General features: G+C 40.6%; 2 protein-coding genes across 5 annotated transcripts; one reads left to right on the top strand and one right to left on the bottom strand.

The window, feature by feature from the left end:
* Nucleotides 1–8,985: 8,985 nt before the first annotated feature.
* AZIN1 (antizyme inhibitor 1) lies at nt 8,986–41,804 on the bottom strand. 4 transcript variants are annotated; one of them, XM_055303443.1, is made up of 13 exons: nt 41,442–41,803; nt 36,981–37,118; nt 28,859–29,004; nt 23,625–23,822; nt 21,092–21,265; nt 20,399–20,571; nt 18,583–18,717; nt 17,284–17,365; nt 16,485–16,559; nt 15,684–15,846; nt 12,790–12,905; nt 12,272–12,486; nt 8,986–11,988 (listed from the first exon to the last, which is right to left on the bottom strand). In XM_055303443.1, the coding sequence occupies exons 4-13, from the start codon at nt 23,724–23,726 to the stop codon at nt 11,880–11,882; spliced, it is 1,344 nt and encodes a 447-aa protein (XP_055159418.1). In that variant the 5' UTR covers nt 23,727–23,822; nt 28,859–29,004; nt 36,981–37,118; nt 41,442–41,803; the 3' UTR covers nt 8,986–11,879. The 4 variants fall into 4 exon arrangements, with proteins under 4 accessions (XP_055159418.1, XP_055159420.1, XP_055159419.1 ...); XM_055303445.1 differs by lacking the exon at nt 28,859–29,004 and having other exon boundaries at nt 12,790–12,902; nt 41,442–41,804; XM_055303444.1 differs by lacking the exon at nt 28,859–29,004 and having other exon boundaries at nt 23,625–23,804.
* LOC129495732 (translation initiation factor IF-2-like) lies at nt 29,474–41,445 on the top strand. Its single transcript, XM_055303432.1, has 2 exons — nt 29,474–29,500; nt 40,732–41,445. The coding sequence occupies exons 1-2, from the start codon at nt 29,474–29,476 to the stop codon at nt 41,443–41,445; spliced, it is 741 nt and encodes a 246-aa protein (XP_055159407.1).
* Nucleotides 41,805–72,089: the final 30,285 nt, after the last annotated feature.

Here is a 72,089-nt window from a genome sequence, read left to right on the forward strand (position 1 = left end):
CCCGGCGCGGCCCGCGTCTCGGCGGTCACGTCTCCCCTTTCGGCTCCAGAGCACGAGTCAGCCGCTGCCCCGCCGACCCCGCCGCGGGGCGGGCCCCGGGGAGGGGAGGGGGCGCCGGGCGGGGCCGTGCGCTGGGCCCCCCCTTCCCCCTCCCCCCTCCCTCCCTGCCGCGCCCCAGTCGGCCCCGGCCCACAGGGCGCGGCGCGGGCGAGGCCGCTGCAGCCGGGCGCTCGGCAGGCGGGCGGGGGGCGGGGCGGGGGAGGCCCCGCCGGGGACGCCGCGAGGCCGCGCACGGCGGGCGGCGCGAGGGCCGGTGTTGCTGGGGAGAAAAGTGCCGCCGCGGCCCCGCCCCGAGCCCCGCGGGCGCTGCGCCCTCTGCTGGTGCGACCTCGGAACTGCACGCGGACCTCGCCTGCGTCTACAGCGACAACCAGCTTCCGGAGGCTGAGGGCGAGTCGGGGTCGGGTCGGTAGAAACTACTAGTAAATTAAGGATCATCAATAATAATAATAATAATAATAATAAAAAATAAGGATCATCATTCGTTTTCAAAGAAAAAAAAAAGCCGAATTCAAAAGTGGGGCAGCCCGGGTGGCTCAGCGGTTTAGCGCAGCCTTCAGCCCAGGGCCTGATCCTGGAGACCCGGGATCGAATCCCACGTCGGGCTCCCTGCATGGAGCCTGCTTCTCCCTCTGCCTGTGTCTCTGCCTCTCTCTCTCTCTCTGAATGAATAAATAAATAAATAAATCTTTAAAAAAAAAAAAAAGGCCTGCAGAGCCCTGCCTGGTCTGGCTTGGTCCTGTGTGGTGCTTACATTATGATGAGCCTCTGCATTCTAGGGACACTAGCCTTCTTCCTCAGTCTCCTGAGTTTCCATACCAGGGCCTTTCTCTGCCATTGTGCCCCCATACGTGGAACATTCTCCCTCCATCTCTTCATCTATGTAATTCCCACTGTCCAGTCACAAAAAGGACACGACGGAAACTTCTCAAGAAGGGTATGGGAAACAAGACATTCACATATGTAGCCTTTGTGCTGGGCCTTTCTGCAAGCCCCAGACTAAATATCCAACTTCCTACTGACATCCCCATTTGATTCCCACCCCAAATTTACCTCAAATGTAACATGTCCAAGAGCACACTCACAAACCTCCCCTCAAAACCTGGTCCTCTTCTGTTGTGACCCATATCAGCGATAAAGCTCACCATCTACCCAGTTACCCAAGCTAGGAACTCAGGCCATCTCCCTCCTTCTTCTTCTCCATCCTTATCCAACTCATCTCATGTCTTGCCCATTCACCTCCAAAACAGCCCTCCAACCCTTCCCTGCTCTCACCTCCACCACCACTGATCAAGAGACTTACCACCTTCCACTTCCAACTTTGACTCTACTCAGGTCCCTTCTCCACAATGAAGCTAGGCAAATCCCTTTGAAAGACAATTGTGTCACACATACTCATATCCCAGGGCCACTAGGAGCAGATGCGCAGGTTTATGACCTCATCTAGGATTTCACAGTGCATGACCTGCAAAGTTATTTGACAGCTCTAAAATACACCCCACCCTTAGCTATAAAAACGGTAACGTCTCCCCCATTTCTTCTAGGAAAAAAATGAAAATCCATAAAAAGGCCTGCAGAGGGCAGCCCCTGTGGCGCAGTGGTTTAGCGCCGCCTGCAGCCCAGGGCGTGATCCTGGAGACCGGGGATCCAGTCCCACGTCGGGCTCCCTGCATGGAGCCCTGCTTCTCCCTCTGCCTGTGTCTCTGCCTGTCTCTCTCTCTCTGAATGAATAAATAAATAAATAAATCTTTAAAAAAAAAAAAAAGGCCTGCAGAGCCCTGCCTGGTCTGGCTTGGTCCTGTGTGGTGCTTACATTATGAGCCTCTGCATTCTAGGGACACTAGCCTTCTTCCTCAGTCTCCTGAGTTTCCATACCAGGGCCTTTCTCTGCACATTGTGCCCCCATACGTGGAACATTCTCCCTCCATCTCTTCATCTATGTAATTCCCACTGTCCAGTCACATCTCAGTACAAGTGTTCTTTAAACAGGAAATCTTCCAGAACAAGCCAAATGCCCCATCCTACACCCTTTAGCACCACATGCTACTCCTGCACAGCTGTGACTCTCGGAGTCTTACCTGTATCTGCTGGTCCACCCTGCACCTGTTTCCCCAGGATACTGTCCTGTCTGGGTTGTCCATAGTGGTGTTGCCAGTCCCAGCCCAGAGTACTTGCTTCATCAATGTGCGAGTGATTGAAGGTTCAACACCTTGTTGTGTCTGCTTGCCTCTGCTCCCCACCTCAGGACAAGCCCAGGAAGAGGACCGGAAGCAGAGAAAGGAGGGAGGGTGTTTGTGAATTCCAACAAAAAGCATCTGTTCTGTGCTTGGCTCTGGCGTTAGGAAAAAGATGCAGCCCTGTCCTCAGGAGGTACTGAAACATGGCAGCCTGAGGAAGCAGTTCACCAAGATCACCTTCAAGATCTTAACATTTAGGGGCGCCTGGGTGGCACAGTCCGCTAAGTGGCTGACTCTTGGTTTTGGCTCAGGTCTTGATCTCAGGGTCTTGGGATGGAGCCCCACATCAGGGTCTGTGCTCAGCATAGAGTCTGCTTGAGATTCTCTCTTGGGGGCACCTGGGTGGCTCAGTTGGTTAAGCATCTGCCTTCAGATCAGATCATGATCCCAGCCAGGAGCCTGCTTAGAAAAAGATAGATTCTCTTTGCCCCTCCTACTCTTGCTATCTCTCTCTAAATAGAGAAATATATATTTTAAAAGATCTTAACATCTAAACAACAAAAACAAACCCCTGGATCCAACAAAGCCCCCACCACACAGAGAACTTCCCCCACAGATAAAAGTCCCCTTTCTCCCAACCAACCAGGCCTCACGGCTCCCTGCCCTGCCAGTGCCTCAACTGCCTGACCCTGTCAGACTAGAGGCTCTCGCTTCAGCCTGGTGTGGGAGTTTCTCGGATGCATCAAGCTACGGCAACTCGGCTTTGTGAGGCCCTAGGCATGTCCTCTGTGGGCCAGACATTCTAGCTTGAAGGGGGTCAAACCCCACCTGGAGAAAGCCACACCGGGGGTCTCACAACCATATCCCTTGGATATATCCAGGTCTTCCATCCAGCCTTGTCTTACTTTGTCTTCCGCCTGGGAACAGCTGTTCACGTTGGGCTCAGGGCTCCAGACGTTGTCAGGGCACCTGGAAACTTGTGCTTTGGGATTTGCAGCGGCAAAGGCTGCTGCTCCTAGGAGTGGGCGCAGGGGGAGCGCGCAGGGGTGGCCGGACTCCCCCCCTCCTCCCCGCTTCGCAGCCCACCGGAGCGGCGCACGGGACGGAGAGGCGGGGGCGTCCGCGAGCGCCGCCAGCAGCTTGGAACCCGAGGGATGAGCCCGGCGGGAACTCGGCTAGCCCGCGCCGGGGACGGCGAGCGGGAACTCCCGCGCCGCTGGGCACACGGTCCACGCGCGCCATCTAGTGACGAGGCCTGTCACCGCCGCCCACCCCGACCTCTTCAGCGGCCGCACACAGCGCGACATATCCGAGTTTTCTGCACCAAGAGGGGGGCCCCGCCTGTGTCCCTGTCAGAGAGAACTTTTGGAGCTCAGTTACCCCTGGCGCGGTGCTCTGCGCCGTAAAAAGGAAGCCAAGAGAGAAACTCTCACTCATAATCTATAGATGCTTTGAATTTTGTTAATTTTTTTTTTTTTTTAAATTTCAATTCAATGTGTTTCTCTTTAACCCGGCTGCTAGGAGTCTCAGCGCCAAAACTGGGGTCCATCTTTAACAGGACCTTATAAAGACCACTTTCGTACTGGCCTCACCTCTGTTTTATCTAATTTTTACTGTCCCCCCTCTTCCCCAATTTATTGCCATTTTCCTTATCTAGTTTCTGTCTCATATGAAACCTATATTTTCAAATTTTTGGAAAAAGTTGGAGTCACCAGTTACTTCCCACAGGGTCTCCATTAGCTTCCTAAGCATCTTATCCAGCAGTCATCAGGAGTGAGAGGGTTCAGAAGCCCAGGATACAGGAAGCTAAAAATTCAGTGAGCCAGGGACCTGGGAGACATCACATATTAGGACACTTTACTAAGCACTAAATGTAAAATTCATTGAATTTTTAAAAAGATTTTATTTTGGGGGATCCCTTGGTGGCTCAGCGGTTTGGTGCCTGCCTTTGGCCCAGGGTGTGGTCCCGGAGTCCCAGGATCGAGTCCCACGTCGGGCTCCCTGCATGGAGCCCGCTTCTCCCTCTGCCTGTGTCTCTGCCTCCCTCTCTCTGTGTCTCTCACGAATAAATAAATAAATCTTTTAAAAACTTATTTTTTTACTTATTCACGAGAGACACAGAGAGGTAGAGACACAGACAGAGGGAGAAGCAGGCTCCCTGGGAGAAGCCTGATGCAGGACTCGATCCTGGGACCTCAGGATCAGGACCTGAGCCAAAGGCAGATGCTCAACCACTGAGCCAACCAGGTGCCCCTCATTGAATTCTTACAATCTTATTTCTGTAGGCGAGGAAATGAAGCTCAGAGGCTTGGGGCAATTTTCTATACAGCAATAAATAAGCACTTTTTATGCAGAGGTGACTGAGGCTCAGAGAGGTTAAGTGACTCATCCAAGGTCACACAGCTGGTAAGTGGTAGAAATGGAGTTAAGATGCCTCAACTACATGTTCTTAATCACTAGACTCTACTGAGGCTTCATGAGCTCTGAGTCAGGCATCTGCCAAAGCTAGAGGGGGGAACGCAGGGCTCTAAGTTTCAGGGTCACAGGCTGGAGGGGGAACTTGCCAGCAGAGCTGGAGGCACTGTGTGACAGCATCACCTGCAGTTGCTTGGTGTGTGATTGGGATTGTGTGGATATTAGTTTACTTCTGCCCAGCCGAACATCCTGGATGGAGCATGAACAGCCTCAGACCACTTCCTATGCCAGTTGTAAAGATCAAGTTGGAGCTGGTTTGTCTCTCATTTTTTACAGGTCAGTCAAAAGGGCCTAGTTGGCTCCCAGGAGTGGAAGTGCCAAGTGAGCAGGGATTTAGGACTATTTTATTGTCCTTCTCTTAAAATAGTGACTGGTCTCTAAATACAAAAAGATACCTGGAGAATAAGTGAACAATCAATGAATAAAAAAGTTGAACCCTCCCTCAGGCTTTGCCATGAATCAAACTATGTGCAAGGTGCTGACAGCACAGCAAGACGACACCTAATGCGAACCAGGGCTGCTCGAAAGCACAGATCCCAAATAGAACTGCAAGGGAGATTGTAAAGCGGTCATCAATCAGAATGGTTTCAGAAGCTCCCTTTGCAGCCATAAGGATGGTGGCCTGAGGGGGAGTTCCTGGTAGCAGAGACCAGCTAGAAACTATTTAGTCCAGTTAAGAGACAGGAAGTCAAACTGACAATTTTTATTTAAAAATGGGGAGGGGCAGGAGGAGAGGGAGAGAATCCTAAGCAGGCTCCACACCTGGCTCAAAGCCCGATCCGGGTTTTGATCTCTCCAGCCTGAGATTGTGACTGAGATGAAACCGAGTTGACTGCTCAACGAACTGAGCCAGCCGGGTGCTCCCAAACTGGCAAGTCTCTAGAACCAGGCATGGTTTCTGGTGTGCCCTTCACCCTCACAGGGGTGTCTGGTCATAAAAAGGAGCCACTCAGGTTGAAGAAACTAGTTATTGGGATATGCTCTCAGGCCCCATCTGGGCTAGGCCATGGAGCTCTGAACCCCAGCTTCACCTTCCCCTAGAGAACCATCTGGAGAGTTGCAGAGTAGTCACACCTCTTTGGTAGTTTGATTCTCCCATTTCCAGGCTCCTGAATCACCGTCCAGGTACACCTGCGGAGTGGACGACTTCATGGTCTGTCCAGAGTCACAGTCCGACTGTAATACTACTTATGCAGCTCCCTGCACTAGGTGAGGAAAAGAGTGATTGGAAGTGGCAGAAAGAAAATGCTGGGCACTCCGTGTTAATGAAATCCTACACTTCCAGGGAGAGTGGGGTTTGGAATGTTGGGATGAAAACAGAGGTGGTCCAGAAAGCAGTGCTACAGAACATTAAAAATAGTTGTGGAGAGTGTTCAGGTGATTTTTAAAAACTATTTTACTTTTCTGTATTACCAGAATTTTTATAATAATTTCATAATAGGAAAGGGTGTGGCTCGTAACACTTGGTGAACTGAGGTAGCTGGTAGATTGAGGAATGTTTTTTTAAAAATAATCCTAAACTTGATTCAACCAAGTGTTGCATTCTGCTTTCAATAGTGTTTCTAGAAGACAGAAATAAAATACTAAGCACCATGTTATCCTAATATTGGTCCCTAATAAAACCAATCACCTTGGAACAAAGGTCTCAGAACAGTAGGGCTTACCTCAGTGTCATGGAGTAGAGTTGAAAAGTACCAATAAAGGATTACATTCAAGCCTTCACTATCAGCAGCAACCTCACTCTCCAAAAGATAGCAATTTTGGTGGCAATTGAGCAAATTAAAAATAGGAGACACTTTTAAGATTTTTTTATTCATGAGACACGGGGGTGGGGGTGGGACATGTGGGCAAGTAATAAGCAGGCTCTTCCCAAGAGCTGGATGAGGGACTTGATCCTGGATCCCGGGATCCCGACTGGAGCTGAAATCAGCCGCCCAACTACTCAGCCACCCAGGCGTCCCAGACATTGTAAATAAAAACCTAGCCTTAAGCCATGCAGTCAAGGACCAGTAACAAGACAACCCAGCAACTGCTGTATGACACACATATGAGAAGTTTTAAGTGTCCTAGATTTTTTTCTCCCCTAATTTCATTTTGCATTTGAAGGAATGGACACTCAGGTTAAGGAATTTGCCCAAGATTTTACAGCTAGAACAGAGAGAGCTCTTAGAGAAGGGACATGAGTGAGCCCAACACTTGATAAACCTGTGTCATTGTCTTAGCTTGGGTTTCCTAGACACAACCGCATGCAGAATGTTGGAAGAGCACAGCCCTGCAGAACACCTTGGAAAAGTACCCCAGTGCCAGGTCCTTAAGAGAAAAATAATGCCACATGTACACGACATGACCATTTTCAAGCCAAAGAAAGGGAACAGATCCTTCCCTCACAGCCCTCACAGTAACTAACCCTTATGCCTTGATTTTGGAACTCTTGCCTCTAGAACTGAGACAATAAACCCCAGTTTGTGGTACTTTGTTATGACAGCCCTTAGCAACTAATACACACCTTAGCAGAAACTGTGGTTCTGACCTTAGGTATTAAACATAGTACAGCCTTTTCCCCCATCACTTCACAAGCCTGCAACCCTCCCACTTCCACAAACCCAGGGTCTTTCTCAAAGTGCTAGTTTGTTCTACTTAACCTATTTAAATCTCAAATGTGTAAAATACCTATATAATAATGTTGCACTGATATTTAGTGCTGCAGCTCCAAGCCCATTTTCCCCAACAGCCTATGGTGCAATTTTCAGAGTGTAACAATTTTTAAGGAAGATCAAATTGTATCAACACTGCATAAAAGGGGTGGCGGCATGGGGAGTAAGATTATGCTACTTGGGAATATTTTCAAGTGTGAACTTCTCATATCCAGCTTTACACTCTAATGCCCCCCCCCCCCCCGCCCGGAAGCCTAACTGTAAACCCAGTTCTTAACCTGGCAACATGAAGGCAATGTTCATAAACATTTTTTAAATGATGCTTTTCTTTCGGGAACCACTACAGTGCTCCTCCCTCTCTCAGCAAGTTGTTGCATCCTCGTAGAATTAGGAGAATAATCAACCTGAAAAACGCTCTTGCTTCATTTCGGTCTTAGAACAGTAGGGAAAACTATCTTAAGAGGGTAAGTTTAAGTCATGAATTAATGCTGAGGGACATTCTCAGAGATAAAAGATACTTGCACCCTTGGTTTGGAAATTCAAGAGTTGCATCAGTGAAAAATACACTTGGAATATGGAACAGAGAAAACCCCCAGAAAACAACTGTAAGACACAGAAAAGATGGGAGGAAATCAGTGAAATCCAGAGAAAATTCCTAACCCTTAGTCAAGTGTCTCCCCCCTCCCACTTTCCTTCTACATCCTGCTAAAAATTGAGTGGTGTCAAGGTTATAGGCACAGATAGTCTGGCACCATTATTTAGAAGAAACTGATTTATCTGGGCCTAAATTTAATCTAATATCCTACTAGTTTACTGTTAAGACTTTCTTTTGTACTCTTGCAATGTCTCTGTGTGTGTGTTGTGTGCCTGCGCACGAAGGAAGAATACATGATCACTTCACCTGTCAACTGCAGATTCTTAACACTTTTCAATTTTCTGTAACTGATCCAGTGGCAACCTTCTCCAACGAGGCCATCAACTGCACAGGGTTTTGACAAGCATAAGCAGCGTTACGGTAGAACCAGGATTTGAAAGACCATTTGACAACAGAATTGCTTTTGAAGCTATAGTTAGGTCAAGGAATTCAGGAGTTCTGTAACATGTTTCTTAGCTGCTCCAAGACAACACACAAAATAAGCATGTTGGGTAAATTAGCCCTTCTATTCATTGCCTATTTTTAAAAAGTTTGCCCAGTCCCAGTTTCCAACAGATAAAACCCAAATTCTTCAACTGTATCAAATACTGGTCAGAGTGCCCGAAGCCTGGAGTAGTTTTGTGTTCCCCCATCTATACTCCATTCTAGGTGAAGACCTAAACTATGATGAAGATAAATGTAGTACCCACAATCTGTAGTTAAAAAACAAAAAACAAATTTCCTCAGTAACATTTAAGAGCAGGCACTGTTTTCAGGTTAACTTTAACTTGCCCAAATGGATGATCATACATCACCAGAATTTTAAACTTAAAAAGGCTTTCTTGTTTCTATACCTTCCCATCCTGAATCAGCAATGAGCTAGGAAAAAAAAGAAATCGAATTTATACCATTCTTGTTAACTCAAATTTAACTGCAGTCCCAGAATAAAAGGCTCCAGAAATCATAAATTATCAAAACAGTCACCTTAAAGTTGGTAGATTATTTTAAGTAGGTATAGATTAGCCTCCAGCAGTGCCAGAAAAAGACCAGAACCAGTTGTTTCTTATTCCTAAGCTAGTTTTATTCCCATTATGAAAGCCTGAGTGTGCAAATATATCATTCTTTTATTTTGCCTTCATTATGGACAAGACAGGAATTAAAGTATTTGGAGGATTTATTCACAAGTTGAATGTGGAAGACTATGAATTCTTCTCTGATCTTATACCTTGAAGCCAATTAAGTATTTTTACTATATTGTTGGTCAAGTTGCTAATATCTATAGTGAGAAAATACAAAGTCCCCAACAAGGGACAAAAAAGATTGAACAGTGGCTTTTTAAACACAATATTTGCATTGAATATTACAGTGCCCACAATTACTTAGAATACCTACCTTAACTTATATAAAACAATTTCATTTAGTCTAAGTTTAAACTTCAAGAGGCTGGTAAATTAATGGATCTAGAAAACATGGCCCTGGAAACCTCTCAGTGCTCACATATATATTCAACATCATCAAAATCTTCCACATGTAATGCCCAGCATCATTTTACCAGATTTGCTACTTTATAATAAAGATTCTGAAAGAATACTCGCAAGTTAATATAAACAAAGTTGATATGCAGAATTACCCTTTCACGATAGAAGCCAAAGTAAAACATAAGGAGGAATAAAAACATTTTATCTTGTGTATTCAGAATCACACACAAATTACCTTTACAGTTCAATTTACTATATAGAAATCATTTGGGTTTTATATTTTCAGTTAAATTCTGAGCAGAGATTACAATATTGTAAAAAAAAAAAAGATTGTTACATTAATTGAGTACTTTTTAGCATACCAAATTGAAATACATTAAGTTCAAACTTCAGATTTATGGCAAACAGTCTTCAAATACAATACAGACATTTCTCAAAGTTACCATCTCATTCACATGTGATATTTGCGACTCTTGAGCTGTAATACATAGAACTTTCCTATGACTATGGCAAAGTTGACATGCCATGAAGCTCAAAGCTGTGTAGTCAAGCCAAGGACTCAAAGTTGTACCATTTTGTAAAAAATGGTTTGTCATTTCTGGACCACAAAGCACAACATGTAAAGGAGGCTGGGAATAATTCCTCCACTTTATTACGGTTTAAAAAAGTTGCATGTAGCTTGGAACTTTGCATAAAACCCCATATTATACCTTGGTAAAGTCCAAGGGTAATTACAGAGGACAATGGACTGGGGTCTTAAATTTTATTATTAGAACCCATGAAATTCAAATGGGCATCAATCAAATCAAAAAATATTAAGCACCTACTGGTTTAGGTTGAAATTTATTAGAGATTCATGATCAATTTCTTTCCACCTTGAAATCAAGGTGTAAAAACCAGCTATTAAGTGCATTCCAAACTTCTCCTATGTAGCACAGGTAGAATTTTCTGTCCATTGGCACCAAAGTGAAGTCACATTTCCTCTTGGGGAGACAGAAATTCCACATCTGAACATAGAGTAAGTTAGGAAAAAATGACCCCTGTTGTTTATTTTATTACTCTTGTGATTCTGAGGTCTAGGATTACTAATATACTAGCAGTGAACAACGCAAACTCCTGGCAACAACTGTCAGGTTAGTAACACTAACTCCCTTCCCCCAGTCACAAAATTTTAGTATGAAAAGAATTAAAATTACAAAGCTGAACAAATGGGAAATAAGAAACTAAGCATAACTAAAACAAAAACTCCTACTAAAGTTTGAAATCACTGCAATTAAGAAATTGAGAACAGGTGTGCTTCACCCCACTCCCTACAACTCTGAATTTAAATAATATTCCGTGCAAAAAAGCATCAGGTTTCTGGATATAGATGTAGCCCTTCTCTAAGTTTTAGTGCGTTGCAGAATTCTCTGCGTTTTTATCCACCCCTCCCCCCCCGTTTATTCAAAGTATTTAATAGAATCTTCCATTTCAGCCAAAAGATTTGTAATTCAAAGATTTACTAAGGTATTCTATGCATCCTATCTATACAGAAACACCTATTAATTATTACAATTGGTTTATGCAGAATTAACATTTTTGGTGTTAAAATTGTTAAACATCATGCTTATCGCACATCAACTCTCCATGAATCTGAACTTCACAATGATTTACCAAACATTTTACTTAAATTACTATTTAAATAACTGAAAAAAATGTACTGAGCCAAACTAAACTTAAATGGGCTATAAAAGAAAAAAAACCTTCAAAACAGTCCATATACACATCTATTTCAAAACCACCTTTCCTAGCTAGCCCCTTTCCCAAAGTTTTAGCCTGAAAAAACAGTAAAATCTACACAAAAATTTATTGCAATCATACAAGGGTTACATTAGGTCAAATACAACAAATACTATGATGCAATTTTACATTTATTAAACTACAGTTCAAAGCACAAATTTACACATTCTAAATACACTAAACATATCTAATGAAGTCACACTAGTCTTCCACTGACATTTGATATATCTGGGTGAAAGACATTTAATTTTACAAGACTTTTTAACATGAATCCTTAGTATAAAAACTGTGTACTTGTATGTAAACGATTTAATGGGGAACCCAATTAATGGGCTTCCATCTCCACTAAGTCATCCATTTTGTTGCATATTTTATTTTAAACGCTTAAGGGGGTAGGACAAACTGTTAAGTTTACATCTGGATACATTATCTAAATTTCCCAATTACCCCCAATGAATTATAGATGAAAGCTGATTTCGCCTGGTCCCAAATAGCTATTACTAATAGATTTTGTCTCCAAGAGAATTAATAGAGTAAGATTGTTTGAATTTGTTTCACACTGGAATGTAGACCAGACAAGCTTAACCTGCAACTTCAGATCTCAAGAAGCATTAATGCCTGTTTAAGCTTCAGAGGAAAAGCTATCTTCTTGGCTCAGCTGAATGCAAGGCACAAAGAAGAAGTTCTTCATCATTGTGTCTGAAGTAAGTCCAGCATCTTGCATCTCATACCTGTCAAAAAAAAAAAAAAAAACAAAAAACAAAACAAAAAAACCCCCAAACCCCCAAAAACATAAAACCGTTAATTCTGAGTTTAAGCATAAAGACCACATGAACACATAACAAATGGACAATGAAATAAGATTATAAAATAACTAGTCCTCCAATAACCCTTAACAGGGGCATTTTGCTATTATTTGTAAGTGAGGCATTTGTCACAGAATTAAAATTATTAGCCGACATGTTATGTCATCTTGAATATCCAATCAACTTTACGATGAAAACAATACCTTACCAATCGCTAAATGACATCATGTAGTAAATAGCTGGCCTCTGAAAATCATTAAAAGCAGATGGTTCATGGAGAGAATCTGCTCCCATGTTATCAAAGATAAGCCAATCTCCCACATTCAGCTCAGGAAGAAGACAGCTTTCCACAATTTGATCAAGCTCATCACAGGATGGACCCCAAAGGCTGCTTGTAAACAGAGGCTCATCTTTCTTGTATTTCTGTCAGGAGAAAAAAAAAAAGTTTTCTAAATTAAGTTTTTAACTCATGTTTATTTCATGCAGGTATTGAATTTGAGGGTAGATGAGAATATTTTTTACTCTATCAGATTCAATATGCCTATGAAAGGCAGGCTTGGAGCCAGGAGCATTGGTGCTCCTTCTTAACTCCATCTAAGGAAGATAAATCCTCAAAAGGGAGCAATATTCACCATCTTAAAAGCATCTCTCCAAAACTTAGGAGGCACCTTTTAAAAAAAGAGCTCAGTTTATAAATGCCAAGTAAGTTGTTGTTATACAACTTGCCTTGTGAACCTCTGGAATGGTATTTAAGTCCTCAGACAGTTTACTTGCAAAAGAACCATAAATACCATCATTCATATAATACATGAAGGCTGGTTCATCACTTCCGGTTTTTTCTACTGAAATAAAGCAGAAAAATGAAAATGAATTTACATTAAAATGTCTAATAAAGCTAACTATGCAAGGCATAGCAGATTGAATATTTATAGAACAGACTTAGTTTTCACATTTCCCAAAATTTTATTTAAATCAAATCTTAAAAAATCTGATGTATACTGACATACCTCAATACTGTCAGCCTAAAAAACTGAAAACATACTTCACAAGGAAGACGACCAATGAACACATGAAATATGTTCTACAGAAGTCACCAGGTAAATGCAAATTAAAATTATGAGTTTCTACCAACACACACCTTTAGAATGGATAAAATTAAAAAGCGACCACACACAAAAAAAAAAATCAGTAAAAGTGGGGGAACAATCAGAACTTGCACATCCCCCATCAGTGGGGAGATAAAATACTACTTTGAAATTTTTGACATCTACTCTGACCCAGCAATTCTACTCTTAGTCATTTCCCCAATGACTTACACAAGAATGTTAAGTTTTATTCCTAACAGCTCAGAACTGGGAACCAAATATTCATCAGCAAAGAGAATGGATAAAGTCTATTCACAGTGGAATATTACAATAAAAATGAAACAAAAGCAGCTCAGATATTTTTTAATCTTTTTTTTTTTTTAAGATTTATTTATTTATGAGAGAGAAAGAAAGAGAGACAGAGAGGCAGAGACACAGGCAGAGGGAGAAGCAGGCTCCATGCAGGGAGCCTGACATGGGACTCGATCCCGGGTCTCCAGGATCAGGCCCTGGGCTGACACTGGTGCTAAACTGCTGAGCCACCCAGGCCGCCCTCAATCAGATATTATACAGAGTTGTCCTAAAATATATGCTAGATGATTCCATTTATATGAAGTTTGAGAGCAATCCAAACTAATCTATGGTGGAAAAACCTTCACAATAGTGACTGTCTAGGAAAGAAACAGAAAAAAAAAAAAATCCTAAGATATGAAATTTGTTTCCATAGGGATGTCAGTATATACTTTGTCACATTATATGCTTAAGATTGTACTCCTTGTATAAAAATTTATGCCAAAAACCAACCCTAAACAGATACCAAACTACAGGTTAAGTGGTTTGGTTAACTGCTGGGATAGGAGTTAGCTATTTGGGAAACACCACCTTCTATGTATTCCAGACTTAAGCAAACATATGTAGTATACGATAATGGGAGCTACGTTTCTCACTCTTGGGAAAGTTACAATGTGTAAGGAGAAAAACAGAATGCAGCCTGTGATATACTACTGCATGCCCGGCTTCTGATACATAGTTATGTGTGCTAAGCATATATATGCACACACACATTTCCTGGTTCTCTTCAGTGAGAAAGCTTGGATGAAATGATGTATCAGTAGTAGTGAGTACAACCAAATACCACTCTTCGTTAAAATGAACTGGAGCTCCTTGGAGAAATGGCCAATTCTAGGACTGAGGCAGGTAAAGAACCTGGGTATCTTGATGTACCATGAAGTAAAGAAGTGCTCAGGCAGTGATGGAGGCATGTCGTAAGGACCCCAATTTTGGATAGTAAATAATTAAAAATAATTGATTACATACTGAGTATCTAGGAGTTTACACTAATATAAATAAAGAGAAGGGAAAGCTATTCTTAGACTAACAGTCAGAAATTCACTGATGTTAAAACTAATGGGGTAAAAGTATGAAAAGAAAAAAGGTTATTTACAAATTATCTTTCCACTTCATAATACAGAAATCCACCGACATCATGTTAACAAAGTGATCAAAATGGGAAGTTCCTGGTCTTTTTGTAGCTCTTCAACTTTAAGATATTTAAAAACTCAAAAGAAAAACTTATCCTTACTAACTGAAGGAAAAACGGTCTTCTTAACATAGAACAGTACTTTCTACATTTTTTTAAAATAAACTTTTATTTATTTATGATAGTCACACAGAGAGAGAGAGAGAGAGAGAGAGAGAGAGAGAGAGAGAGAGAGAGAGGCAGAGACACAGGTAGAGGGAGGAGCAGGCTCCATGAATCAGGAGCCCGACGTGGGACTCGATCCCGGGTCTCCAGGATCGCGCCCTGGGCCAAAGGCAGGCGCCAAACCGCTAGGCCACCCAGGAATCCCACTTTCTACATTTTTAAAGTGGTATTTGTCAGCAAGAAACAAGGTCTAGTGCTTTTTTGTTGGTTTGACTAGAGACAGATTAAGACTCTGTTGGCCCTCATTATGTAAGAAAGTATAAAGTTAGGTTCTCCATGTGAACCATCTGACTAAGAGGAACAGGACAAGAGACATTATAGTAACACACTGGTTCTTAACAAGATAGGAGAATCACCTAGAGGAAGTTTATCTAAAATACACCTATCTAGGGGTATGTGGGTAGCTTAGTTGGTTAAGTGACTGACTGGATTTTGGCTCAGGTCAATCTCAGGTCATGAGATTGAGCCGGGCCTTGGGCTCTGCACATGAGCATGGAGCCTGCTTAAGATTCTCTCTTCCTCTGCTCCACGCCCCGCCTCCCCAATATGCCCATAAGGTCTCAATTATTTGGGGGAAAAAAAAAAAAAGTAAATAAAATTAAATTAAACATCAGAACCAAGAGTTAGATTCCGGAGGTCTTATGCAGTGTTAACTTCACTATGGCATTTTTGAAAAGCCTAGCTACCTACAGCTGGTTAAAGATCACCCACAATGTTATAATCCATAAATGTCCATGTCCTACAATATTATATACTTGACTAGTATAATTGCAATTAGTTTGAAGATAAATTTAACTAAGAAAAACAAAATTATAAACTTCGTAACTTACCTCCAGAGGAAAATTTATCATTTTCAACAACTTTCTTTGCAATGATATTAACTGCAAGTGTAAATGCAGAAGACACATAGTAGCTTCCAGGTTCTGAGATTATCTTAATGCCAGATCCTTCAGGAAAGTAGACATCCAACAAAGGGCTGATAACATGATTAACCTATGAATTTTAAACCCCACATTATGATTTCAATATTGAACTAGATAATTAACATTAAGAGACGGATATATTTCCTAGAAAACTTAAAGCCATAGTTCCAGTTATAGACCAGAAAGCTTAGCTATTTAGCAGTTACCTTCAAACAATTAAGCAGGCTTTTGAGGCATCAAAGTTTATATTATCAGAATGGCTAATAATTAATTAATTTAAAAAAATTTCGTAATACCAAGGGTGAATGGCTACTGCTGATTGTTTCTATACCCCTTAACACTAGCAAAGAAGGAGCAACACATCAAATCAGTTTGAGACAGAGGGCACAGCAGGAAGGTGAGTAGTAATGTACATCTGGATAAAACAACTTAAGCTGTCCAAATAATAATTTCATTTGTGCCATCAAGTACTCCATAAGAGCAGAAACACAACTGAATACAAACTTTTTGTAAGTTATGCTACAGAGTTCATAGAATATTAAGCCTTTCAAAGTGGGGTAGGTCTTCTCATTGCCTCTTCACCTTCTTAGAATCAAATTTTAAGCAGATGTTTTAGGGTTTATTTCCTGCTGTTGTTATACCATTGTCTATATCTACCACTTAAGCAGAGAGATTATTCCAGTATTCCATCCAGTGAACAAAGTTTACCTCTTCCAACTGAAATTCAGTTCCTGTGAAGCCTCCGCCAATATCTAACATGTTCATTGTGAAACCAAATTCTCCCTAGAGATGGAAAAAAATACTTTAAATGCTTATCCAAACTGTCATGACTACAAGGACATTTCAAAAACCCCTTCCCAAGGAGGTAAACAGAATCTGTTCTCATCTTTAATATAGCTTCAGTTTTGGTATCTACCAATAAAAGCAGGTTTATTCAGTGTTGTGTATATACTGTCTTCCTAACGATGTCTGTACTGTCTTGTAGACATGCAAGTAAGTTACTATTTCATCCCTTTACCCACTTTTTTTTTTTTAATTTTTTTTTTTATTTATTTATGATAGTCACAGAGAGAGAGAGAGAGGCAGAGACACAGGCAGAGGGAGAAGCAGGCTCCATGCACCGGGAGCCCGATGTGGGATTCGATCCCGGGTCTCCAGGATCGCGCCCTGGGCCAAAGGCAGGTGCCAAACCGCTGCACCACCCAGGGATCCCCCCCTTTACCCACTTAAAAACCTTAAATATTATCCCGGAGGGGTGCCTGGGTGGCTCAATCAGTGGAGTGTCCCACTCTTGGTTCTGAGCCCTGAGAGGGCTCCATGCTGTGTGGAGACTGCTTGTCCCTCTCCCTCTGCTCCTTCTTCTGCTCTCAGGTGCACACACTTGCGTGCACACACTCTCTCCCCCAAATAAATGGTAAATAAAATCTTTGAAAGACAAAGGAAAAAAGAGGAAAAATAAGTAACACTCTGGCTTAAAATATCAAAATAATTTAAGGAAAAAACTTACAGCCATGTCAAACACACATCGAGCATCAGATAGAGCGTGTACATATACTTGAGATTCTTTGCAAGCACTTGAAACATGAAATCTGGAAGAAAGAGAGTAATAAATTTAAAGCAACAGCAAATTTTAGACACCCTTCCTATAATTCTTTTCAGTTCTCCTTCACCATATTGACAGTATTCGCAATAACCTTATTAAATACTTGAAGAATTGGAAGCACAGGCCTCTAATTATCCAAGTTGTAATAACCAGCCTTTCAGAAAAGGCAATGTTTGGGTAATACTTTAATTTTATAAAGAATTTTTAACAATGAGTTATCAGGCTTTATAAATATCAGATAAGGACATGCCTTTCTGTATCTATAGTAAAGCACCACTGATAAAACTGGGTCACAAAATCTGTAATTGGAATGTATAATTTTATCTGGCCAAAAATAAAAATGTCTATTATGAAATACAAATGAACATTAATTCAGCTGAGTATTACTAACACTTATTAGTATTACTTATTAAGAGATACTTATCAGACATTCAAAACAGAATACCTAAATTTAATCGAATATGGTTCTATATCCTGATTGTGGCAGTAGTCACACAAATACATTAAAGTTCATGAAGTATAAAACCAAGAGTCAATTTTACTGTATGGTAACAAATAGAAATATGAAAACTCTCAAATCTATGTCATTATTTGTCACTTAAGGGAAAATTAAACTTAACAGTCATGATTATCCATCTTTATGAACAATTTAAAAACATTTTGCACTGTAATGAGATTAGCAATGGACTGGCAACTCAAAAATCTGGAGCTTTGTGTCCAAATTTGACTCAGATCACAGTTCTGAGATTATGATCAAATCATTAAATCTCTCTGGGTCTCAGTTTTCTGCACACATAAAAATCAAGAAGGTAAAACAATGTCTGATTTACTGGCGTGCCCAAGGGATTGAAAAGGAAAAAAAATTTAAAGATGGGGAAAAAAAATAAAATGACACAACTCAGATGAATGCCACTTTGGTAGTCATTAGAATTCTAGTACAACCTTTCCCTTCAATTTAAAAGAAGAGGTTTTACATTATGAACTTAATTCAATTTTTATTTACTATTTTTTCTCTTAATTAGGAAAGGGGAGGTGCATGTATAAAGTTATATGAAGGTTAAGTCATATGTTTTTCCTAGACTAAGAAAATACGTATTAAACTGAAAGTTGAATCTACTAGAGTTCATGCAAATAAAGTCTCAAAAAAATCATCAGAAAGACAAAGGTTTAACATAAAAATAGAAGTTTAAAACAAATACTCACTTAACCCCAATTATTTGGACATCAAGTTCCTTAGCACATTCCAAGAGATGCCTACAGTTCTTCAGGGTAGTGCCAAACTTCATGTTACCCTCTTCGCCTCCAATATTATCTTCTGTTGCAATATGTAGTAAGACCCTAAGAGAAGGGGAAGATGATTGGGGCAGAGTTGGTTTACATCATCATCAGCACATGTGAAGCCTGAAGATTGTAGGAAGTATGTTGATTATGTTGCCAGTGCTCCCAAATCCAGCGACGGTTGAATCAAGTGAACCTAATGAAAAACAATCCTGTACAGAGAAAAAACTAGCCATTAGGGCCTAAAGCATGAAGCTTACAAGGATGGGAATTTGGAAAATGCAGGAAGTTAAGACTCTGTTGTAGCAGCAAGAGTCAGTTGGGCTCTGTAATGAAAGACGACATTACTTTCAAATGAAGTCCATCAGTCCATAAAACCACCTAGAAAGACTAAATTGAATAGCAATGCCATCATTGTCTTTCAGTTAAAAATATCAGGGCTTTTACACGTTTCAAGTCTCCTAAATTGCTCCAGCTAGTTAACCTTCCACCACCTACTCCTATTAATCTCTTCCATCTTACAAAAAACAAGCAAGCTTGGAGTTATCTTATGTGTCTAAACAGTAGCCTTTTAGATACTGAGTCAAATCTACTCGATATTTTCTTCCAAATCATAACAACCAAGACAAAATGATTGAGACTATCTCAGGAGATACTCAAGTAATTACAAACCACTAAACCCCACAAATCTACAAATGCTGTTTGTAAATTCCTTTCCCCAAGGAAGTCCTAAGTAATGACTGATGGTCAGAGGAGATAGTCTCATAAAAGCAAAATTATTCTTCCTATGGGTAGAATCAGCTCTATTAAGTATGTACCATCCACTTTACAGTTAAACACAGTAACCCCATATCAGTCAGGGCTTATCTTCTGAAGATCATATAACAAAGATTTTTTTAGAGATAAGTGGTTAACTAAAAATTTCCCCAAAAGGCCTTTATGAAAAACAAAGGTTTCCAGGGTAATCAATCTTGTCAGGACACCTAAGAATACCATCAAAGTCAATAATAAAAAATGTACAAGGAAAATATGGATATGATACACATTTTTAAGGAACATAAGTAATAACCCATTAAAAAATAAGCAATTTTGTACATATTAATACAATATGCTTTTAGTATATCCTAAAGTCTTGACATACCAAATCACGACCATATTAAATTTGCCTTTTTTGCTCTTTAAAAAGTAAACTTTTTAATTATAAAAAATCTTGGGATACATGCAGGTACAAGTAAAAAAAAATTAAACTTCTTATTCAAAGAGAAGAGTGGGTTTAAAAGAGAAACCCCTCAAAAATGTACAGACTAGGCTCCTAAAACACTGTCACTAAGGACAAATCACTTAGAAACTACAGCCAAAGGAAGATTAAACCCTCAGCTAACTAGGAAAAACAGCTGACCAATACACATCCTATTCCCAACATGACAAATAACTAGTAGGGTTGATGTATTTTCATAATCACATCTGTGGCCCTCATTTCATCATCCCAACAACCACATTTTATTCCTTGAATTAAAGATTATAAATTCATATTTTAAACTGTCCTTATCTCATCCCAAATCTACAAACAGGATCCAAAGAGGGTAGGCAATAAAATGCCATTTTCCATATAGGAACTTTAAGTAAAAAAATATTGTAATATATACCACTGCTCTACATAAATGTCCTTTTCCCAGGCCAAAGACAAATCCAAACCCTAGGCTGTAAAGTAATATTCACATGTACTCAGTTTTACACTTACTTGGCATTTGGGTGATTACGTGCAATTTTCTTCAATTCAACTTCATTGTCACATGTCATGGTGTTCACTCCAATTTTTGCTGCATACTTTATTTGAGACACTTGTTTGCAAGGACTTATGTAAATGATGTTTTCTGGAGATACACCCAATTCTTGCACTAAAGTCATTTCAGTCTATTAAAAAAAATTTAAAGCGTTGCTTAAAAAGTAACATTTCTATTATTTTTCATTTAATTACTACTTTATACTTTTTTTGGTGAGGGCTAACCTCAAATTATAAAGTTAAATTAGGATAGCGTAAGGTCACAGTTCACATATCCTGGTAATGCTTACTACACTACTGTTTAAAAGCCTTCAAAAAGGTCTAACTATACCATCAGAGAAATCCCATGATTTACAATTAGCTTGTTGTCATCAGAAGTTAATGGTCTAGCTGGCTCTATCTAGCCTAAGAATGAGGAATAAAAAGTTCTTGACTAAAGATAAAGCTTTTCAAGTTTCATCTCACTGAAACTTTCCTTTCATTGGTACACCTTAAAAGTTTGTAAATTTCCATTAAGCTGCAAATTTACACAAGAGTTTAAAAACATCCAAAAGTAAAATTACCTTGCAATTTTTCTAACTGCTGTAACTAAAAGTTAAAGTGTGTTCTAAAATGTTGCTGTTAAGTGACTAAGTAATGAAAAATACTTACTTTACTGGAACAAGCAAATCCAGTTCCAAGAGCTGCCAAAATCTCAAGTACAGCTGGAGTGGAGTTGCACTTTACTGTGTAGAATGGCTTTATCTGAGCCACTATGTTCTGCCACTGACTGTGTTTCTTCACAATCTTTCCAAGATCTCCCACAAAAAATGCATTTTTCCCTGTCTATTATGATCATGGGGAAAAAAACACAAAAGAACTATTGAAAATAGAGTACCACAAGTAGTAACTCCCTCTTTTCTCCACAAAAGAGCTAACCTACTCTTTTATATACACTACTACATTTAAGGCTTAAGAGTAATTAAGCAAGATTCAGCACACAGGGAATCCAAATACCTTTTTCTTTCTTTTTAAACTTGATTAACTGTGCTAAGCTGGCATGTAAAATATTCTCTGCTTTTTTAAAAAATGTTATTATACAATTTTCTACTTTACAACTGCCTCAAATTTGGGTGAGTACAGAAGGAGACCACCTGTTTCCTCCCATGCTTTCGTAAGCTATTTAAATATGTATCTCCATTATAAATTGCATCTAACAGGACAGTAAAACAACAAAACAATACTAGGAACCAGTGTTTAAGGAGATAAAGTTGAGGGCAGCCCAGGTGGCTCAGCGGTTTAGTGTCGCCTTCAGCCCAGGGTGTGATCCTGGAGACCCTGGATCGAGTCCCACGTCAGGCTCCCTGCATGGGGGCTGCTTCTCCCTCTGCCTGTGTCTCTGCCCCCCCATGAATAAAATAAATAAATCTTAAAAAAAAAAAAAAAGGAGACAAAGTTGATACCCTACGTATCATAGAGATGACAAACTGGAATTTAAAAAATATATTAGTACACTAAATGGAAGATAAACCTGAGTAAGGATATTCTTCCCTCAAAACTTGAGATTTTCAGGGTGCTTGGGTGCTTAGTCAGTTAAGCATCTGCCTCCAGCTTAGGTCATGACCCCAGGGTCCTGGGATAGTGCCCCATATGGGGCTCTGTTCAGGGAGTCTGCTTCTTCCTCTGCCTGCCACCTCTCTATGTCAAATGGATAAATAAAATCTTTAAAAAAATATTAAAAATACATAGAAACAAATTTTGATTAGGGATCTGGGGAGACAGATAAGGATTTTAACATCGCTACTCTAGGGGTAAAAGAGATGATTATAACATGTCAGGCAAAGTAGAAGTTACTCAATGTTGGATGGGAGACAATCTTACACATTATCTAAATATTGTTTGAAAAGCCACGAATACAACATTACTGCTTTCTACTCTTTAATACACACTGGAAAATGTACCTTATTGGAATATACGGACTAGGAAATAGACATGACTGGAAATGTTTTTTGTGTGGCAAATATAGAACAGTTATACTCAAGTTACTCCATCCTTTCAAGATATGCCATCCCTAATGTTTTAGAGACAAAATTTATTTTTACTTTAACACAAAAATAGGGGGTGAGCAATTATAGTTACCAGCAAGAGAACCGGGGTTTAAAAACAACCCCCCCCGGCCCAAGATGTTCAGTTGTAATCATCCTTGAGCCATACAATTAAATGACACTGCTAGAAGAGAATAGGGTTGCAGACTAACCCTAAGTGTTACTCAATGTGGGATAATTCAAGATTGTGGAACATGAATAATGAAAGAGTTATTTCAAAGATCGTTATCTGACCTACAAAGAATGTTGCACAAGTTAAAGAGAAAGGTCAGCGTACTTCCACTATGAGGTTCTCTAGTGACATGAGATAATTAACTATAGAATGGCTTGACTATACAACAGACTGAATAGTATGAGAAGTGTCACTTTTTTCTCCAAAATTCTAACAGAAGAAAGATAAAGGGATTTTGCTGAAGTGTGGGGAGATTTGAGCACATCTGTGAAGGTCAAGAGTAGTTTTTTGGTTTTTTTTGTTGTTGTTGTTGGTTTTTTTTTTAAGAGTAGTTTTTTTGGCATCTTATTACTGAACACCAGTAACACGAAAACAATTTTTCAACAAATTTGGGGAATATGGGAAATAAGCTCCAACAAAGAAATTTTATCAGTAAGACAATAAAGGTACTTCTATCACTAAGTATAAAACAAAAGTAGTCTTTAAGTAGCAGTGAATATGAGTCTATAGAAGCTGACACTTGGTGTAGTAGAGAGTAAGCATTCTGTATTAAGTTATCAAGTTCTCAGCCAATATACACAACCAAGATTATGTGAAATATAAATTACAATCTACTCAAGCATATAGCTGAGAAAAACAACTTATCAAGGAGAACAGCCATATACCAAGAAAATAGAACATACAAGAGCTGAGTGTTAAAAGGCACAGCAGAGAAAGAATGGTTGGGAAGCCATTAGTTTTAATGTGGGATAGAAAGAAAATCTCATCGCTACTCAAGGGAAGTGGTTGCATCAAATGAAGACAATGTGGAGAAGTTATAAACATCTGAAAAAAGTACTTTTATCAGATTAACATCTTGGAAATAGAGCAACTAGAATTCAGAAATTTTTACACACTGTAACTGAGAAATAGGAGATGGCACACTTACCAGGGTATGTTCATAAACATAGTTATCAATAACATTTCCAAGGTTTGTTCCTTCATCCAACAGGCCAACGGAGTAGTTTGCATCATCAAGAAATCCTTTCATCTCAGCCGTATTCCACAAAGCCGAAAGTCATAAACCAGGAAAAACAAGAGACGGGCCACCAAGCCTTACGTCTGGGTCCTTAGAATATGCAACAAACTGTCAAAATAGAAGTTATTTCAAAGTCTGTATTATTTCACTAGTTAACCTTAATGTAGTAGTTGTCAATGAAAGTGTGCTAAGTGCGTAATTTAGTGAGGAATCTGTGATCACTTAACATTTGCAGAAGCACTAGATCATTCGATATCTTTTTGGTGCCCGTTTTAAAGTGAATGTGTATTTTATACTTTTAAAAACCAACCTCAATATGACAATTTAAGATAATCCACACATGCACAGTTTATTACCAGTCAATATGGTCACCTTATTTATAGAGTTGTAGACCCAGTCAGTATTATTCATCTTGCTTTGTTGTTCTCTCATAACATACACAATTTTAATTTTTTTTGTAATTTTTATTTATTTATGATAGTCACAGAGAGAGAGAGAGGCAGAGACACAGGCAGAGGGAGAAGCAGGCTCCATGCACCAGAAGCCCGATGTGGGACTCGATCCCGGGTCTCCAGGATCGCGCCCTGGGCCAAAGGCAGGCGCCAAACCGCTGCGCCACCCAGGGATCCCCAACATACACAATTTTAGAAGAAAAAAAAAAAAAACATATGCATTCTAAGTAAAGAAAGCTAGTGAAATACCTATCTGCAGCCAAGTAATCCAAATACCGGTCTAAGCTTCAATATACTGCCAGCCACATCCCATAAATTCTACAGTAGGGGAAAAATGAAGTCATAGAAATAAATGAGTAGGGGTGGAGAAAGTGACTTTCGTGGATCATCTGTAGCTTTGATACAGACTGCCTGGAATTTCAACCTGGAAATGATATTGGCTCTTTCAGGTTAGCAGTGTTTAAGTCTCTTATGAGGTAAGCTGAAATCTTTATTGGACTAGATGTAGAAAGACCCATATGTTTGTGGCTGTATCATTTAATATCTATGTGATCCTAGGTCAATTTCTTTAAACTTCAGTTAATTATATTAACTACTGCCTCAAAAGGTTATTGTTAAAAAAAAAAAAGTATAGCATATGAATAAAAAATTCTTGTTTTAAGTGTTGTTTCAGAATAGCTTAAGTTGCCAACTGCCAGAAACACAAAAATGCCATACTTTAAAAGTAGGTTACAAGCGGGCACCTGGGTGGCTCAGTTGGTTAAATGTCTGCCTTCGACTCAGGTCATGATCTTGGGGTGATGGATGGAGCCCCACGTCAGGTTCTCTGCTTCTCCCTCTGCCCCTCCCTGCTCATACGCTCTCTCTCAAGTAAAACCTTAAAAAAAGCAACTAGGGACAAGCTAGGCATCTGGTAGGTATATCCTAAACCATTTACTAAAAACACTGAAAAGGCTAAAATACAACCTCTTCCCTATGGAAGAAATCTTTCCCCTCCCCAAGATCCTCTGGGTAACATACTGACATAAAGGTTTATCATCTTTTCTAAATTCACTGGTCCTTAAACTTTACTTTAAGCAAGGATTTCTTTTAACATAAAAAGTCCATTAGCAGAACAAATCTTCCAGACAGGATTACTGCTTATTATCTGGTACTGATTTCTGGTTGCCACATTAATAATGGACACAGACCAGTTGCTCTTGGTAATCTATTTTAAAACTTGCACAGCTTTTCCTGTGTCCCTCATTCTCCCTTTCCCTCCCTCCATGCTGCTCTATGGTGCTGGTGTTCACCTTTGGTGATGGCTCTTATCTTACAGGTATACTCCATTTCAATGGTTCCCAAAGTGTCAGCTTTTTGAATGCACCAAATTCATCAATAAGCCATCATATTAATCAAATTCCACGAGATACAAACAGTAGTTAGTTCTTCTTAACTTTTAAAACACTAACAACTTCATTTCCAAGAAGTCAACTATATTCAGTTTAGCTCACCAAATCTCTTTCATTCAAGAGTAGAAATAGGAAAGTTGAGAATATCTCAGAAAAGGAGTTAAGTTAGGCATATCTAAGTGAGACTTAATACTTATGCAGTAAAGTAAAATTGTAGCCAGGACTGATGCAAACCTGTGCCCAGAAAGCACTTTAGGCCTGAGGAAACACTTATTTTAAATAATCTTTAACATTTTAGAGGAATATTCAGCTATGCACTAAGGGAACAAGAAAAGATAAAGGTCACTCATTTTAAAAAGCCTATTCAAAGAAAGAGTACAGTAAAAACTTTCAGTTAAGTTTAGCATCATGAACTTCAAGGTCAAACCGCTTCCATTTATGCTATTAATTATGAAACATTCTTAAGATCTTCAGCCTGACATTTTAGGTTCTTGAGACTCCTAAGTTTCTATGTAGTATTTAACTGGGAACCTTAGATTATCAGTCATGAATCTCCAAGTAAACTGCTGCCAAAAAATCTAAAGTCACAACAGTATGTATCTCAATTTACTATAGTTGCAGTCCTTACAGAATAATTTTCCTCTAGCATCAGGCTCCTCAGTACTTAACAAAAACATCATACCCATTCCATCCAGTCTCAACCTGCTGAATGCCTACATTCCTAACGAAAAATTTTTATGGCAGTGTGCCAGGCACTGTTATAAGTACTTTATACATATTAATTTTCTTAACCCTTAAAACCGTTAACAGTATAACCTTCATTTTAGAGGTGAAGACACTGAGACACAGAACAATTTGTTAGCCAGAGATGCCAACAAATTGTGTTTAAAAGCTAAAAAAAAAAAAAACAGTCTCCTCAGCACATCCTTAGAAAAAGGATTCTTTTTTTAGAAACTCAATGTAACTGTCTCTGATAGAGCTTTCTTTATCACATTTCCATAATCAAGTAATTGTTTCTTAAACATATAAATTCCCCTAGTTGTAATAAATAAAGTTTATTTACATATGGTAGAAAAACATCCTATTATGCTTATTCATAGTCTTTTAACTCTTTTCTAGATTTTAACCTTGCTGTTCCTTCTGTATCTTTTGTCTAATTCTCAGATTTGAAATTATGTTTTCCTTTTTAAATCTATTTAATCAGCAGTTTACATGAAACAATGTGCACCCATTTTGACAAATGTATACATCAGCATAACCACTGCCATGAGGGTAAGTTCCTTCTGTTCCTTTTGCAGTAAATCCCCAAATCCACTTCAGCCAACCACTGAGCTCTGTCAATACAGATCAGACTTGTAGAGGTAAAATAATTTTAAAGTATAACCCAGGACCAAACTAAAACAGCTGACAAACAGTAACGTGAATAAAGATAGTGGAAAGCACACCCTGCTCTAAAGGATGCAATGCTTGTGAAATGGCTGTATTATTATTATTGAAATACAACTCTCAAGTCAAAAGTAACCATAGTATTATTTATGTTAGCTCACCAATCCCTACTTGACTCACAAAAGGACTCTGATGGGAAAAAAAAATTCCATTTCTTATATTGGCAGTACTTAAAAAGAATGAAGGGACTAACACACCTAAACCACTAAAACAGATGTAGTACATGTAACATTATTTGATTTCCTTAATTATACAGAGCACTGCAATAAAAACTGTTAAACCAACACTAATAAAACCTATACATAAAAGATAGTCGACATAAGTGAGCTTAGTTTATCTCTTCTTGGATGGTCCCCGAAGATTTTGATACTCCCACAATTCCTAGCTCAGAATAGGTGCTCAAACAGGTGGACAAAGGAGTTCACAACTCTTAAAAATGGGGAGTTCTTAAACTTAGGATTGGCTTGTGACAGCAATAAACTCTTCCAAAGTGTTGAAAAAGATGGTCTATCATTCACATCATTCACATTCTTAAAAGGAACCCAAAAACAGGATACAAAAAAGACCCACATATAAATGCAAAGCTCAACTGTCAGCTGTCTTAGTTAAAAACTCAAAGTTATATCCAGGAAATACTAATACCTCTAAAGAACCTGCAACATATAAAGACCTTCAGGAGATAGCTTTCTACCATATTCTGAGCCAGCAAACCCTTTGTTCAAATGAAATGTCACTTGGAAGCCCAAAATTTCCAACTGAAAGGCTGAAATAGGTGGTAATGGGTAGGCTGATTGTGTTTCTTTTCTACCCCAAATATTATACCCCAATCTCACTGAAAGAGTCCTAAAAAGGAGCCATATTTCCAGGAGCCTTTGTCTAATTTCTTAACATGTTAGCAAAAAATATTTTAAAGCTCCACTATCTCAAAAAGGTTAATGTTCTACATTTCTGCCTTAAAGCTCTAAAGAAATATTTTTCTCGTTTTTCAAGAAGCATTTAAAGTTACTCAGTGATGATACATTAAACCAAAAATCTATGACATATACAATCACATTCTACGGAATCAGAAAGATAAGTCTCTATGTGTTGTGGGTGAGCAGAGTTTATATTGTATACCAGATGTGCCAAGTTAATCCATCTCAATTTAAAATACCACAGGGAAATTCCAGACACCTCTCCATTAAGAATGTACTCAAACTCAGGTAATGCCACACCTACCCCCAACACTCCAATCCTGGGTGTAATTTCCAATGGATACTGCACCATCTTTTATGGCTTATTAATCAGAAATGGGACTTATTTACTGCTCCAACACATATATGACCCACTACACACTCGACTCTGGTGCTGCTAGACATTGAATTATTTGCATTAAACTTCAGAAAAATCTACCCTGTGTAAATCTTAGATTTCCAAATGGAGCAAATTCATTTTTTCACAAAAGCTCTGGGGTTTAGTTTTTAATCAACACATGCTAGAAAGTATTCTCTACTTACAAGCCTTTAAGCCATGTTCACAACCAAACACATTACCAATATATGGTGAAAGCAAGCTCCACTTTTTCACAGTAATACAATTGCTATAATCATAGTACTACTTTTTAAAGTAATTTCCTCTTGGATATTGTAGCTGGGAATAAAAAAGTGTTTAACATTCCTTATTTACACCTTTATTTTGGTGTTTTTTTGGTAATTTTTTTTTTTTTTTAAATGAAGAGCTGCCAAAGAAACAAAGGTTCCAAAGAACTGCACACTGCTCCCTGGAGCCTTCCATGAGGCCGCTGAGTCCTCATGTTCAGTGAGGGGAGCTCCAAGAGTAGTGGCTGCAGCAGCTGGGCACTTGCCTTGTTACACACCTGCTACAAAGGCTTCTATAGTTGATTGTACTTCAGAAGAAACTGATACATCTCTCAAATAATCACAAGATAATTCTGGCAGCAACAGCCCACTTGACACCAAGCTGGATGAATATGAGTCTTGGATTTCTGAAGTGAAGACCTCCCTGGAAGTAGAACAGGGAGAGCTGAAAGGTTGAGAGTACTATTTCAGATACATGTAATAAGGAAACCCAACCTTAATATATCAACCACTTTTCTAAAAGGACTTTTACTCATTAAAGAATGAGAACTTCAGATATTTGAATTACACTACTACTGTAAGGAAGCCTAAGAGCACTTTTGGTTTTTAACATATGATTTGAGGACTTAAAACTCAGCTCACAGCTTTAACAATAGACACAATGCTGTCAAAGTCAACTCTGCATTCTACCTCTGACAGAAATGTTACTTACCATATAGAATACCTTTAGAAATAACTGGACAAAAGAACATTAGAACAGGATTCTCAAGGATGACTTGGCACTATAGATGTGAGGCCTGGAGAAGGTTCGAATCACCAGAAACAGTGCCAGGAAGCTACATACTGGAAATGGTTGGAAGTTCCAATAAATTGTGTGATGACCATAAGACCATATGGATTTTCGCCATACCAGACCAAAAGTAAGTGATGGATAATAACACTAATCTACACTGAGTAACTTAGGATAATCAGGACAAAATCTGCTTCAATCAATGGTTAAGTGGAAACCCAGGAATAGCAATAAACACCCTTAAGCTTACTTTTCAGGTGGTGAGGTAAAAAAAAAAAGAAAAAATAAATAAAAAAACCTGATTAACCCTAGAGAAAGAATATTAAAGGTGACCGCTGAAGAATTATTTTAAAAGACAAGAGCAAGAACAAATAGGATATACATAAGGGAGGGGAGAAAAAAAAAAAAAACAAAGGAAATGAGCCCAACAGACTAAGTTTGAAGATAAAGGCTGCCCTATGAAATGCCTCAAGATTCTAAAAATAAATCTTAATGAGAAAACAAAATACAGGATTGTAATACCAATATACTTTTACATATGAAACTGACAAGATTAGGCTCCCTTTGTCTTGAGGGCCCCTGGGTGGCTCAGTTAAGCCTCTGCCTTCAACTCAGTCACGACCCTGGGGTCCTGGGATGAGGTCCAGCACTGGGAACCCTGCTCAGCAGGGGAGCCTGCTTCTCCCTCTCCCCAACAGCTCATGCTATCAGATAAATAAAATCTTAAAAAAAAAAAAATTTGTCTTGACTATTCGATGTGAAGGCTGAATTTTTTCTGAAGGAAGTGTATGTACCTCACACAAGTAAAATAATTAAGTATGAATGGGAAATATATAACCATATTAATTTCAAGCTTTCTAAGCTTTCTTAGTGTAGTATAGGGAATAACTCTTCAAAGAAATGCACTTAATTACTATTTTGATTCCTTAGGGCAGATCTCACTATCACCTCTCCAAAAAGAAAGATTATTAATATATAAAAACACACGTGCAATACAATGACTGCAGCAAGTACAAGGTTAAGAAATAGAATACTCATGAAACCCTATACATCTTTCCCAGGTGGCAGTGGTCACATCTCCCCTAGAATAAGCATGTTCATGCTTTTTTAATCACTTCCTTGTTTAATTTTATTGTTCCCTATTCCCCTAAAACTTTGGCTTTACTAGTTTTGAACTATAAATAGCATCCTTGTCATTTTTTCTACCATGACCAACATCTTTTGCTCAACATTATAGGCTCCATTCACCTATAGACATGACCGAAGTCCATTAATTTTCATGGCTGTGTAGTATTTTGTGTAGATACACATTTGTCTGAACTGGATCTATGGTTACTTCCCATATTACTTATATTATTTATGACATAACTTCTGTTATTTAGGTACCTAAGGGCAGGGCTATTCAGACTAAGGCCTGCAAACTAGCTGATTCATAAGAACCAAGCAGTCCATGACATTGGGGGAACAAGAGCCTTGTCTGCTGACCGGCGGTTTAAGTAGCACTGATCTATGGCTACGTACTGGGAGAACAGCTAGATTTTTAGTGAAAAATGGTCTTTAACTCCTCTGCTCATTTTTTTTTTTTTTTAACTTGTGGAAGCTCCTTATGAGTTTAGGATAGCAAATACCTCATTTTGAGGATTTGGGGGGAATTGTTTTTATTACAGTGTCCATATTGAACATACTAAGATACTCCCCCCTTCCTACTTTGGTCATGCCAAATAGAACATGTTGAACCTAGATAAAAAGATACTATGCATATTTAGGAACTCTTTATAAACTGGGCATTAGAGGATTCTTGCAGGGAAAAGCAAGCAATAGATGAAAAGTCCTATATTCAACATAAATCTAACACTGTCTCTATAAGCACATAAAATCATAGTACAGAATCATACCCTAGGAGTATGGTAAAGAAATCAACTAAAATTGAAAAAAAAAAAAACAAAACAAAACAAAAACCACTAAAATATAAAACTGAAAAGCCCCTACAAATTAAGGAAGTTTTTTATTAAATATTAAGAAGAGACGTGTAATTCTTAGGATTCCTATTAACTGGTGGCTTAAGATTGTAACAGCTAATACTACTTATGTTCACAATTAACAATCAATACCTTAGAGCAATGCTGTCCAATAGAACTTCCTGTGGTAACTGAAATTTTGTCACTGCTCAAAACAATAGCCATTAGCCATATATAGCTTGCCAGCACTCACAATGTGGCTCACACAACTAAGAATTGAATTTTAAATTCTATTGCATTTTAACTTTCAAAATATAAATAGCCGGCTGGCTAGTGGCTACTTTATTGAACACAGCAGTGCCAGAGGATGCTATTTTCATAAGAATTTTTTTTGTTTTTTAAATTCATGAGAGACACAGGCAGAGGGAGAGGCAGGCTCCATGCAGGGAGCCCGACGTGGGACTCGATCCCAGGTCTCCAGGATCACACCCCGGGCTGCAGGCGGCGCTAAACCGCTGGGCCACTGGGGCTGCCCTAGTAAGAAATTTTAAACTTCTAAGGATCAAGTCCACACACATCACAAATTAAAATTTCAATTAAAATTTTAATTTGTGATGTGTGCCTCCAAATAACTTTGTTCAAGGTAACAAAGATCAATTCACAAGTTTACAAAGCTAGACTATAGGAGCAAAAAAAGTAACAAACCATAGCAAGTTCAGAATAGAGATTTAAAATGTGTGCTTATATAAGATAATGAAGAAAAGGTAAAAAGTTCAGAAAGGATCGTTTGAAAATAATTTATTATCTTGGGTACTTCTGGCAATCAGTTAGTTATAAGGCATTTAAGACCTCAGGGTGGCTGAGTATGGCCCAGGCAGGCTGAACACTATCACTCTAATCCTTTTATGCTGAAGAAGTATTTTCTACTTGTGCCATAACGTTCTTCACATTATTCACTGGAATAGAGAAAGGATGGCTAAATCCCCGCTTCAGTTAGCTTGTGACAAATTGCTTAACTGTCCAAGGATGGTCCTGGAATGGAGGTGAAGGACAAAAAAAAATATCGGTTTCCTAAGCCTTATCAATGTGAGAGCACCTCACATAGGCTTCTCTGAACAATGTCCCGCCTTGAACAGCCTTCTGTTTATCTAGATTTCATATTTTACAAGGTACAAATACCTTATTCACTCCTAATTTAAGTGTCTCAAAATTTTGGGGAAGGGGTGGGAGGAGTCTGAAGTAAGACCACACAAAGGAGTGTAATGGAACACAAAAATTGGTAGTCACTATTAACCCCCCTGGATCACTGTTTTTTATAATAAATGCAAGAACCATTTTATTCCCTTTAAAAATTGGTCTACAATGCTTTCCAATCTTTTTGACCCTCCCAGCAAAGACTCTGAATTTACCCAAAGAAAAAATAGCCATGTTCCCCAAACACTGTTTTATCTATTAAGGTATTTTCACATTGTGCTTGTACAGAATACTTTTCTACTAATTTACATGAGCAGTGAAGAGCCATCAAATACTATTTCATGTATACCAGGGGATACATGTACTTTAAAAACAATGTATTTCAAGCATAGCAGTTTTAGCTTTCTTGTCAAAGAACACCACCAACCATTAATGAATATTCTCCTGAATTTGCTTACATCACAGAATCTATAAATTATCCAAACTAAAATTTCTTTTCTCCATGGTAAATCAAAAATCTGATTTTACTACTGACAACAACAAAACATGAGAAAACAATACTAGTAAATTCATACAGAACATTATCTCCTAGTTAAAATAATTCATTTCAGTTTAGGGCAGGTCCTATTAAGGCATATGCAAATATTACCAATCAGGAGACAACATGAATATTTAAAATGCTGATGATTCTTACGAAGTTCCTACCTGAACATAGTCAACTAATGACAACCACAGAAAATATTTTAGACAAATATTAAGAGTCCATTTAAACCATTCTATTAATTGAAGCCTATTTCTAGATTTAGATACAACTTATTAAAAAGTATGATAATGATTAATTCAATAGGACTCCATCACCAGATCTGTTAATAAAAGTAGTTGGTTAGAAGAGAATTTAGTTTTCTGGAAAGGCCTATTTAAAAATTTTTCCATTAGGCTAATTTTATTCATTATAAAACAAGAGTGACAGCTAAAATAATTTGAGAATCTAGCCCAATGGAAAAAAAACATACCAGCATAAAGCCCTAAGGAACCCTTTAAAAGACATTCAAAAGCTTTGCCACAATGAGAGGATCTTCATTAATCTTAGAAACTACTAGTGTTGAAACATTTGTCAAATATCTTTATAGTGCTCACCTATTGCATCGTACACATATTCCAAAGAAAAACTATTATGTAAGCAACTACCCAAGTTTCCAAATATTTAATAAACTATCTCAAGATTCAGATGGTTACCGGACTTAAAAACCTAACTCTGGGGGATCCCTGGGTGGCGCAGCGGTTTGGCGCCTGCCTTTGACCCAGGGCGCGATCCTGGAGACCCGGGATCGAGTCCCACATCGGGCTTCCGGTGCATGGAGCCTGCTTCTCCCTCTGCCTGTGTCTCTGCCTCTCTCTCTCTCTGCGACTATCATAAATAAATAAAGATTAAAAAAAAAAAAAACCTAACTCTGAAGGGAAATCTTAGAGCTTAGACCATTTGCACAGAACTATATGCTCTGCAATGCTACATACCAAGTATTTTCCACAAAGGCCAGTGTGTTAAAGCCCTTTTTAACGACTTCTGGTTTTCCAAAACAGTATTGTTGCTCCACAGGATTTTAATGTCCACCATAACAAACTCCTATTGATATCTAAGGACATTTCTGGAAAGCAGAACTTTCTCTTGCCATTTTTACTAATTCTAGCCAAGAACCTTTGGAGTCAGAGATCTTTTCCGAATTCAAAATTTCTCAGATTTTAGAATGGTACTATAAGTACATATACTTCATATATATATTATACAACATTCTCTAGGAGGCCAGCACCCTGTAATCACAATATTTCTGCAACAAAATTTAAAAATATTGGCACTTAATGGGATAAGATAAAAACAGCAACATCTCAAGGTTTTGTTTCCAAATCAGTTTAGGTTGCTTCAAGAAAGCTATAAAAATCTTAAGTAATTTTTGAACTTCAGAATTCTATGCATAAGGGACTGTGGGCCTGTAGCTTTATAGCAAAGTTCAAAGTGCTATTGTTTTGATTGTTTTGTTCAACATAATATACATTGTATCTAGACATAATAAGTCAGTTACTTCGGCTGCCAGAACCTTGCAGAGTAATAAGTATCTTTAATATATTCTATCTGTGCTCATCCACTCCTGAAAGAGGAGTAAACTATGGACTTTCCCAGTACTACAGTATTTTAAATAAAAACTACTTTCCCAGATTTGCCAGACTCATTTATTAAGCTATCAGTTCACTGATACAAGTTTAAGAGGAAACACCACTAGAGATATTATTCAACTAAAAAAAAGTCCGTCAAAAAATAAATAAATAAAATAAAAAATAAAAATAAGTCTGTCCTTTAATATGATCTTCCTTAAATCATGAAGCTTGTTCTTGAATTTCCATTTCAGAATCTATTTGTGACTGTGATGTCAACTAGACCCCACCCCAGAAAAGTTAAATCTCCAAGTCAATGAGGGGAGAATATTAGATATATTGGAAATAGAACTGATTACTAACAAAAATTAAGAAATCCCAGACTTGGTACTGAGATGGCAGCAACAGTGCTACTCTACTATGCATACAAGTCACCTGGTTAAAGTGCAGCTTGAGTCAGGTTTAGGTGGGGCTAAGATTCTACATTTCTATTACAGATGATGCTAATCCCAAAACCACACTATGTTAATAAGTGGTGCTTAATACACTCAAAAATGAGAATCACTGTTATCAGCTTAGGGCTAAAGGAACTGTTCTAGTTATAGCTATGATTTTAAAAATAAGCAGTATGCTCAAACTCACACAACTAGGAGAAAGCCAGTATGAAGAATCTTCTAGTCAGGTTTCTAAGTCAGTAGAACTTGCAAGAAATCCTATTATTTAAACCGTTTTCCTCCCCTCTCTTTAGCCTTGCAAATGTGTTGAAAAGGTCTGCTTTAACATACTTTAATTAGATAGAGCAAACATTTTTTTTTTGATAGAATCTAACAACATCAGACTATAGAAACACTATATTGATACTCTAAACTTTTCTGAAAATTTCAATTGTTATCTCCTCCAAGTCTCTGGACAACTTAGAAACATCCAAACCTCAAAACCCAAGTTTCAATAGCAAGAAACGTATAAATTTTAAAAAATAATAATAAACTATGTAAATCTAGCAGCACAAATTCAAAGAACAGTTTACTGTTGAATTGTATGTTGCAGTTTTAGGTACAAAATTCATCTAAGAAAGTGGCATGCTGGAAGACATACATGTATCATCTCTCAGTAAGTCCTCTAAAAGCAACCAATTTTTCTCCACCAGCTGAGTACTATATAAACCCATTTTATGAAACAATTATCAACTCTAGTAATCCATTATATCAGGCAAGACGCTCAAACTAGAAAAACAAGAAGATTCATCTCTTATATCCCATATTGTGGGGTACAGTTTCAGTTAGTGGAATGAAGAACAGAATCTTTTGCAATATTTAAATGCCTACACCTTAAGTTAAAAACAGACAAAATACAAAATCTTTCCAACTTATATTAAAACCTGGGCTAGGGGATCCCTGGGTGGCTCAGTGGTTTAGTGCCTGCCTTTGGCCCAGGGCCTGATCCTGGAGTCCCAGGATCGAGTCCTACATCAGGCTCCTTGCATGGAGCCTGCTTCTCCCTCTGCCTGTGCCTCTGGTGCGCTCTCTCTCTCTCTACCACGAATAAATAAATAAAATCTTTAAAAAAATTTTTTTAAAAATAAAAAATAAAATAAAACCTGGGCTAGTTAAGACTTCCTAAAGCTTGGCTTGTAGTATGTACCTAAATATAGTAATACTTGTTATGTACCCAAAATAAATTTTAAGTGATCCAATCATTGGTAAACAATGCATACAAAGCTGAATCAGGGGATCCCTGGGTGGCGCAGCGGTTTGGCGCCTGCCTTTGGCCCAGGGCGCGATCCTGGAGACCCGGGATCAAATCCCACATCAGGCTCCCAGTGCATGGAGCCTGCTTCTCCCTCTGCCTGTGTCTCTGCCTCTCTCTCTCTCTGTGACTATCATAAATAAAAATTAAAAAAAAAAAAAAAAAAAAAAAAAAGCTGAATCAGTATACCCATAACTGTCAAACCTTTATGTTAGAACTATTAAAAAGCGCTTTAAAAGTCACTTCACTTTTAAGAGATAAGTACAGTTTCAAGTTTTGAAAAAAACTGAGCGGGATCCCTGGGTGGCTCAGGGGTTTAGTGCCTGCCTTTGGCCTAGGGTGTGACCCTGGAGACCCGGGATCGAGTCCCACATCAGGCTGCCTGCATGGAGCCTGCTTCTCCCTCTGCCTGTGTCTCTGTCTCTTTCTCTCTGTGTCTGTCATGAGTAAATAAATAAATAATCTTTAAAAAAAAAAAAAAGAAAAATAAAAAAACTGAGCAACAAAGAACTCTCCTTTACTTCAATTTTACAAGAGCCCCAGCGTAGATATGAAAATACTTACATGGACAAGTTAGGAGATGGAACCCCCCTATCATCAGCTAGGTTCCCAAGGTGGCTCAGCGTTGAAGTCGAACTGCTCTCTATACAGCACTTCTCCTAGGCCCTCTGGGTAGTTGTATACTTGGTCAGAAAGTTCGCCCTAAAGAAAGGAATGAAAATAGTAGTAAATAGTCCTAAATTAAGAAAATTAGCTTGTTCTTCGAGCAGATTAAATTGACTTAAAGATTAACTATGGGAATAAGTTTTAGTTTTAAAAGAGTGTTTCATCAGTCACATTATACAAACGATGTTTTCAAAAGGTTTACCATAATACCAAGTACTTTTTTTCTGTAGTAAAAATTTCCAAGCTGCTAGAAGTACAAAATTCAGAGCTCGATGTCATGATCATCTTTCCAAGTCGCTTTATCTACCTAACACAGTTTCCAGCCTTCATCTAATTTCATTTTCACTTTTATTCATCTTCTAAAACCCAAATTTCCCAGTGCCCTAAAATTGAAAATTTCCAAGTACCCTCATCAACCTGATGTATAATGTTCTGGCATGATCTGTAATCTGGAACTACCCAGAACATTTCTTTTACTCTCCAAATTTCAAGTCCTCTTTACTTAAAATGTAGAATCTTACTACATACCAAAAAGATCTTAGCTGATATGCCACTTATGTGAAATAATGCTTGATAATTGCCTTATACAGCAGGCAAGTATTTAAGGGTTGTATCTCTCTTCCACATACCTTAACCTATCTAGACTTTCGTCTACAATCACTAGAACTATGAATGTGAAGTGCTTAGCATGTTACAAAAAGCTAAATTTGAGCCATGGTTATTACTGATTATGGTTTGCTTGGATGGATTTCTCACCTTCAAACAAAACTGCTACATCTATACTTCTAATCATAATTAGGTGGTTGTTACTTTAAACTAATATAACCTGACAGGACTTCCTAGAAAAGGTGATAAGGAAGCCAGAAAAAGGATTAAACTAGGAAGTATAGGGTTAAGAATCAGAAAAATTTCAAAAGTACCCTAGACATATGTAAAGCATCTCAAAAAAATAAAAATTAAAAAAAAAAATAAAGCATCTCTCACCACCAGGATAGAAGCATCCTTGTGGTTCTTCAACCTACTAGGAGAATCTGCTCACACTCTTGGATGAGTCAAGAACCCATACAGACATGTAACTGTGATTATAATCTTACTATTAAATTTCAAATAATATACTCCAAAACAAAGATTTTGATTCTTCCCACACCAAGATAATTTTTAAAATAATTTAAAAGCTGACTCATGCTGAAGACAGAGTTTATTCTCAATTATCCTATGTCTTAGGATAATTACTCTGGGTGAAAAGACTCATCTCACCCCTACCAGGTATACACACAGCTATTTTGCTTAATGTAACCCAAGAGCAGTGGCGTAAAATGTTAAAGATATTAAACTTCGGACATTCAAAAATGTTCTTCAGCATGATCTCTAAAACATTTCCATCTAACAAAAAGATACTAATAGGAAATGAAGGCCCTAAAATATGAAAGGCACATTTTAGTAAAATATGAAAGGCACATAGGCTAAGAGGGCCAGTTACATACAGGATATTTGTACAGTTAAAATAAACCATAAGGAAGTTAAATGAAAATGTGGAGAAAAAGAGGTATAGGAAAAGATAATTATTCTTATTTAAAATGGTATGTGTAATCAGTTGCAATCAAGTTCTTTAACTGAAGAAAATGTCTCGTTACATCTATGTGAATAAGCATGGGAAGAACTAGTCTTGACTGAAAGCAGTAGGTCTCTACCACACACACAAAAAAACTCATTATTTTAGCCTAGTATCCTCAAATTATCAGCATTTCCCTGAATAACAAATATTGTCTTTACCAATGACTTTTTAAGAAGTTGCTACGTGGCATTCTTTCCCCAAACCCCAAACTAAAGTCTAATTATGAGAAAAAAAAAAATCAGACAGCCAAATTGAAGGACCTTCTATTGGATATCGGGCCAATACTACTTCTCTAGGCTGTCAAGGACATGACAAACAAGGTTAAGAAACTGTCAGAAAGAATTGGGGAAAGCATGACAACTAAATGTAATGTGGTACCTTGGATTATCCTGGAACAGAAAAAGGACATTAAAAACTGATGAAATTAGGGATCCCTGGGTGGCGCAGCGGTTTGGTGCCTGCCTTTGGCCCAGGGCGTGATCCTGGAGACCCAGGATCGAATCCCACGTCAGGCTCCCGGTGCACGGAGCCTGCTTCTCCCTCTGCCTGTGTCTCTGCCTCTCTCTCTCTCTCTGTGACTATCATAAATAAATAAAAAATTAAAAAAAAAAACCTGATGAAATTCAAATAAAGTCTGCAGTTTAGTTCACAGTAATGCATCAAAGTCAGTTTTAGTTTTGACAAATGTACCACAGTAAAATGCTAATAATAAGAACTGAATGAGAAGTATGCACCTCCGTACTACCTTTGCAACTTTTCTGTAAATCCAAAATTATTTCAGAATAATTTATTTTATAAAATTAGGCAAAGTATTCACATAATGGACTACCACTGAGAAATAAAAATAACCTACTGATCTACGTATCAGGGTTAAGTATCAAAAAATGTGCTGAATTAAAGCCTTTTACATAAAATAATGCTAACAATATAATTCCATTTACATGCAAGTTTTAGAATAGACAGATCTATGATTAAAAAAAAAATCAGAATCCTGGCTGCCTCGGGAAGAGTGGGGCGGGGGGGATAGCATTTGAAGGGGTAAAAGACAAGTTTCTGGCAATGCTCTACATCTTGATAGATTTGGATTACACTACTCTTATTTTTTGTTAGAACCTACAAAATGATAGATTAAAGATCTGCGCATTGTATCCAAAGGTTTTTCTTTTTAAGAATAAACAGTATTAAACTACAGCACATACTTATGAACTGAACACTGGTAAAGTGTTCTGGTGTCTCCAACTTTGAATGAAATACACGGAAAAATGAGATGGATTGATGAATGGATAGCAGGATGGCAAATAAAGCAAAATGTTGCTAAATGAATCTAGGAGAGGGTACAATTCTTTTGCCTTCTATGTTTGAAAATGTGTAAATTAAATAAATCTGACAAGAGAGAAGGCACCGATTACGTGATCACTGCACCTACTATAACTCATTTAATTAGGAGCCAACATTTCCTACTAAATGTAAACTCCTCAGGGCTTTGTCTTCATGACCATGATCTGCATTCTCACATTTGTAAAAAAAAAAATAATAATAATAAAAATCAGGGCCTTGCCTGACAATCATTAGCCATATTTCTGCCAGGTTCGTCCCATCAACTCTTCCCCCCACACAGCACTTCTCTCTCTCTCTCTCTCTCCTTTAAGAGTCCTCAGGTTCCCACCCAAGCTGGGGGCTTAAAGGTCGAAAAACTACGGGATAGAAAACATCTTAAAAGATCCAAGATGCCACCACAAAATCCAGTTAAATCTGAACATCATAGGGCTGTAAACTGTGTCCCCGACTTCAGGTTTCTGACCCAGCAGTTTAGCCCAAGACACATACACGCTCAAATATTTTGGGCAAGAGTTGAAACACGTCACCATCATTCCTGTTGGCAGTCAAAATAGCACTTGATAAGCCACCCAAGCCTACCGTTCTCCCTCTCACTGCCCAGGAATCGTGGCGCGGACGGGAAAACGAAGCCATGGTGACTAATCCTCAGGCTCTAGGAGGTGACTGGGGTGAGTGAAGGCGACTTGGCCCAATCAGGAGCGCCGCAGGGGGCGGAGTAGCAGCCCCGAGGCTTCCAGAAGGGGCCAAAGGCCTCTCCCTCGCTACCTGACACCGGGGCTTCCCTGCCTCCGGGCCTCGAGTGGCGTCAACTTTCCTCCACCAGAGGGGGGCCGCACTCCCCGCACCCCAAGAACCAGTCCTCCTTCGGCAGCTGTCACAGGAGGCCGCCGCCGGGCCCGCCCCGCTCCATTCATAAGGCCCCAGCCGTTGCAACCCTTCGCGCCGCCCGCGGGGTTACCGGAGGCGACGGGGCTCCGGGCTGGGGCTGCGGGAGCAAGGCCCCTCAAGGCTGCGGCCCGGCCCCCCTCCCCGGAAACAGCAATGCACCACGGGAGAGGGGTGGGGGCCGCACGCCGCCGGGAGACTGCGCCGACCCCCGGCGGAGACCCCCACGAGCGCCCCCACGCGCACACGCCCCCTCACCTTAACCGCGGCGGCGGCGGCGGCGGCGGCTCCCGCTCCGCCGAGCGGCAGGCGGCCGCCGGAGGGCCCCGAAGCGCGCCCGCCACCCCAGCCCGCCGCGCCGGCACCGACCGCCGCCACACACACCGCCGTCCGCCATGTTCGAGGCAGCCGGCCGCGGGGCACTGCGGGCCGCCGGTCGGGCGGAGGGGCCCAGCCGGCAGGCAGCCGGCAGCTCCCCGAGGCTGGCCCCGCGCCCCCGCGCCCCTCGGGTCGGTACTCACGTGAGATAACGGCCCAAAGAGTCGGGTAAAGCGTCTTCTCTTTTTCGGCGGAATTTTTAAAGAGGGATGTGGTTACCTTGAGCAGAAATACCCAAGGCGGCCTGGGCCATAGGCTGCGGGGACGACGTGGGGGGAAAAGCGCGGCACCGACACCAGCTGTGCAGCAGTGGCGGCGGCGGCCGAAGGGAGAAATAGAACAACGCGGGCAGAGAAGAATGGCGAGGACTGGGTGGAGAGAGGATTCGGCCTCGTCACACTGCAGAGCCGAAGACCGAGAAAGGATGAAAAGAGGCAGAGGTGGGGATAAAAAGGAAACACTGCAGCCGAGCGAAAAGCCAGAGAGTGTGGGAAGGCGGCGCCGCAGACGCCAGTACTTATAACAAGGGGGCGGGGTCTGGTGACGTCACAGCCGGCCGGGCCGCCGCGCGAGCGGGGCGGAGCAGGGCTGCGGCCCGGGTCGAAGGGAGGGAGCGGAAGAGAAAGGCGTGAGACGCGGGCAGCGGAGTGGGGGGCGAAAGGGGGCGAAAGGGGCCGGTACGGGCTATCCTGCGTGCAGGTGCCCAACGCCTGTGGCTTCCCGCCCTCCCGAGGGCCGTCGCTCCTCACCCGGCGGAGCCCCGTGCGCTCGGACGGGGGCGGGCGAGGGGAAAGGGACGCGCCGGGGCCGGGGCCGGAGCGCAGCGTCGCCGGCGCCTGCAAGCCCCGGGCGCCTGCGCTCCCGCCTGCGGCTGGCCCCGGCGCGGTGGGAGTTGGGCTCGGCGCCCCGGCGGCCACGACTTCCAGAGTCGTGCTGGGCCGGGGGCAGCGGCTCGCGTGCACCGCCGGGGGAGGCTCTAAGGGAGGCCCTGTAGGGCCTTCGCCGGAGCTCCGCCCCTCGAGAGCGCGACGCTTTGGGAGGGTTCCACCGGCTGTGCCCGGGGACTGCCCTCCCAGGGTGAGATAGCGCACTCCTCCGTGGAAGCCAGTTCCTAAATGGCCGGGATGGATGGGCCCAGCGCTGGTGAGGTTACCGAGAGCCTCCTGACCGCGTGAAAAAGTCCCCAGTGCGCGTATGTTACAATATGGTGCAGTAGGATTTTTTTTTTTTAAAGGAGTGTGGCCTCTATGTCATTATTTAAAGGGTTGGTGCAATTACACCCAGCCCTTATTAATGAAGGGCCAGTGTTGGTGAGAGGATTACTGATGTTACAAACGCACGATACTTTAATCCTCCACTTCATAACAAACTTTTTAAACTGGGGAACCTAATATGACCTACATAGCTTTTAATTTATTCTCATCTTTTAAAAATGTCTTCATATTAGTGATCAGAAACTTTTGAGTCCTCTCATGCTAACTCCTTGTGAATCAAGAGTCAATGACATAAATGAAATGTATATTTATACATCCCTCCCAAGTTAAAATCTATGAGATTAAGACCTTGACCTTTTTTTTTCGTTCGTTTTTCCCCACCTTCAATTTACTTTGTGAGCAGCACTGTGTCTAATTAATAAATCATAAATTAGAAAAGAAGAGTAATAGCCTTCCTAGATGGAAAGATAGCAAAGCTGAAATGTAGGCTTTTGGAGGAAAGTATTGAGTAAAAATTGGGAGCTGTGGATGCTCCCTAATTTTGTTTTTCTATATTTCACTCTGCTATATCTTGACTTTTCTTTCATTCCTTAAAAATTCTTTTTGATTCAGAATATTTAGAAACACAGCACTTTACTAAACCCCCTGGTGGAAGGAGGTGGCTAGAGATGAATACACTACTTGAAATCTTGCTTACAATCTAGCAGGAGAAATAAGACAACTACACAAAATAAATTTTTTACAGAGAAGTGATATGCAATGTGGAACCTAGTGGAGAGAGGAAATCATTGCAGCTGAGAGAAAGGCTGCTAGGGAAAGGTAGTGATAAATTTTGAGAGCAGATGTTCCAAACATTGGGGAAAAGTGATTTTGAGAGCAGATACTCTAGGTAAGGAAACAAGTGAGAGAAGGCACAGAAATGAGCCAGTTTAGAGAATTGTGAGTGGGCTTTCTGGCTCCAGTGTAGGGGCCTGGTTGCTAATGAGATAGAAAAGGTAGGTTACGGTGAGATCAAGAAATGATCAGAGCTAGCACTTTATTCTGGAACCATTTAAGCAGGAACACGATATACTCAGATGTTTTCAAAAGATTATTCTGGTATCAGTGGAATTAAAAATAGGTAGAAAGTTTGGAAGACACAGTGTGGGGACTCTTTAAAAAGTTAAGAATGCAGGGATCCCTGAGTGGCGCAGTGGTTTAGCGCCTGCCTTTGGCCCAGGGCGCGATCCTGGAGATCCGGGATCGAATCCCACGTCGGGCTCCCGGTGCATGGAGCCTGCTTCTCCCTCTGCCTGTGTCTCTGCCTCTTTCTCTCTCTCTGTGTATCATAAATAAATTTAAAAAATTTAAAAAAAAAGTTAAGAATGCTAAGGGGTTCCGAATGGATGGGAGAGAAAAGGCATAGAAAACTAGAATGTAATCTTTGAATGTCAAGAGAGATAAGGTGTCAAATGATTTGGGTATATTAAGCTAATTAACAGGGAGGATTCTGGAATTATGAACATAGGTAGAAATAAAAGAACCCAGTTTGGAGGAAAGAATATGAGACTGCTTTGAGCATAGTTGAAGTTGTTATTGTAATATCCATGTAAAGATGGTCCAAAGGCCCCTGGAAATAGGGAGATCTGGAGCCCTTTGGGCTATGAATTTGGGAGCCTTTCTTATAGACATGATGATTAAGAAAATGTTGAGGTCTACAGGAAAAGGGTTGTAAGTACAGGAACCTGAGAAATGCCAGAGAGAAGAGAGGCTGGCAGAGAAAACCAAGAGGACCAGCCAGAGAAGTGGAAGGAGAATCACCATAGTACAATGTCAAGCCATGTAAGAAGGATGGTGTTCCAAGATAGAAAAAGTGATTAAGATGTCTTATCACTCAAACAGGATGATTGGGGGTTCTGATTCTGGCAAGTGGCAAATCATGGGTAAACTCTGATCTCCTGTTAAGTTTGGATTTTTATCCCTAAAAAGTTTCAATCATGGGAGTGGTTTGAATTTCAGAAAAAGACGACTGTGAGGATAGGAAGAAGAAGGGCTACAAGCGTATGGCAGAGAGAACACTTGGAAAGCTATTGTAATGATCCATCAAGAATGATAAGGGCCTGAAAAGAAGTTATCTGTGACTTTTAACTGAGTAATTTCAGTGGAGTGGGAGGCACAGAAGTTAAATTTGAGTGAGGAGTAGCTGAGGTGAAGTCATTGGATGTTGACCACTCTTTCAAGTGGAAGGTACTGGACCTGAGCCTAATTCAACATCATTTATACTATGAAGCAATTCAACAATCTATTATTCAAATGACATGCCCTCATGATTAGTGTTTGTGTATTCAAAATTAAAGAATAATACAGCTAGCACTATTGTATTTATTGTAGTTGAGGAAAACAATAGAACCTTAAAAATTGTACTGCAGTGGACTAGCCAACATAGTATGTAACTTTAACAGAACGATAGCTTCCCTAATGAGAACAGCATATTTAATTGTGTTTGGGGTTTGAGGTTTTGGTTTTTTTGCCAAGTTAGGTTACTCATATATAAAAACACAGGTAGTGCCAGGGAAACTATTATTATTAAACAGAAAGCCCTAAGATAAAGTGATACAGTACCATTCACACTTAGGTCATCCTGGTCCATTGATTCAAACTTACTTGCTTTTGTGCCAATAGTTATAAAAGTTGGAATGAATTAGGTTGATGATAAAAACAAGTCACTCAAAAACAATAGGTACGCCTAAAAACAGCCTATAATAAAAATATCTTGTTATCACATATATAAATATGACAAATGTAGAGCCCAATTATAATCAAGAGTAAAAATACCAGTTTAATGGGAATCTTTAAAGAGAGCTTAATAAGCATTTTTATTGCTAAAGTGCATTCTTTGAGTACTCCTTATTATATAGAAAACTAAAATATATAGTTTTTGTTTTGGGTGTTTTCGGGGGAGTTTTAAAGTTTTAATGTTAAGTTTCATAGGTAATGGTAATACTCTGAAATTCAAGCATTTTAAAGAATACTTTGTAAAAATAACATTTTCAAACTGATATATAGTAAAAAAAAAAAGTAAATTAATAATCTATAATGTATAAATAATATTTCCACAGTTCAAGTTTTCACATAGTCAAAATATCTAGGTTTTGAATAATTAAAACATTCACATTTTTAAAAAAGTTTTATTTAACTAATCTCTACACCCAACGTGAGGCTTGAACTCACGACCTCAAGATCAAGAGGCCCATGTTCTTCCAATTGAGCCACCCAGATGCCCCAAACATTCACATTCTTTTTTTTTTCTTTTTGATAAGCAACATAGCAAAGTTTATTGAGTGATAGCTCAAAGCTTGCAAAGAGGGAAGGGCCCAAGAGGGTCGTCATTGGAGTTTCTTTTCTTTTTTTTTTTTTTTTTTTTAATTTACGATAGTCACAGAGAGAGAGAGGCAGAGACACAGGCAGAGGGAGAAGCAGGCTCCATGCACCGGGAGCCCCACGTGGGATTCGATCCGGGGTCTCCAGGATCGCACCCTGAGCCAAAGGCAGGCGCCAAACTGCTGAGCCACCCAGGGATCCCGTCATTGGAGTTTCTAAGTCTAGGGTTTTAATGGACTTGCTGAAGGGCTGTTTTAATCTAATTAACCCTCCCTGCACCTGTCATCCAATCAGGTTTTTGTTATCTATCACGTGGGAAAGGGGAAAGGGTAGAGGTCTCCTTCCAGGGTAGTGTAAATCCTTTTAAGGATTATTTCCTCCTGGCATGGGGTGGGGGGAGAGGGGTGTTGTCCTTGCCTGCCTTTCTTCCAACTATCCTCCATCATTCCCCACTAACTGTAACCCTAACTGCTGTTAGGGGAAAAGGTTCACATCTGATCATAGCTACTTCCTGCTGGCATAGGAGTGGGTGTGTCGGGGTATTGGATGGGCAGCAGTCAGGATCCCTCTAGTTCTAGCCTGTCAAGGGATCCCCTGTAGAAGTCTGGTTTGACCTCCATGTGAGGCTCCACCATTTGGAGTTTGATGACCTTTATTCTGGAAAATATAAAGTGGGTTAAGGCATTTAGGAGGCGAGTCCCAGAGCACAATGCAAGATGGAGCATAGCCTAGCATAAATCAGTTAAACGTTACATTTAAGAAGACTTACATGTGTCTTCTTGTTGCTTCCACTAGTTCAAGGTCCTTTCTGGATTCACAGAAGTGTTTCTGGTTCCTTATTGTTAGGCCCTATTGGGGACCAGGGTTTGACTCTGGAATGGTGGATCCAGGCTTCAAAAATCACTGTGTATGGGCCTTCCCAGACTGGCTAGTTAGCTGTCCTTAATGGTCGAGATCCCAGACGAACTCCCATAAAATGTTACAGGATTTGCTTCTCCTTCAGTGCCCGTGGTTCTTGGTCACACCACTTCAAACAATGAAGAGGTAGACCAAAGAGTGGTGGGCAGTGAAGCAAAGCTTATTGAGCGATATTAGAGTGATAGTATAAAGCTCCCAAAGAGGGAAGGGACCCAAGAGGGTTGCCCAAACATTCACATTTTAAAACATGATATTTGGGGATCCCTGGGTGGCTCAGCAGTTTAGTGCCTGCCTTTGGCCCAGGGCATGATCCTGGAGTCCTGGGATCGAGTCCCATGTCGGGCTCCCTGCATGGAGCCTGCTTCTCCCTCTGCCTGTGTCTCTGCTTCTCTCTCCTTCTCTGTATCTCTCATGAATAAATAAATAAAATCTTTAAAAAAAAAACATGATATTTCAGTTGTCTACTACATATTTTGGTACACTCATAGTCTTGTAAAAAGCTAACTTGCGGGCACCCCGGTGGCTCAGCAGTTTAGCACCACCTTCAGCCCAGGGCCTGATCCTGCAGACCCGGGATCGAGTCCCACCTCAGGCTCCCTGTATGGAGCCTGCTTCTCCCTCTGCCTGTGTCTCTGCCCCACTCTCTCTGTGTGCCTCTCATGAATAAATAAATAGAATCTTAAAAAGAAAAAAGCTAACTTGCTTCTTAAGAATCTGGTGCTATTGGGCTAGTGAAAATGGGTAAAAGTGTTTCCAAATTACTTTGTAGAGTAGGGTTTCAGATTATATACCATTCTCTCCTTGAATGGAGTAGGTATAAGGTGCAGTCCTTTATTTGCTAAATATCTGTTGTTTAGAGCTTTACCTAGGCTGATTTACACCTCTGATGAAAAATGATATGATTTGAAAAGAGATTTTTTTATTGTCATGTTTAATTTTTTTCCTCACAAAATTTAGGTACCAGGTCAGTAGAGTTCTGTGCCCCTGCATCCCAGCACTGACTTGAAGTTGTTCATGTCCATCACCCATCTTTGTCCACAGGATCATTTAGCCTGTTGAAGGGTAAGCCTGGCAAGCAAAGAGTGATGGAGCCCAGATTCAGACTTTGGTGTAAGGGAAAAGCAGGTTTTTTTTCTATTTTCATTTTAGTGGCTGCGTATGTCATTACATATAGGTCAGCATTTTACTTCTCTCAAGTGACTTGGATGGTTTTTCTGTGATAAGCGGGTCATAAGCAATACACTGACGTCTTTTATTACAAATAAGAAACGTAACAAGTTATTCCTGTTAATTTAAGAGGACTGCTTCAGAAACCTGTGTAAGCAGCCAAAGAAATTATCCAGTTTTACAAATTAAATACAACATACATAACTAGAATATTCAATCGACATGATCCATGAGTTTGCTGTCTTATGTCTTCATCTAATCCTTGGAAGTGAGGAAATCCTTGGAAAGTTAATTTCATTGTCGCTTTGCTGCCACACATTGTCTGATAACAAATGTTTTATTGGTTAGGTAATATAGAGCAAGATAGGCTTGTGTCTCTCTGTTTCAAAATAGCTCCTGGGCAGATATCCCTAAACTTTTGGTTATGGACATAAAAAATAGGAGCTCTGAAATCTATGCTTGTCCAGTTTGAATTATGGTTTGCTTTATTTTCTCTAATAATTTAGCCAAAGTGCTATCACATGAGTACCTATGTGATTGCTAATGAGAGTAACTGTGGGCTACATTGTATTTAACAAGAATTTTTAAATTACTTTGTCATTTAAAGTTTTGCAAATTGTAACATGTAACTTGTAAACATTTATGTCAATTTAAATTTGCTTTATCTATTGCTTTATGTAACTTTAACCAGGAGAAAAGTCAATGCAAATAAATAAATAAATAAAATAAAAGATTAGTTCTTTACCAAAATAGAAAGAAGAAATATCTTGCTTTCACAAAAATAATTAATCTTTTTGTGCCATTCTATCATCGATGACATTCTAAAAACCTTCATTTAGTCTTGGCTCTACTTGAGTAAGTCACTTAATGCTAAGCCACCTCCATTTCTTTTAAAAAATGTATTCCTTATTCCTCTGGAAGTACTTCTCCTCTGCCATACCTTGAGCTCTTCTGGTAACGCCATCTTCTTCACCCTGGCCTCCCAAGCCACAGGAACTAGTCCAAGAATTAATAGCTTCTCATCCTATCTTGGGGATAGGGACAGCTTACCGGTCATTGGTGCATGTTGGATTCAGGCCATTCTTTGCTCGGTTAGTTGAAGGAGGACTGGACAATGGAATCATTTCTTCTGTGGCTCAAGTTATGACTATATGAGCCAGGAGTTACCAGTATTCTTGGTCCCAGAGGAAATCTATGTGAGAAAATGAAGCCAAGTCACATATGAAGAAGGGAGACTTAGCATTCTGGTTGTCCCCTTTTTTCTTGCTCTTCAGTTATACCAAACAGAGAAATTCATCTTCCTAGTGTAAGTTAATAGCTTAGCTTTTTATCACTTACAACCAAGAATCCAGGCCTACACAAGCTAAAAAGAAAAGATATCATTTAGTTAGAAAAATCAGTTGCACAAGTATAAGACAAGAGAGGCCTGATTGTTCTCTATCTAAGTAGCACCAAGAGAAGGTAGTCACCCACAAGCTTGCCATGAATGAACAAAGGCATGAAATTGCTAAAAACCAAAAATCTGAATGCAATAATTTGGGGCTGCATGAATAAAAGTATAGGTCAGAAAGGAGGTAGCAGTTTAGTTTACTAAGCCCCAACTGGAGCTCTTCTGTTTGGGAGTTTGTAAACAACAACTTGGAAACAAAGTTTTGTTGTAAAGTTCTAGGTAGTGCATTGTACAGGAGAGTGGAAACCACACAGCTTGGAGTAAGATAGCCATAAAGGTGAGTCTAGAAAACAACATATTATTAGGAATGATAAGAGTATTAGAGATTGGCGGGCAAAGACAGAGGGAAAATGAAAAAAAGTACAAACAAAAGCTACCATTTTTTACACACCAAGTGCCAGGCACTATGCTAAAGCCCTTTGTATTAAGTAATCTTTCAATATGCCTCTCAGATAGGTTTTACTATGCCCATTGTACAAAGGAGAAAAGAGAACTACAGTGAGGTTCAGCAGCTTGCTCAAGATCACACAGCTGAAAAGAGAAGGTCTGGATTCATATCCAAAGATGTCTAATGCCCAAGATCCAGCCAAGCCCCTCAGCCTGATTGCTTCTTTGAACATGTCTGTAGAATATGTATGTCAAGCTCTGTAGATGGATGAGAGAAACTGGTGTCAGTCCAGATGGCAGAGCTACGACCAGTGGGTTCCCTTGGCTAGATGTGCTATTTTATTCCACCCCTTGAGTTTCTATGTGGTTTGGTTTGTGTCTTTCTATGGCCCTTTTACTTCCTTGTCTTACGTTACTATTGTCTGAACTTTCTGAACAAGATATTATTAAGCTTCTTTAGGGCAATGACTGTGATTATTTTCTTTTTAAAAATCTCACAGAACACTCAGCATGGTGGTGCCTTACACATAGACCTCTAGTTACTTCCCAAAAATACAAGAAGGGATAATGCCATGGGATGTCTTACAGAGGAGAAAGCTATCTTGCCACTGGGTTTGTTCAGAGGTACAGAGGAGATTTCTGCCCTGGGAGGATGTTGGACCAGAGGGACCTCTTAGACACTTTCCTTCCTTACCCACACTATTCGTTGCTATTCATTATATACTATTTTTTAAAAAAAAACAATTTGATATTGTTTTAACTTTAAATATGATGATTGTATATTAACATATAAGTAAGTTTTCTTTATAATTCCTACCTTGCATATATTGAAATTAGGATGATTTTTATCTGTGATTGGCCATTTTATTGATTCCTCCTCTTCCCAGGGAAATCAATAGCCTACAATAGAAGACAGAAAAGAAAATGCCTGTGTCCAATTTAAGAGGAATAATAGTCTTTTTAAAATAAATTTTAAGTTGTAGTCACTGTTTCATGTTATTTGTGTACCTAGTTACCAAGAAAAGAGTGTTGCTATTCAAAGAAAGTGAATAAATAGAAAATGAGGGACACTGTAATAGTACAATATCAAGAATGCTTTAAAAAAAAAAAGCTGGTCATTGTTCTTTGTATGCAAAAACAATGGTTCTTAACAGCATATTGACTCCTAAATCAAATTTCCAACTGCCAGCAGCAACCCTCGAGTGGGAGATGATTTAATGCAGAGCGTGTGTGTTGTGGCATGCCTCCTGCTTGCCAGGCACCGTATCCACTGGCAGCAGAGTTACATGACTTTCAAGCATTGGGATCCAACGTTTACTTGCTAACACCACAGTAAAATGATGAACTAAACCTTTTAGTTGTTAGAGAACAATGGTCAAAAAAGCAAAATCAGTATTCTTCCAAAACGATGAGCTGGCATTGTTTAGGGCTTCCCATCAATGCTTCATCTGCCCTCTGGTTGCTTGGATCTGGGGGAGACAGATCAGATTGGGCCAAAGCCTGGGCGATCAGACAACTCCAGAGATTAATGCAGACTTGCAAGGAAAAACATAAGACAACCTATTATTCTACAGTGGCACTCCGATTTCTGAGGAGAGAAGCCCTTGGAAAACCCACTTAATGTTCTGTTATTTGTGCCACTTTGGGAAATTACCAAAGTAGCTTATTTCAAGTTCAGCCACACTCTCAAACCAGCATCCAGAATACTAAATCTGTAGGTGAAGAAAGCAAGAAGGTGCTAGAAGGTGGGTCAAGTATGGAGGCATATGAAGCTCACAAAATTAATAAAAAATGAAAAAACTAAAACATCAGCTTTATTGTAATAGAGTGATAGCCTTGAGATAGGAAAACAGACTTTATGTTTTTCCTAGGTACATCTAAATTATCTTAAATTTCTGAACAATTTAATGCAAGTTTTTAGTTAGTGTACTTAAAAATATTATTAGAAAACAGTTGAAACTTAGGAGTGCTAATTTATTAAAATGGCTATAAGATCTGGTAAACTAAGTTAAACTATTATTTCTAAAGATATATTTGAAATCATGATATTTCTAAAGATATATTTGAAATCATGATAAAATTCCATGATTCATTATTTCACATTTTAATAAGTTTGGAGATTTTTCAAATTATGAAATATTTTCTTCATGCTTACCATATTTCCAGCTTTAGAATCAATACATAAGAACTCCATAGTCCAGGGGCACCTAGTGGCTCAGTCAGTTGAGCATCCGACTCTTGACTTTGGCTTAGGTTGTGATCTCAGAGTTGTGGGATCCAGCCTGGAGTCAGCTCCCAGGCCCAGCAGGGAGTCTGCTTGAGATTCTGTGTGTGTGTGTGTGTGTGTGTGTGTGTGTGTGCCCCTTGCCATGCTTGCATGTGACCTCTCCCCCTCAAATAAATAAATCTTAAAAAATAAAAGAACTCCACAGTCCGAAAGCTTTTTTAAAAAAGATTATTACTTGAGAGAGAGAGAAAGAGAATGGGGGGAGGGGCAGAAGGATAAAGAGAGAAACAGGGAGCCTGATGTGGGGTTCAATTCCCAGGACCCTGAGATCAGGACCTGAGCTAAAATCAAGAATTGGATGCTTAATCAACTGAGCCACCAAGGTACCCCTAATCATTAAGCTTTTAACTTGACCATCTTGTCTCCTGATAAACTACTGGTTTATTCTTTAATTAAGAATCCGGGGATCCCTGGGTGGCGCAGCGGTTTGGCGCCTGCCTTTGGCCCAGGGCGCAATCCTGGAGACCCGGAATCGAATCCCACGTCGGGCTCCCGGTGCATGGAGCCTGCTTCTCCCTCTGCCTATGTCTCTGCCTCTCTCTCCCTCTGTGACTATCATAAAATTAAAAAATAAATAAATAAATAAAAACCTTTACCTTTAAAAAAAAAAAGAATCCATGCAAGTATAACTTTCCTCTCTGGAAATTCCTATAACTTGTCTCTCTGAGTAACATTGGTTTTTGCCTTCTTTGTGCCCCGTGTCTGTGTCCAGCTTAGTGGATGCAACATTTATTGACTTGCCCAATTTAGGTGAACCAGCTACAAAAGTAAGGAAATGAGTATGAGCATCTATGAATACAAGTGTTACCTACTAAAGTGGTCCCCAGTAATCCTGCCTTCTCTTGCTCCTACCCTTGTATAATCCTTTCCCCTCAAATGTGGGCTGTACTTATCAACTTTTTTCTAATGAACAGAATCTGGCAAAAGGGAGATGCTACTTCTGAGATTAGGTTATAAGAAGACTGGGACTTTATCTTAAGCACTTTCTTTCTCTCACTCACCCAGAAAGAAGCCAGCAGCTGTGTGGTAAGTGTCCTTATGGAGAGACCCACATAGTAACATACTGATGACTCTAGCCAACAGCCAGCAGAGACCAGAGGCCACAGAGTGAGCTTGGAAGCAGAGCCTTCCCCACTACCCCTCAAACCTTCATAAGACTGCAACCTAAGACCCAGAGAAGTCAATAAATTGTCAAGTTCCTAGAGCTATCCAACAGCAAAGCTCAAATTCCTGTCTCTTTTCTATCTCTTGATTCAATTCTCTGCTAAATTTCTGTCTTCTCTCCTCACTATATTTCCTGTCTCGGATAATTCATCCATTTTTACAGAATTGTCTGACAAGACTATTCATATGACTCAAAATTGGTATCACTAGTTTTGTTCTTTCACTAAAGTGTAGCTATAAATGGCCAACTGCTTCTAGGACATTTTTTTTTTTTAGGTTTTATTTATTTAGGTCATCTCTATACCCAATGTGGGGTTGGAACTCACGACTTCAGATCAAGAGTCGCATGCTAGCTACACCAACTGCTAGCCAGGAGGCCCTAGGACATTTTTTCTAGGATGTCCTGTGTCCTCTCAAACTCAAGATTTCATCACCTGTAAAATATGATAGTTATTCCACATAGCCAGATGTAAAGTCTTACTTAGCTATAAGATTCGAACAAATCTGGGTCCCAAACTAAATTTGTCACTGTCTACTCCTTCTGCATAAACTGATCCTATTCCTTTTTTCTCAAAGTTTTAAAAAATTTTAATCCTTTCTTGTCATCACTTCATCTGTGTATAAAACAAGTGCTGCTTTTTATTTTGAAATTATCTTCTCCTTCCTAGTCTAATCCTATACCATATCATGTTTAGATAGAAAAACCTGTAAAAACAAGTCCAATTTTTCCAGCCCCTCCCTATTCAATTCATGGATATTTCTCACACTAATCTTCCTTAAATGCCATGTTCATCAGTCCCTCCACTGGCAAAAACCTATAATGAACCTCTGTTTCTTAAAAATCATGTCTTGACTCTTCTGCTGGCTTATAAATCTCTCCAGAACCCAGCCCCACCCTTGGGAGATAGCCTTCTCATTCCCAACCTAAGCTTTCAGCTTTAGTCTGGTTTGCTCAAGAGCCCTCAAATACCCATGCTTCTGTCTCCTTCTGTGACTTTGTACTGTTTCTTCTTTAAAATTGTTTTTATTGGAGTTCAATTTGCCAACATTTAGCATAACACCCAGTGCTCATCCCACCAAGTGCCCCCCTCAGTGCCCATCACCCAGTCACCCCAAACCCCTGCCCACCTCCCTTTCCACTACCCCTTGTTCATTTCCCAGTTAGGTGTCTCTCATGTTTTGTCACCCTCACTGATATTTTCACTCATTTTCTCTCCTTTCCCTTTATTCCCTTTCATAATTTTTATATTCCCCAAATGAATGAGACCATATGTTTGTCCTTTTCCAATTGACTTACTTCACTCAGCATAATACCCTCCAGTTCCATCCACATCGAAGCAAATGGTGGGTATTTGTCGTTTCTAATGGCTGAGTAATATTCCATTGTATACATAAACCACATCTTCCTTATCCATTCATCTTTCAATGGACACCGAGGCTCCTTCCACAGTTTGCCTATTGAGGACATTGCTGCTATAAACATCGGGGTGCAGGTGTCCTGGCGTTTCACTGCATCTGTATCTTTGGGGTAAATCCCCAGCAGTGCCATTGCTGGGTCATAGGGCAGATCTATTTTTAACTCTTTGAGGAACCTCCACACAGTTTTCCAGAGTGGCTGCACCAGTCCGCATTCCCACCAACAGTGCAGGAGGGTTCCCCTTTCTCCACATCCTCTCCAACATTTGTGGTTTCCTGTCTTATTAATGTTCACCATTCTCACTGGTGTGAGGTTGTACTGTTTTTTTGTTGTCTATCCAGATCCTACTATCCAGTGCCCCAGCTCAAGTCCAACATCTTGTTCAGATCCCAGGAAGCCTGTTCCACTGTTACTAAACTTGATGTCACAGGTCTCTGGTCTCTTACAGCTGCTATTCCTCACTGAACCACCCTATTTGCATACTACATAGGTGCCTAAATGTAAATGCCTCCAATCATCCATCTATCCTGTACACTGGACCCCAGACTGCCTTGTGCCTTCCTACACTCATTCCCCTGCTGCTCCTTTCTTTCTCATATCCCTCTGCTGCTTCCTTTGGACCACCATTTCATGGTGACCAAGTCTTTCCACATCCCTAAACTATCTCCCATTGCTTGCCTTAACTGAAACCTGGTTATCTTAAAAGAATAAGCTTCCTTTGCCTCAGTTTTGAATTGTGGAATATTTGCTCTACCAAACCTCATATACTCAGGGTTGGGAAGGAGAATTGGCCTTTTCCCAGCTCAGTATTATGGCCAGACCATTACTCTGAAAATAAGTAAAAGATTAAGCCAGCTGGTGTGCCCATTCCCTATATATGCCTGTATCACGTAACACCTTCCTGCCATTCCCACAATAATTAAAGAGAAAAAGCACCTGATTCATTATTTTCTTTTTTCTAAAGTTCCTATATTACAGCTTTTTAAAAATAAATTTATTTTTAATTGGTGTTCAATTTGCCAACATATAGAATAACATCCAGTGCTCATCCCATCAAATGCCCCCCTCAGTGCCTGTCACCCAGTCACCCCTGCCCCGCCCACCTCCCTTTCTACCACCCCTAGTTCATTTCCCAGAGTTAGGAGTCTCTCATGTTCTGTCTCCCTTTCTGATATTTCCCACTCATTTTTTCTCCTTTCCCCTTTATTCCCTTTCACTATTTTTTATATTCCCCAAATGAATGAGACCATATAATGTTTGTCCTTCTCCGAATGACTTATTTCACTCAGCATAATACCCTCCAGTTCCAGCCACGTCAAAGCAAATGGTGGGTATTTGTCATTTCTAATGGCTGAGTAATATTCCATTGTATACATAGACCACAGCTACTTTATCCATCATCTTTCAATATATTACAGCTTTAAGACAATTTTCATCATTATTTTTCTTTAAAAAGATATTGTAATAGTAAAATTCCCCTATAGTCTATCTCCCCTGCACTCCAGTAATGACCACCATTCCCAGCCTAGAATGTATCCTTCTGAAACTGCAGTCTTGAACCTCCTTGCAAAGAAAATGTCTTTGTAGATACCTTTGGAGCCCCTTAGCCTCCCAGTATTTTTGCTGCTCAACTCCAGAGACCTTCACCTACCCTAAAGTATTCTGCATTATTAGAGTTCTTCAACCCCACCATTCCTCCTTGCCCTTCTGGCTACCTCATGCCACCCCCATACCTGTTCTTCAGGTATAATTGCCCAATCTTTTTTTTTTAATGGACCTGAAATTCACATAACATAAAATTAACCATTTTAAAGTATATAATTCAGTGGCATTTCATGTATTCAAAATGCTATATAAATACAAAGTAAAAAAAATAAAATAAAAATAAATAAATAAATACAAAGTAATTTACAGATTCAAGTGTAGTTATCAAAATCTCAATTTTTATTTTTTTGCAGGAATAGAAAATAGAATTCCTAAAATTCATCTGGAATCTCAAGGGACCCCAAATAGTCAAAATAACCTTGAAAAAGAATAAATTTGGAGGACTTACACTTCCTGATTTCACAACTTACTACAAAGCCACCATAATCAAAACAGTATGGTACTGCCATAGTCTAGACATATAGATCAATGAAAGGAAATAGCTCAGAAATAAATCCTCAAATATACGATTTTCAAATGATTTTTAAAAGAGTGCCAAGACCACTCAATGAGGAAAAAAGAGTCTTTTCAACAAATGGTGCTGGGAAAATGTATATCCACAAGGAAAAGAATGGAGTTGGACCCTTTACATCATAGACAAAAATTAACTCAATGAATCAAAGACCTGAATATAAGACCTAAAACTATAAAAGTCTTGCCAAAAAAAAGGGGGGGGGGAATATCTTCATGACATTGAATTTCAAAGTGATTTCTTGAATATAACACCAAAGCACAGGCAAAAAAATAGACTAATTAGACTTTATGAAAATTAAATACTTTGGTGCATCAAAAGATACTGTTTACAGAATAAAATGGCAGCTCACAGAATGAGAGAAAATATTTGCAAATTATATATCTGATAAGGGATTAATATCTAGAGTATATAGATAATATTTAAAACAATGTTATTTTTGTGAGCTAAAGGAATTAAAATATAGGGATCCCCGGGTGGCTCAGCAGTTTAGTGCTGCCTTTGGCCCGGGGCATGATCCAGGGGTCATGGGACCTGCATGGAGCCTGCTTCTCCCTCTGCCTACGTCTCTGCCTCTCTCTCTCTCTCTCTCTCTCTGTGTGTGTCTCTCATGAATAAGTAAACAAAATCTTAAAAAAAAATTAAAATGTAAAAGTTTACTCTTGTATATATGTACATATGTATATATATTATAAAATACAGAAAAGTATATATGAAGCTGTGTATCATCTACACACACACAAAGAGAGACTTATAAACTTCATGAGATTCGGGACAGGCATATATAACATTTTTTCCTAAGGCCTGGTTCAAGGTCTTGGCCCATAGTAAGTTATCTATGTATACATATATATTTTTTAAAGATTTATTTACATATTTTAGAGAGAGAGGGACAGAGAAAGAGAAGACATTCAAGTGGAGGGTAGAGGGAGAGGGAGAGAAAGAATCTCAAGCAGACTCTGTGCTGAGCAGAGAACCCGACACAGCGCTTGATCTCACAACCCTGAGATCATGGCCTGTGCCAAAACCAAGAGTCAGATGCTTAACTGACTGAGGCACCCAAGCGCAGCCCTTCAGTATATATTTTTAATGAAATGAATGAGGGAGAGAAAAAAATACTCTACTTAATCCTCATATTACCATCAGCATTATTTTTCCATAATTCAGATCTGATCATACTGTTCCTTGCTCAGAATTCTTGCATGTCTTCCTGCCTAGTGTCCTCAGAATCAAGTGTGGACTTGGCTTTTGTTTTGTTTTGGTTTTTGTCTTTTAAGATTTTATTTTAGTCTCCACTCCCCAACGAGGGGCTTGAACTCACAACCCCAAGATCAAACCCCAAGTCACACACTACAGACTGAGCCAGCCAGTTGCACCCAGCATGGACTTGTCACATGGCAAAGCAGACCTCCCTCCATCTGCCCTCTCCCCCCCTCTCTACCCCATCCTCATCCTGGTACAATGGAATGGCTTTAGCCTTTGGAAATGTCTGGCATATAGCTGGGGCAGTCTGCTGCTGCTGGTTTCTTTCCCTCCCCTGTACCCTACTCTTCAGCCACACTGTAGTTGTTTGCCCTCTCAGAGCCAAGCGTTAACTCCACTCCCATTATTTTGCTCATCCTTTTCCCACTACTTGGTGTGTGTCCTCCTGATCTCCCACCTCTCTCTGTAAATGCTAAATGAATACTTCAAGCCATATCTCAAATTGCACTTACTTGGTGAAAACATTCTACTCCCCCAGGAGATGTAACCCTTTCTTATGCTTCCATATGATTTTGTAAGACAGTTTTAAAGAGATTTTCAGAGACTGTCTTGTAGTTATTTGTGGACATATCTCATAGACATGTGTCTATCCTCAGAGCCCAACACAATATTTATTACATTGAATTGATTTTTTTTTACCAGGAAATTTGGGTCTTAAATTTCATAACTGGAATACATCATAAAATCATTCCAAGTACACTCTACCTATAAATAGTTCCTCTCTTTATATGATAACATCCAGCCTGGCAATTTAGCACCCTTGCCACCCACAGCTCTCTGGAGGCTGCACAAGATAATGTGAGATAATGTGATTTCTAGAGCTGAGTGGTGGTGATCGTGGGGGTGGGGAAGCCCACAGCTGATTGGGCCAGGGGTGGACACACACCTGACTCAGGAAGAACCAATCACTTGCTCTGAAATGATTATGTGACCCAGGGTAATTTCTTCATCCCTGAAAAATTTCAACACGGATTGCCAATAATGGGTGGGTGCTAGAGCTTAGTGGTCATGGTATAGGTCCAGGATGAGCAGTCCTATTGTGTCTCTCACAGGATGAACAAATAGAGGAAGGCAGGCAAAGTGGAAGAAAGGCTGAGCTGGCTCAGAATCAGAGACAGAGTGATCCTATTCCTGAGGGTTTCCCAGTCTCCTGACCAGTTTGAATGAAGCCCACCAGTACTTTGTTGTCCATCCTTAGATCCTGTGAGATCTCCATATACTCTCAGTAAGTAACCTTTTATACATCAGTGGACCGATGTTTCTTACAGTCACATGCGTCCTGACTGCAAAAAAGAAGTTGTTTTGCTGAATCAGCTCCAGCTTGTAATGTGTCCAGTCACCTGGATTTATATCTCATCTTTGGCTCTCCCTTACTAGCTAATTATGACATTGGACAAGTTTCTTGTTCACTCCGTGTCTTGGTTTCTTCAGTAGGTAAAACACAGTAATTTCCTATGGTACTTTACCATTTATCATTTATACACTTTCCATACACTACATAGGCAAAGAATTTTTACCCACATCTTACCAACTTTCCTAAAATTTCACAATTAAATCCTAGTGAAAATGGAACTCATACACCTGTCTTCTGACTTTCTACTCAGGTCACCATTAGGTGTACCTCAGAGACTATAAATTTCTTAAAAGGATGATAAATTGCAGATTGACTGAATGAATGAATAAACAAAGGAATAAACTCTTAAGATTTCTCTCATGAGAATTTCTGTTGAAAGTCTTTCAAGTCATCAGAGGTAACAATGGCCTGTTATGAGTACTGTTTCAAAATATATTGATATTAAGTTCAGTAGTAGGGCCACCAGATGAAAGATTGTGATTAACTTGGTTGTGATAAAGTGCTCTATTTCTGAAAATATGCATAATATTCCTGTTTGTGACACGTGCTTCATGAGGATTCCGGTTACTATCTAAAAGTTTAATTTCAAGGCTGTGGGCTCCAGACCTTACGTAGACCCATGGGCAATACCTGGTACTTCCCCACTTTAAAATGTACTCACTCAGGTCACAAAAAAACTTCCAGTACTAAGACGATACCACATAGTTCAGTTCCCCAGACCTTCACACTGACCCCAAGCCCACTGACACAGCCTGACCAGGTCCCACCAGAGACAGCTCTCTTCCTTTCCTTCCTGGTGGCCAGAGCTGCCGGTCAGGCTGATTTTGCTCAGAGCATGTAGCTCCCTCGTGGCCAGGAGGAGGCTGATCTCTGCTGCTCCTCAAAGCTGCCCTGCACTGTTCTGCGCACAGCCCTGCTGAGTCACCACTCTTTCCTCCCAGCTGCTGCCACCAGACCACATGGCTTCTTTCTCAATTCTACCCGAAAGAGAAGAGCACGTTATGCAAACTAGGTGCCAGCACAAGACCACAACCCTATTCCTCCCTCCCACCAAAAAGCACACGGGGGTGGGGGTAGAGGGAGCTGGGCTCCTTATGTAATTCAAGGATTGGCCAACTGAGTGCTTGCTTCAGCATCACGTATGCTTTTAAAAAGGGGGGGTGGGGGGAGATTGGCCAACACAGCATGTTGTAATTATGCCTGTGTGAGAGAGAAGTGGAGGGAAGCATCAGGTTGGGGGCTGGTTCACTGCTGAAAGGGCTGACCCTCAGTTGACCTGGTCAGTATGGCTCAGAGAAAAGCATCAAGGGTGTAGGTTGAAGAGATGATAAGGTTATAAGCTCTTTTGCTATAATGACGATATCTACTATTATAGCAATATATAATAATGTTAGTAACTGATATCTTTACTGTATGCTATACCTCATGTTAGTTCCTGTGCACTGTGAATAATACATGTAAACCCTTTAACATCGTATCTGACACAAAGTAGGTGCTCAATGAATGGCAGGTATAGCAATAGTATTATCTTACTTATCCTTAAAACTACCCCTAAATCTTTGCTAAGCCTTTGCTCTTCCATTAGTCATTTCTTCAGGAAACATCTACTGAGCATGTACTATGTATCAAGCACTACATTAGGCCCTGGGGGCACACAGAAGACTAGCCCCATGCTCCTCCTGACATGGATTCCAATTTAGCTTAACCACTATCTTTCTGGGTGATGTTGGGCATTCCCCTTAAGCTATCTGAGCTTAAATTTGTTTCAACTGTTAAATGAGTACAATAATTTCTATATCATAGATTATTGATAGAAATCCTATCCAGAGAGTTTAGCTTAACACATTACTCATACAAGGGGAAGCTCCTAATATAATCTTAGCGTCATTTAATATAGAACTTTTATTTATTTATTTTTATTTTTTTTATTTTTAGAACTTTTATATATCAATCTTGAAAAAGAATACTAAGAAAGAATTCCTTTTCAGGCTCATGAAATAATTAGTAGGACCTGGGATTTGAGCCCTAGGCAATTTGTAGGCTGCACAATGAGCCAATGCAATTCAAAATTTAAAATCAGGATTTCTTTTTTTTTTTTTAAGATTTTATTTATTTATTCATGAGAGACACAGAAAGAGAGGCACAGACACAGACAGAGGCAGAGGGAGAAGTCAGGCTCCATGCAGGGAGCCTGACATGGGACTCAATCCCGGGTCTCCAGGATCACACCCTGGGCTGAAGGTGGCACTAAACCACTGAACCACCCAGACTGCCGTCTTTTTATTTTTTATTTATTCATGAAAGACACAGAGAGAGGCAGAGACATAGACAGAGGAAGAAGCAGGCTTCTCACAGGAAACCAGAAGTGGGACTCAATCCTGGGACGGGGATCATGCCCTGAGTCAAAGGCAGATGCCCAACTGCTGAGCCAACCCAGGCGTTCCCTGAAATCAGGATTTCTTTGAGACATGCTGATATATCTAGATTCCACATTTCCACCGGACAGATGAAATACCAATATACATGAAAAGGAGATGTTTAAAACTTGAGGAATCTGATTCAAGCATAAATTCAAATCCTTTAAAAAACCTAAGACGCTTGGCATGACATGAAGTTAAACACAACAGCAGCCCTGTTGATGAAAAAGTCAATAGCTGTAGAGCCAAGCAAACCTCAACAAACCCGCCTGAAAAGCATTTTTTTGTTGTTGTTGATTACTATCCAGAGATAACATTTTTGGAAACTTTGAACAGAATTAGTTTGCAAGGATGAAGCCCTTGCTCCCACCCAACCCTCTTCCCCCTTTCCGTTTCTTGTACTCTGAGAACATTAAAGTCTTTGAATCTGAATAATTTGCCGTCCCAACAAAGAAACTAAAATCAAAACTGATTTGGGGAAAAACAGTAACTTTCTGACCTCTTTGTACTCACTCTTCAGGGAAATTTTGTATGCTTGTTTATTTTCTTAATGTCTCTTAGTTATGTTTTTTTCTTGTTTTGGTCTTATATATGAAATGTTCCATCTGTGCATTCATTTTCTGGATTTATTCCCTAGAATTTTGTGTACAAGAAAGTTTAGAGCAGTATTTCTCAGACTTTGTTCCTTTCCAATCTACAATAAGAAACGTATTTTACATTTTAACTTAAATACACACATATTTACATATATACCTAAAATAAAATTTTTGGGGCATCTGGGTGGCTCAGTCACTTAAGCATCCAACTCTTAGTTTCAGCTCAGGTCATGACCCCAGGGTTGTGGGATCAAGTCCCAAGTTGGGCTCTGTGCTGGGAGTGGAGCCTGCTTGGGATTCTCTCTCTGCCCTCCCCTCTTAAAAAAATGTTTCATGAAATAGTACTATACATACTATAACATATGCACTATGATTTTTAAAATTTTGTTCTATCTTATATATTAAAAAATTGAACCAGAGGTCCATAAGGAGTAAGGAAGGGATAAATAGGTGGAACACAGGGCACTTTTAGGGCATTGAGACTATTCTCAATGATGATATGATAGTGATGAACACATGACATAATGCATTTGTCAAAACCCATAGAATGTGCAACACAAATAGTGAACCCTAATATAAACTATGGACTTTAGTTAATAATCATGTATCAATATTGGTTCATCAGTTGTAACATATTTGCCTTCTGTACAATTTTTATATTAACCGAAGAATGAAATCTATCAAAAATACTTTTTTTAAGTAAAATAAAAATGAAATTCAGTTGTAACTTATTTCACTACTCACGATTGGTTTGCACTCCACAATTGGAAAACTTGTGGCCTAGAGAGAGTTCTCTGGCCTTTTAACCAGCTCTGTAGATCCATAGGGCCAGGCCTTAGACAAACTACATGATGCTGTGTCTCACCTTTCTCATCTGAAGAATGAAGCATTTGATCAGATAAATGCCAAGATTCTTCCCAGCTCCAAAATATTATAAATTCTCATTTTAAAATGTCTTGGAATGAAGGAAAAACTTATTAAGCATAAATTATAAAGTTACATATATATATGCTATTTAGACCAACCCTATTTTTATAGGCAACTCACAGACACTCTTTCTTTTTTTAATAGTTCAGATTTTATTTTAGTTATTTGAGTGAGTGAGAGTGAGCACAAGCAGGATGAGAGGCAGAGGGAGAAGCAGACTCCCCCTGAGCAGGGGACCTGATATAGGGCTCAGTCCCGGGACTCTAGGATCATGGCCTGAGTCCAAGGCAGACGCTTAACCCACTGAGCCACTCAGGCATTCCCTCATGGACACTCTTCTCTATACTATTTAAAATAAATAAAATGAGGGGCACCTGCATGGTTCTGTGGGTTGTGAGTCCATTTCTTGGGTTTGGCTCAGGCCATGATCTAATGGGTAATGAGATTAAGATGCAGATCAGGGCTCTGTGCTCAGCGAGGAGCTTAAGATTCTCTCTCTCCCTCACCCTCTGTCCTTCCCATGACTCACACATGTGCTCACGTGCTTCTGTGCACTCTCTCTCAATCAATCAATAGAATGAAAAGTAATGGTTTCGCAGCAAAATATATAATTACATTTCTCCCTGGGTTCTTAATTCAAGAGCCCTGTGGAAGAAGCAAATAAAGGGCATTTGAGAATGATGCAAATGGTACTTCCTGCCCTACTACCAGGATCTGGCAAGAGCTCAGTTCTCACCGGCTCCATTTGTTGTTTGCCGAGAGCCTACCATGGGCCAGGCCCTATGCTGGGAGTAAGCCCCATGTTGTCCCACCTCTTGTAGCTTGGGTCAGGACAATCAAATTAGGCTACCTCATCTCAGATCTTTCTTGCTTTCTTTACCCCAGGACCACCTTAGGGAAGACAGCTAGCTGGGAAGAATGCTCGTAGGCACCAGCTCAGGCAGATCTGGAGTGAATCCCAGTGCTCAGTGCTGCTTCTCATCAGCTGTTGAAGCCTAGGTAAGCCATCTAACCACTACCTTCAGTGATCTCAAGTGAAAATGGGTAATAAAATCCCATTCATAGGACTTTCTAAGGATGAAATAGGGAATGGAACTAATACCCTGGTACTGCACAGTACTGCAAAGCAGGGGAACACACCATGGAACACCTTTCCCACTTTTTATCCTTGTTCTGCCCTCTTTGTGCCTCACACCCACTTTCTGCAATCATCAATATTACACCCTCTTCCCAAACACCTGGGAATCAGTGCTTCCACACCGATCTGATTTCCTTGCCTTATTTTCTAAGAACAGGTGACCCTAAGTGAGTGTGAAACAGGTCACCTTCTGTGTGTTTCCCCTCCTATGCCAAGAAGTCCCTGTATGGGAATTCAACTGACATTGAACTTCAGAGGTAGCCTAGAGAGGGAAAAGGATATCATAGTGAAATGGCAGCTCTCTGGGAGATGCAGTTCCCATCACCTAGCTTGGTTTTAGTGGGACTGCTCTGAGATTGATTGCATGACTAATCCTGATGATAGGCATCTAAGTTATTCTTATTTAATAAAAATCTATAATATCTGGGCATGTGTACACACAAGTATCTCTATGCCTCACAACCATCTCGGAAGGCTAGATTTTCCCTTTTACAGATAAAGAAACTGAGTCTCAAATTCATTTATTCATTCAGGGAAAATATATTTTTTAAAGATCTTATTTGAGAGAGAGAGCATGAGCAAGGGGAAGGGCAGAGGGAGAGGGAGAAACAGGCTCCCAATAAGCAGGAAGCCTGATGCTGGGCTCGACCCCAGGACCCAAGAATCATGACCTGAGCTGAAGGCAGACGCTTAACAGACTGAGCCACCCAGGTGCCCCCAGGGAAAATTCTTTTTTTTTTAATTTTTATTTATTTATGATAGTCACACACAGAGAGAGAGAGAGAGAGAGGCAGAGACACAGGCAGAGGGAGAAGCAGGCTCCATGCACCGGGAGCCCGATGTGGGATTCGATCCCGGGTCTCCAGGATCGCGCCCTGGGCCAAAGGCAGGCGCCAAACCGCTGCGCCACCCAGGGATCCCCAGGGAAAATTCTTAATGAATGCTTACTATGTGACAAACATGAGGTTAGACACTGGGATGGAAAGCTGAGTAATATGTAATCCATACCCTTAGGAAACTTAAGATCTGGTAGAGAATCTGGCAGATCAACAGACAATTGTCATCCTGGAGCCAACTCAGGGAAGGTCAGAAAACACAGAGGATGGTACCTGACCAGACTGGGGTTAGCAGAAAAGTTAGGATAGAAGCCTCAGGTCTTTTCTTAAGCCCAGTTGATCTGAAGTCTCTCCCCTCTTTCGTCCCTTTCCCCCTGCCCTTGTTGTTCCCCACCAAAGGAGCAAACCTAGAGCAATATCCTGAAGTCCCATAAGGACTCTTCTGTACATTGGACTATGCAATACAAGTGTCCGGGGGACCATGTGCATCTTAACAGGAGTCCCCCAGAGAGAAACTGTACTAAAACTAGGAGGACCACATAGTTTATGCCCAAACCAAGACAGTTTTGAGAATGAAAGGGACCCTGTTAACCATTATGCCAGGCTAACAGGTGTAAACCGGGTGTATCCTGGCAACCTGGAACAGAGGTTTAGGTTAATACAATAACCTGAAGGAACGCTTATGATGAAGAGGATCTCAGGCTGGAAGGTTGATTAGTGGCAAAGATATTTGGGATGGTAGTTCCTATATATTCCTTGAGCCTTATCACTAAGCAATGACATGGGCCCGAGTTTTGGGTCTATTTCCCTGAGTTCAGGGAGCACTGCCTGATAGTGGGTGTGGGTTTAGGGCATGATTGCTTTAGCAACAATCACAGAAGTTCCTGGGGAATAGTTACCAGGGTGAGGGTACCAGCTAGGGGAATACCCAAGAAAGAGCAGCCCCCCGCAGGGAGTGAGGGAGTGGGGCCTCCCCTACTGGTAATTGGAATCCAGCAATCCCACTGATTGGCGGTGGTGAGCCAAACCCACGTCAGGTCTTGCTGATGCATGGCTGGACTAAAGAAAGAGCTCATTGAATTGTTCATGGAAAAGAGCGGTGCCCAGGAGGCCACTGGAGAATGCGGCCACCTCAAGCACAGTGCTTGGCGGGACATCAGGGCTGAAAGGTACAGCAAAGGCCTCCCAGAATTGGTAGTCAGGGGCAGGGTTTTGTGTCACAAGCTGGCCATGGCAGGGACAGAAGGGATCTTGCAGGTTTGCTGTTTGTGATTCGCTGCTGCTGGAGGTATCAGAGGGTGTTTACGCTGTGGCTTAGCCTTCCTGTGAAAGAGAATACCCAGACCTGAGTGAGGGGGAGACACCTGAAGCAGCAAGCGAGAACATGCCCCCAAGACTTTGTCAGCAGCTCTTTGCTTCTTGCTTCCTAGACGCTACCCCCACAATCTGGAGCCAGAGGCCTTGGTGGCCAGATAACCTGGAATCTAATCCTCGGATCTGATCTTGGCTCCATGGCCTCTGAGATGGATGAACGAGGTCACAGTGATAAAACATACTTTACTACATGCATGGCATTGTTCTCATCACTTTGTGTCTTTTTTCTCACTCTTCACAGCAACTCCAGGCATTATTACTGTCCCCATTTTACAGATGAGGAAACTGAGGCATGGGCTAATTAGGGAGTTTGCTTAAGGTCACACGGCCAAGTAGTGATGGAGTGAGGATTTGGGTTTCTTTTGTTTTTTTCTTTTTTGTTTTTTAATTTATCTACGATAGTCACACACAGAGAGAGAGAGAGGCAGAGACATAGGCAGAGGGAGAAGCAGGCTCCATGCACTGGGAGAAGCAGGCTCCATGCACCGGGAGCCCGAAGTGGGATTCGATCCCGGGTCTCCAGGATCACGCCCCAGGCCAAAGGCAGGCGCCAAACCGCTGTGCCACCCAGGGATCCCTGGAGTGAGGATTTGAACCTCACCGTGTGACTCTAGGAACTGAGCATTGGGCTGCTACCCTACACTGATTCATGAATTGTAACATGGGGGTAAATGTAATGCCTCCTTTCTAGGGTGTTGTGATATTCAAGTGGGATAATCCGTTTACAGCATGGGCACCGTGCCTGCATGCAAAACAGCGTGAGCTACTGTTGGGGTGATTCGTCATGGCCTCTCTGCAGCCCTGCTACTCTGTTTCTTCTCAGCCTCCTTCAGACAACTTTCTAATTGAACTCTACAAGACTTTCAGCTTCTTGGGTTAGGACGCATTGTCTGTTCAGCATGTGTGGAGGGACTGGGCAGCCAAGATCAAAAACTGGGATCAGTGGGGATTCTCTGCTCACCAAACAGTATTCCAGGACTTCTCCGAGGATTTAGGTTATGTTTACTCCTCCAAGCAAAAGGTATAGAGATTCTTCTATAACTTTAACTGTTGGAGGAAAAAAATAAAATAAAATAAAAAAACCTCCATAGCAATAACAACCACCGTCCTGGTTTTTTGTTTGTTTTTTGTTTTTTGTTTTTGTTTTGTTTTGTTTTTTGTGGCTCCCTTGCACTCATAGAAAAACAAAGAGAACAGATCAACTAAAACCATTTATGTCCAAGGCCCCCATATATAAGTGAAGGAAAGCTTTTTCCTTCTTGGGCAGGGGCAGTTATGTAGAGGTGGGGGTAGGGTGGGTGAGGGTGGGTTTCCCACTATCCTGGTGCCTCCCTCCAATTCCAAAGCTGATGTCAGACTTAGTGGCCCAAGAGAAGCCCCAGGGAAACCCCAGGTCTGGCTTCCCTTCATACCAAAGTGATTCTTGCATCTCCTCTGGATGCAGCCCCGGGTAGGCAGCCCCTGGATGCAACCCAGCCCTTCCATAGGGAGAAGTTCCTGCTGACTCACCTCATAAAGAAGAAACCTAGGAGCTTGTAGATGAGTCTCTGGGGTTCCTTTTTTGACTTTTTGTTTCCTTTTCCAGTCCTATGGGGTTCAGAGGTGTGTTGTCTGGTTATTAGGGAGCTGCAGGCCCAGGGACCTTTTATGCTCATACTTATCCATGGGGATTTAAGCCCTCCAGTGTTCACATCAGCACTCCAGGAAACTCCGGGTGCTGTAGACCACTGTGGGACAGGCGGAGCAGAGAGGGCTGGGACAAGCAGGGCACTTCTGAGATCAACCCAAGAGACCTGCAGAGAGTTGGTGAGCATGAGGATTAAAGACAAGGAAAGAGTCTACAAACCAGTGACTCAAGACTTCTCTAGCTATTCTGGGACAGCTCTGTTCAGGCACTGACTGCTAGAGGATACTGCGTAAGATCAAATGCTGTGGCACCATCTCTCCAAGCTGTCCAATCATCTCTCCTTCCATTTTCCAGCTCTGCAGGGGACCTATAGACCTGATTTGCCTTTCTCCAGAAATGTACATGGAGGAGAAAGAAGAACTAGGAAAGATGAGGAGAAAGGGAGATGAAGAGAAAAACCAATTGCAAGGATTCTCTTAGGAGATTTCTCAGGGAAGGTTAATTTGCACCCCCCAAAAATTACAAGTTTTGTTTTTAGAGCAAATAATGTTATCTGCTGGTGTATAATTATAGCTCCACAGGGAGTTTTGTGTTTTCCTAGATCCCCCATTTCCCTTTTACTCAACAGAAAACTCTAGTGGGGACTGCACAAAGGCAACAGAGAAGTACTGTGGAGGCCTTGCAGCCACATTACTTCAAGTTTCTTGAAGTCAGGAGGAACTGAACTTGATACTTCCTGGTAGGAAGAAGGACCTGTGGGGGCTTTGGGGCCCCAAGGGCAGCAACCCCAGGGACCTCCAGGATGATCTGGTGCCTGAAGCCCCTGTCTTAAAAGCTTGCTTTCAGCAAAGAAAGGCTGGATTTGGCTAAGAGATAAGCACGGGCGTGTTTGACCCTTTTGTGTCCTTCATATATTAATATAACTAGACAAGAAGGGAGGAGGCTGACCTCAAAGAGACAAAGACTGTTTTCCTTTGAGCTAAAGGACCCAAGATCTTTTTGTTTTGTTTCTGCCTGGAGGACAACGTTGAACTCATTCCAGCCCTGTAAAAGGTCACCTCTGTGGGCACCCCTCGTGGTGGTAACTTTCTGTGAACCTGTTTGGGAGGACAACATTCTGCTTAATATTGGCCAAAGACACCTGAGTTTGTTGTTGCTTGTTTTGTTTTGTTTTGCAAGAGTGGGTATAACAAGCACTTTAGAGTCTGGTTACCCTGATGCCAAAAACAAATCCTAGTACCTCTCGCTTCTGGCTCAATTGTCCCCAACCCTCGCATGTAATCCAGTTAGAACACAGAGAACAGAGAGGAACTGACTTCCTGCTTCCCGTGGGTGGGTTCTGTTAGAGTTTTCCCCAGATCAGCCAACAACAGAGCCCAGTGGCTGGGACCCTGCCATGCTGTCCTCACTCCCACCCCCAACTCAAATTACTTCACAAAACAGCAACAATTAGCTGCCTGGGGCAAATGGTACCCTACAATCTGGACAGCTGGAACAGTTTGTCACAGGCTGGTTTGTAATTTTATTTATTTTTATTTTTATTATTTTTTTTTGGTTTGTAATTTTATATATACCAGCTCCCCACCCAGATTTCAACACATTAGTAATTATCCTACTCCTAAAACCTGGAGACTGGGAAAAAAGGAGGGGTAGGGATTCAGAAGAGCAGCTGCAGGGCCTGTCGTGCTTTCCTATGCAGGCTAATAATAGCTCCCAGTTATCTAGCACTAGCCCTGCCAGGTATGTGCTAAGCATGGCTCATTTATCTCCTGTAATCTTCACAACAGCTCTGGAAGGTGCAGGTGATCCCCCTCTTGCTGATAGGGAAACTAAGGCTCTATGAGATGGAAGTGGTTGGCCTAAACTCATGTAGCCAGGAAGTACTGAAAGCAGATTTGAACTGTCCTGATTCTGCACTTTTAAGCATCATTAGGCTATACGGCTGCTTCAAGCTGATGAATTTAACAAGAGTAGGTGCCAGGAAATGCCAGTTGAGCCAGGAAGGGAGCCATTGCTAAAATGCTAAACCTGAGGAGTTTGAAACCTGAGAACTGGCAGTTTAATACTGGGAAACCACAGGGCCAGGGGAGGTGTTTCTGGGACACCAAGTGGGGACACAGCAGCCCCTGCATGCCTATTTAGAAGCACCCTTGGCCTGATACTAACCCATTTTGCAAATTGCAGAGGTATAGAGAGGCCGTGGAAAGGTTTTACAATTTATTTTAATGTAATCTCTCAGCTAAAGTCTGGTGGAGAAAAAAATAATGAAGTTGATGTTGGTTAAGTCATATGCAAGTATAAACTGATCTTCTTCTAAGAGATTTTGAATGTAATGAATGCCCCTCCCCTGGGAACCTCCCAATACCTAGCTCCAAAACAGCCCCAGTGAGGCTTCTTTATCCTTCTTCACCTCAGCTTCCTATCCTCACCCCACTGGCTGCAGGTGTCTCTGTGTGATATGAGGACAGCCACTGTAGTGAGTGCCAATACCAAGGCAAGGCACCAAGCTATCTTCTCCCTTACTACACAGCCTGACATGCTGCTTGGTGGACCCCTTCCATCTGTCTCTCTTTGATAGGTACATTTCTTTTCCATTACTGTGTGTTTGTTTTGTGGTTGCTGAATCCAGAGCATTACATATATTTTTAAGAGAATGCTTACTATATGCCAGGCACTGTTCTGAGTTCTATATGTGTATTAGTTCTTTTTATCTTCAGAAAATAGCATGAAGCGGGCAGTACTATTATCTCAATTTTATAAGTGATAATAGTTGAAGCCCAGAGAAGTTACTTGTCCATGTTACACAACTAGTGAGTAGGAGAGCCAAGGTAGGAATCGAGGCCTCCTGACTCTGGTATGGTCTTAGCTGCTCTGCCATAGTGATTTTGGCCTGAGCCAGGTATTCATTCATGTGTCTCTTCCTGGGCATTCCATGGTTGGGTTGCTGCTGCCATAACTGGCACTTGACTGTAACAGTGAAATGACATCACATTCCCAGGTGAATGCCATGGAATTTTGCGTTGTCAAGGAAAATATCACAGAGTGTTGTCAGTGCTCTCTACAGGGTGGCTCTAAGTGATTCACCTTCCTCTCAGACAAATACAAAGAAGAGAACTCTCTGTATCTGGGCACTGTGACTCAGTTTCTAATGTTATTGACTATGATGCTGGACACCATTGGCAGCATCATTACCTATTCATATCACATGCAGTCAGCCATCTGGGAAAGGCACACAGAAGAACATCAGAGGAGGAGCAATGTGTGGGGTCACTCAGAGAAACATGCCAATTCCAGAACTTAAGAGGTGCCTTGGATGCAGTGAGGATAATAATAGCTAATCCTTAGGAAGCCCTCACAAGGTGCCATCCCTGGTCTAAGCACATTCCAGGAAGTATCTCATTTAATCCTCACCGCAGCCCTCTGATGTCGATCCTATTATTATCCCCCTTTGGCAGAGGAAAAAAAATGAGACACAGAGAAGTGATTTCCCAAGATCACAGGGCTCATAAACAGGGGATCCAGGATTCAAACGCAGCCAGTGGGTTCAAAGATGGAGCTCAAACATGGCACTACAACTGGTACTACTTTCTTAACCGCAGCTCTATTTTGAAGAGATGGGGATTTTCAGCCATCTTATAATCAGCTGCACTTCTGGTCATGAGTGAATGAGGCCCCAGAAACAAAGTGAAAAGAAAGCCTGACCTAAAATAATGCATGAC

The sequence above is a fragment of the Nyctereutes procyonoides genome, unplaced genomic scaffold (assembly GCF_905146905.1).
Source record: "Nyctereutes procyonoides isolate TBG_1078 unplaced genomic scaffold, NYPRO_anot_genome, whole genome shotgun sequence".
Lineage (NCBI taxonomy): Eukaryota > Metazoa > Chordata > Mammalia > Carnivora > Canidae > Nyctereutes > Nyctereutes procyonoides.

Excerpts from the sequence above, each read along its gene's own strand:
- AZIN1 (XM_055303444.1), bottom strand. The coding sequence starts at position 23,726 with ATGAAAGGATTTCTTGATGATGCAAACTACTCCGTTGGCCTGTTGGAT. Across the intron at positions 12,906-15,683 it reads TGATAAATTTTCCTCTGGAG|TAGAAAAAACCGGAAGTGAT; the intron begins GTAAGTTACGAA and ends GCTTTATTTCAG. Across the intron at positions 11,989-12,271 it reads ATGATGTCATTTAGCGATTG|GTATGAGATGCAAGATGCTG; the intron begins GTAAGGTATTGT and ends TTTTTTTGACAG.
- LOC129495732 (XM_055303432.1), top strand. The coding sequence starts at position 29,474 with ATGGATTTTCGCCATACCAGACCAAAA. Across the intron at positions 29,501-40,731 it reads TTCGCCATACCAGACCAAAA|GAGCGCCGCAGGGGGCGGAG; the intron begins GTAAGTGATGGA and ends TGGCCCAATCAG.